At 37.4% G+C, this 72089-nt stretch overlaps 1 protein-coding gene and 1 pseudogene across 4 annotated transcripts; both read right to left on the bottom strand.

Moving 5' to 3' along the window:
• Positions 1 to 8377: 8377 nt before the first annotated feature.
• LOC129460304 (glycoprotein-N-acetylgalactosamine 3-beta-galactosyltransferase 1-like) lies at positions 8378 to 15306 on the bottom strand (annotated as a pseudogene).
• Positions 15307 to 35369: 20063 nt separating this feature from the next.
• Positions 35370 to 58326, bottom strand: CPSF6 (cleavage and polyadenylation specific factor 6). Of its 4 annotated transcripts, none has more exons than XM_055235929.2 (10): positions 58152 to 58303; positions 46562 to 46771; positions 44744 to 44847; positions 41090 to 41235; positions 40028 to 40201; positions 39788 to 39898; positions 38839 to 39343; positions 38389 to 38504; positions 37735 to 37888; positions 35370 to 35562 (listed from the first exon to the last, which is right to left on the bottom strand). In XM_055235929.2, exons 1-10 carry the CDS (start codon positions 58209 to 58211, stop codon positions 35373 to 35375), a joined length of 1770 nt encoding a protein of 589 aa, XP_055091904.1. In that variant the 5' UTR covers positions 58212 to 58303; the 3' UTR covers positions 35370 to 35372. The 4 variants fall into 4 exon arrangements, with proteins under 4 accessions (XP_055091904.1, XP_055091905.1, XP_055091906.1 ...); XM_055235930.2 differs by having other exon boundaries at positions 35370 to 35559; XM_055235931.2 differs by lacking the exon at positions 39788 to 39898 and having other exon boundaries at positions 58152 to 58326.
• Positions 58327 to 72089: the final 13763 nt, after the last annotated feature.

The raw sequence follows: 72089 nt of genomic DNA, 5'->3' as shown, positions 1-72089 counted from the left end.
ATATATTTTATAAATTATTATATTTATTCCATGAATTTTATTTTTTGTCTTCATTTTAGCACAATCACAATATCAACAAACATCATACTGTTTTCACATAATTTCTGTTCCATTGAAGGTAATAATCTAAAGGATTACAAAATAAACATTTTGTTCAAAGTGTCCCAAATTTCCACAAAGGGGTACAAAATGTGTATACTTTGAACACTAAGAGAAGCAATAAAATCAGTGGGGCACTTAGTGGAAAACAATACTTTATTATGCAAAAATTTTTTGCTTTTGCGTTGAGAGGAAAAATATGACAGGTTAATTAATTTGTCATTTCTGTTTCCTGAAACTTCTGACACTCCAATCCTCGCTGATCTGTGCAGCAGTGTCAGTAGCCATCAACCCATAAATCTGAACAATAGTTGGGCACAGTTACCTATTGTTTTACAGATACTGGGCAAAGGATTTGGAGAAGCATTTCTCTGGGGACTGAATGGCATTGTTCACAAAAAGTTTAGAACTATTAGTCGTGCTATGCTGACTCCGAGCATCAAATCCAAAAGTGACAGAGCTGCCTATGTGTTCTTTAATAAATATCTGTGCTTGTGATATATGGGTCCCTCTGAAGTGTGGAACCCAGAGCAGAGGCCTATTTTTTCTGAGTCGACAAGTGATACTAGTATTTTGGTACTTTTCATCTTCTCTATACCATGTTTTTCTGATTAATTTTGTCTCATGCCATGTTTGACTGCTCTTTCTCACATCTTTTTTCTCTAGTATCCTTATGTATCAGTGCAATGGCAAATACTTCAGATCATATATCCTCGTTGGCTCTTTCCAGGAGCTGCTACGATCCGTCCCCAGCCCACTATGCCAACAGTCCATTCACACCACCAGTTAACACTACTTAACTATTTTTACATTTGAGGCTCTTCATCTGGTATCCAGTTTTGCTTGGTATTATGGGTTGAATCGTGTTCCCACGTAAGTAAAAAATATGTTGAAGTCCTAACTCCTAGTACCTCAGAATGTGACCTCATCTGGAATTAGGGTCATTGCAGATGTAATTGGTTAATATGAGGTCATACTGGAGTAGAGTAGGCTCCTGATCCAATCTTAATGGTATCCTTATAAGAAGACAGGCAGGGGAGGTCAGAGACACACATGGAGAATGCCATGTTATGACTAAGGCAGAGACTGGAGTTATGCAACTGCAAACCAAGGCACACCAAAAATTGCCAGTAAACCACCAAAAGCTGGGAAGAGGCAAGGAAGGACATCTCTGCAGTTTCAAGAGGAAGCACAGCCCTGCTTACACCTTGATTTTGAACTTGTAGTTCCCAGAACTGAAGAGACAATGAGTATCTATTGTTTTGTGGTACTTTGTTATGACAGCACTAGGAAATTAATACACAGTGTGTTTTACCCATTTCTTGTTGCTCTGGTTCATTTCTAAAAGAAGATGAAACTTTGGATCTAAGATGTCATCAAGTTCATGGTGTCAACAATTCTCCACATTTGCAGTAGAGTTATGAGATTAGAATTGTCTACATGATTGCCCTAAAAGGAATGGGTTTCTATTCCATATATTAATGCACAAAAATCCTGAATAAATATATATGAGAAGAATTTTCATATATGGAGGCAACTAAACTTCTCCACAGTGTGTGACTGCAATTTGGAAGGTGTTTGAATTATTGTGAGATCATTTGTGTCCTTGCAAAGTTTTTGCCTTCTTAGAAACAGAGGCTCCCTGTAAGTAAATATAACCGAGTTGTGCTAAAAGTCCATGATGCCCTCCCAGTCCCATATGGGGACATAGACTTATGATGTTAGAGAAATGTGGAATTCTGTTTTCCATTGAAGACTGTGGAGGCCTCAATGTATTCACTGTTCCATACCTTTCTTACACTCCCACTACTCCCCACAAGGAGTAGCTCATTGGAGGCTGAATATTTTATAAAAATGTGTACTTCTTGAGGCTTCAACTTTACATAAAGAAAGCAAGAAGTGGAAGGTGGCCTTTCAAATGTGGCTTGACTGTTCTGAATCATCATGACACTTGGCTTGTGCAAATTCCAAACATCCATTGCTTAATAATAACATTCCCTTCTAGTTACTTTCCCATTCCTCTTCTCAATTTTTAAAAATTAGAGGGGGACATCTGTGCTGCTTCCACCTCTTGGCTATTGTGAATAATGCCACAATAAACATGAGTGTGCAAGTATCATTTAGAGACTTTGCTTTCAATTATTTTGCATGTATACCCAGAGGTGGAATTGCTAGATCGTATGGTTTTTCTAATTTTTTGAGGAACCTCCATACTGTTTCCCACAGTGGCTGTACATTACCACCATTGATGCACAAGGGTTACAACTTCTCCACATCCTCTCCATCATGTATTATTCCTGTTCTTTTGATAGTGGCCATAATGATATGTATGAGGTAATACCTCGTTGTGGTTTTGATTTCCATTTCTTTAATGATTTGTGATATTGAGCATCATTCTGTGCATTTATTGGCTATTTGCATATCACCTCTGGAGAAATGTCTGTTCAGGTCCTTTATCCAGTTTTAGCTTTATTTTTTTTTTTTTTGTCGCTGAATTGTAAGTTCTTTATATATTCTGGATACTAACCCCTTATTGTGTACATGATCTGCAATTATTTTCTTCCATTCCATAGGTTGCCTGTCACTGTTTCCTTTAATGTGCTAAAGCATTTAAGTTTGATGTAGTTCCATTTATCAATTACTGCTTTTGTTGCCTGTTTTTGGTGTTGTATTCAATAAATACTTGCCAAATCCAATATCCTGAAGGCTTCCTCGCATAATTTTCTAGTTTTTTAGTTTCTAGGAGTTTTATAGTTGTAAGTCTTAGAGTTCAGTCTTCGATCCATCCTTTTTAATTTTTGTATGTGGTATAGGGTAAGGATCCAACATCATGCTTTTGCATCCAGTTTCCCCAATGCCATTTAGTGGAGATACTCCTTTCCCTATTGTGGAAAAGTGTGGTCTAGATACACTGTCAAAGTTCATGTGGCCATATGTACAAAAGCTTATCTCTGGGCTCTCTAATTTGTTCCATTGGTTTATATATCTATCTTTATGCCATCATCACATCATCTTGATTGCAGTTTTTATGGTATGTTTTGAAATCATTTAAGTGTAGGCCTTCCACTCAGTCCTTTTTCAAGATTGTTTTGCCTATTTGAGGTCCCTTGAGGATCCACATACAATTTAGAACTTTTTCTATTTTCTGTAAAAAAATGCATTGGGATGTTGATAGACATTGCATTGAATCTGTAGATTGCTTTAGGTAGTATGGATATTTTTTTTTTTTTTTTTTTTTTTTTTTTTTTTTTTTTTTTTTTTTTTTTTTTGAGACGGAGTCTGGCTCTGTCACCCAGGCTGGAGTTCAGTGGCGCGATCTCGACTCACTGCAAGCTCCGCCTCCCGGGTTCACGCTATTCTCCTGCCTCAGCCTCTCCGAGTAGCTGGGACTACAGGTGCCCGCCACCACGCCCGGCTAATTTTTTGTATTTTTAGTAGAGACGGGGTTTCACCGTGGTCTCGATCTCCTGACTTCGTGATCCGCCCGCCTCGGCCTCCCAAAGTGCTGGGATTACAAGCGTGAGCCACCGCGCCCGGCTAGTATGGATATTTTAACACTATTAAGTCTTCCAAGCCATGAGCATGGGCTCTTAATCCATTTATCTGTATTATCTTTGATTTCTTTACAATGTTTTGTAGTTTTCGGTATACAAGTCTTTCATGTCCTAAGTATTTTATCCTTTTTCATGTATAGTATATGGTATGTATTTTTAATTTCCTTTTCTGATTGGTCACTGTTAGTGCATAAAAACTCAAATGACTTTTATGTGTTGATTTTGTGTCTTGCAATTTTGCTGAAATTATTAGTTGTAATTTTGTGGTGTCTTTAGAATTTTCTAAATATGAGAGCATACTGTCAGTAAATAGAGGTAATTTTACCTCTTTTCCAATTTGGATGTCTTATATTTCTTTTTCTTGCCTAATAGCTCTTGCCAGACTTCCCACATTAAATATTAGTGGTATTAGTGGTGAGAGTGGACAATCTTGCTTTATTCCTAATCTTAGAGAAAAAGCTTTCAATCTTTCTCCACTGAGTGTCATATATGACCTAAATATACATATATATAAAGAGACAGGGTCTTGCTATGTTGCCCAGGCTGGAGTACAGTGGCTATTCACAGGTATGATTCCACTACTGATCAGCACAGGAGTTTTGACCTGCTCCTTTTCTGACCTGGGCCAGTTCACCCCTCCTTAGGCAACCTGGTCTTCCCCCCCTTCCAAGGTCACCATACTGATGCCCAACTTAGTACAGACACCTGATCAGCACAGCGCATCACAGCCCAGAACTTCTGGCCTCAAATGATCCTCCTGCCTCAGCCTCCCGAGTAGCCAGGAACACAGGCATGTGCCACCATGCCCAGGGGACCTTTATTATACAGGTAAATTCATTATCTACCTATTTTGTTGCTGCTGTATTAATCCAAAATGTTGGTCCATAGTTTCCTTGTTGTGTTTTTGTCTGTTTTTGGTATCAGGGTACTGCTATAAACTTCTCTCTCACTTCTACTTTCACTGCATTCCATAAGTGTGATATGTTGCCTTTTTGTTTTCATTTGTTTCCAGATAGTTTCTAAATTCACTGGTGCTTTCTTCTCTGACCCATTCATTAAGAGGGCACTGCTTAGTTTCCACAAACTCGTGGACTTTCCTTCTGCTATTGATTTCTTGTTTTATTTCATTGTGATCGGAGAAGATACTTTGTATGATTTCAATCTCCTTAAATTTGTCAAGATTTGTTTTATGGCCTAACATGTGGTCTATCTTGGAGAATCCTCCATGAGTCCTTAAGAATGTGTATTCTGCTGTTGATGAGTAGACATCAGTTACAGCCAACTGATCTATACTGTTGTTCATGTCTTCTGTTTCCTTGTCGATCTTCTGTATGGTTGTTCTGGCCATAAATGAAAGAGAAGTATTATGTCTCCTGCTATTACTGTGTTGCTGTTAATTTCTTCTTTCAGTCCTGTCAATACTCCACCTATTTGGGAGTTCTAACATTAGATGTGCATATATTTATAGTTGTTATATGTTCCTGATGAATGGACCCTTATCATTACATAACATCCTTTTTTGTCCTCCTGAGTTTCTACTTAAAGACTATCTTGTCTAGTATTACATATGGCCACCCCTGCTCTCTTTTAGCCTCCCATTTACATGGAACTGTTTTCCATCCCTTCACGTTTAGACTTTGTGTGTCCCTAAGTCTAAGGTAAGTCTCTTGTAAAAAGCATATAGTTGGATCTTGTTTTTTTTTTTTTTTAAATCCACTCAGCCAATTTATGTCTTTTAATTAGTGTTCATCACATCTACCTTTAAAGTAATTGCTGATAGGAAAGAACTCACTATTGCCATTTTGTTGTTTTCTGTATGTTATGTAGCTTTTTGGTCCCTACATTCTTCCATTGCTGTCTTTTTTGTTTTGTTGTGTGTTTTTTGTTTGTTTCTTTTTTTTTGTAGTGACATGCTTTGATTCCCTTCTCATTTCCCTTTGTGTATATTTTGTAGGTATTTTCTCTGTGGTTACCATTGCAATTACATAAAACACCTAAACATTGTAACATCCTATTTGAAACAGCTAACAACTTCATTCATGTATAAAAACTCTACTCCTTTGCATCTCTGCCCCCCTTCACTTTGTAATTAATAACACAATTTTCTTTTTATAATGAGTATCCATTACTCAGATATATAATTACTTTTTACACTTTTGTTTTTTGTATTCAAAACTGGTATCTGGGCATGGTGGTGCACACCTGTAGCTCCAACTACTCAGAGGGTAAGGCAGGAGGACTGCTTGAGCCCAAAAGTTCAAGACCAGCTTGGGCAACAAAGCTAGACCCCAACTTTAAAAATAATAAATAAATTCTATGCTAGAATTAAATGTAATTTACACACCTACATTACAATATTATAGGACTGTATATATTTCTGTGCATTTACCTTATCAGGAACTTTTATACTTTGAATATATCATCCCATTCCCTTCTAGTCTGCAAGGTTTCTGCTGAGAAACCTGCTAATAATCGATTAGGAGCCCTCTTGTACATGATGAGTGCTTTTCTCTTGCTGCTTTCGTGATTCTGTTTTTGATAGTTTATTATGATGTGTCTTGGAGTGGTCTCTTGAGATTTATCTTTGCTGGCATTTTCTTAGTTTCTTTTATATGTCAATTTCTCTCATATCTAGGAAATTTTTTGCTGTTATTTCTTCTAATAGGTCTGTGCCTTTTTCTCGATTTTTCTTCTGAAACTCCCATAATGTTGTTCTATTTGATGGTGTCCCATAAGCCCCTTAGGCTCTCTTCATATTTTTTCATTCTCCTGTGCCTCAGCAATTTTGAAAGTCCTGTCTTTTGAGTTCACTATTTCTTCGGCCTTTCCAAGTCTGTTCAATCCCTCTAGAGATTTTTTTTTTTTTTTTTCAATTCGGCTATTGTATTCTTCAGTTGCAGAATTTGTTTGGTACTTCTTTATAGCTTGTCTCTTTGATGATATTCTCAATCCGTTTATGCATGATTTTCTTCGTTTTGTTTAGCTATCTATGCTCTATTTTAATTAAGCATTCTTATAATGGTATTTCTTAATTCTCTGGCACCTCATTTACCTCCATTTATTTCAAGTTGGTTTCTGGAAATTTAATTGGTTTCTTAAATGTGCCATGTTTCCATTTCTTTATGTCTCATTAATTTTTGTTGGGATTTTAGTATTGAAGAATCAGCCATCTCACCCAGATTTTCTGACCTCGTTTTCTATATCAAATGCTTTCTCCATTCAGCCTGGCTAGAAATTCTGGAGGCTTCTTAAGCCTTTTCTGGGAATGCATCCTCTTTAGGCTTGTGTGTGAATTCTACTTGAAGAGGTTTGCGGGGTTTCTACTCAGAAGTTCCCCTGCAATACTGTGGCGTCTTGGGTGCTATAGCAAGTCATGGTACTGGAGCTTCGCCTAGTGTCTGTCTGTGGTACTGCAGACTCCGGAGCAGTGTGCTCCCAGAGCTTACAGCTGGTGCCCCCTTGCTGTGCTCAGATTCAGGCAAAACTACAGAAAGCTGTCCCTCAGCCAGGTCCCTAAAACTTAGAATGTTGTATATATGTTCTAGTCCTTTTCCTCTGCAGATAAAACTTTGAAGGTTTCCTCCCAATTGCTCCACGCTGTGCAGGGTTGGGGGCTGGGAGGCTCTGGCAAGCGACAGGTAGTTGAATTTTCCTACCTGGCTTTGATGCCGTTGATTTTAGTCTCACTTGCGGTAAAGCAACCTGTAACCGGTTTCTGGATTTCTCACAGAGGGATTTGGTCTATCATTGTTAAATTCATTTATCCATGACAGAAGAAGGGTCTTGGGCTTCCTGTTCCATTGCCTTGCTGACATACTACAGTACTCTTCTAAAGACCATTTCTGGGATGGGCATAGTGGCTCACGCCTGTAATCCTCACACTTTGGGAGGCCAAGGCAGGAGGATAACTTGAGTCCAGGAGTTCAAGACCAGCCTGGGCAACATAGCAAAGACCTCATCTTTACAAAAATTTTTAAAAAATTGCCAGGCTTGGTGGTGAATGCTTTTAGTCCCAGCCACTTGGGAGGCTGAGGTGGGAGGATTGCTTGAGCCCAGGAGGTTGAGGCTGCAATGAGCCATAATCACATCACTACACTCCAGCCTGGGTGACAGGGCAAGACCCAATCTCCACAAACAAACAAAAAAACTGTTTTCACTATCTCCCCTCTTATTCCCTCCTCAGTTCACTCAAATCACCCTTTTGTCCTCACCACTCCATTCAAACCATACTGCTCAGCCACTAGTGAACTTAATTGTCAAATCAAATGGTCAATTCAGTCTTCATCTTAGTCAATCCTTCAGTAGTATGCCAGACACTTAATGTTTCTCCCTCTTTTATGAAACTTTGCTTCAAGGCCCCCCGCGCCACTTTAATTTTTTTCTCTTTCTCTCTCAGCTCTCTTACCTCACAGGTTGTCCCCTCAGTCTTCTTTATTGAGTCAGTCTAATTTTCTCTATCTTAAATATAGGAGAACCCCGGGGTTCAGCCTGCTGACATTTTAACTATTATTCTCTCAGTGAGCTCATCTGGTCCCACTGCTTTAAATACTATTTATACACCCATACTTCCCACACTTTTTTTTTTTTTTTTTTTTTTTTTTTTTGAGATGGAGTCTCACTCTGTCGCCCAGGCTGGAGTGCAGTGGCACGATCTCGGCTTACTGCAACCTCCACCTCCTGGGTTCAAGCAATTCTCCTGCTTCAGCCTCCCGAGTAGCTGGGATTACAGGCGCCTACCACCACGCCTGGCTAATTTTTTGTATTTTTAGTAGAGACAGGGTTTCACCTTGTTAGCCAGGATGGTCTCAATCTCCTGACCTCATGATCCGCTTGCCTCGGCCTCCCAAAGTGCTGGATTACAGGCTTGGGCCACCACGCCCAGCCCTATACTTCTCACAATTCTATCTCTAGCCCTGACACTGACCTTGAATTCCCAATATGTATATTCAAATGACTTCTTGGTGTGTCCACTTGGTGGTCTGTTTTCTCAAACTCAACATATCCAGCATGAAATTTTTGATACCTACCCCCTCAAAAGTTTCCACCCCATTCCCCAGTCTTCTTTCATTATTAGATGACTTAGTTTTTCCTTCTTCATTTTCTTAGGTCAAAAACTTTGGAGATATTCTTTATTTCTTTTTCTCATATTCACCTATACAGCAACAGACGAAGTTAGCTTTACCTTAAAAATAAACTCGGAATCTTTGTTTCCACTGCTATTACCCTAATCTAAGAAACTATACTTTTTTCTCTTACCCATATTAAAGCCTTTGCTTTAATTCCAATAGGTCCACCTGCTTCTAGAATTGTTCCCTAGCAGCTTATTTTTCAAATAGTAACCAGTGATAAAATAAACGTAGGATTATACCTTATCTGCTCATATGCTTCCAAATTTTGTCATACCATGAAAAAACCTGAAATCTTTACCATTCCCTATAAAGCTCTACAAAATCATGTCCCTAAATATCTTCTTGAACCCATTTCTGACCATTCTTCTCTTCCCTCATTCTACCAGCCTTTTGCTGCCTCAATTACACTTTAGGGCACTTGCACTATTACTTCTGCAAGAATGTTTTCTCTGGCTGGGCATCATGGCTCACACCTGTAATCCCAGCACTTTGGAAGGCCGAGGTTGGTGGATCACCTGAGGTCAAGAGTTCGAGACGACCCTGGCCAACATGATGAAACTCCATCTCTACTGAAAATACAAAAAAATCAGCCGGCATGGTGGTGGGCACCTGTAATCTCAGCTACTCAGGAGGCTGAGGCAGGAGAATTGCTTGAACCCGGGAGGTGGAGGGTGCAGTAAGCCGAGGTCGCGCCATTGCACTCCAGCCTGGGCAACAAGAGTGAAACTCCATCTTAAAAAAAAAAAAAAAAAAAAATGGTTTTCTCCCGGATAGCCACATGACTATCACTCCCTATCTTTTCAGCTCTGTTCAAACCACACTTTATAAGCATCTTCCTTGACAAACATATATAGTAATACCTTGCTTTACACTGGTTAATAATTTTTAACATAAACTGATATATTTGATCATTGTCTGCCTTTCCTCACTACAAATAATCTTCAAGAGATGAGGGATGTTATGTTACATTCATGGCTATATTCATTTTGGCACCTGGATATGTGACCAGAGTATTTGTTAAATGAATCCTACCTGAAGAGAGATACTAACTATATCTTATCTGATTCAGATCCCATAATGACCTCACATAAACTCTTCTTCCAAGACATAAGACATCCTGAATACTGCAGCACCACCTCTTTTTGGCTAACCCTGAAAAGTGCATATATGTGAAAGCCCAAAAAATGAAATTCCTGAGCTACATCTTTTCTAAGTTATAAGATTCAACAAGATCTCAGACATAGCAGATTGGGAGCCCTACAGATCGAGCAAAATTGCTGGGTACAGTGGCACGCACCTGTGGTCCCAGCTACTCAGGAGTCTGAGGCAGGAGGATCACTTTATCCTACAAGTTCAAGTCTAGCCTGGGCAACATAGTAAGACCCTGTCTCTAAAAAGATTAAAATATCCACTGCTTCATGCAAATATTAGCTAATCTTGAGGTGCAGTTTTTAGTTTGACCCTAGCACAGTGCCTGACATCTAATGGGCAACTCAGTAATTCTGAATGAATACACAGAACCCAATAGTACTTAAGGTTTCTCAAATGTTGGAAGACACTATTCATCATCACCAAAATCCTGGCTTCCCCAACCCATCTTGGCAAGCTGTCATGTAATGGTAGTTGCTTTCAACAATGCCAAGGTTTAATCTGTCCTGGAAAGACCCTGGTTCTGGTAACGTCTACCTTGGCCAATTTCTCCAAGAAGCAGGCTCCAATTGAGGTCATCATTCTGAGATCTGAGAGCTGTTAGGACTCTGAAAAGTATTTGAAAAAATGAGATACCACACCACCATAAGGGCAGAAATGGTTTGGCACAGGTAGATTACCACCAGGTGCAAACGTGTCAGGAAGATATACAGGCTCACCAGAGTGGCCCCAAGTCGCGTGAAATTCTACAGCAGTCTGCTTCATAAGGGAGGATGACTGTTAAGTCCCCATTCAGATAGATTACTTGTACTGATCACTGTGTCCCAACCAAGACAACAAATAGAGAAATTTTTGTGTGGCATCAACTGCAACTCAGTGTTTCAAACTGTTTACCTTGTTGTGGACCCAGAGATACCGTAAGTGGTAACTGAAGTCCTCCCAACCCCCCGTCCAGTACTTGGTACACTGGTGACCAGGTCCTTGGCTTCCCCCACCTAGTGCTGTATGAAGACTAACTTTACGGCTATCTGGAGAGAAAGTGGTGTTAAGCCTTACCATCTCCTTTGATATTATTTGAAATAAAATATATCAAAGCAATAATAGTTTCAAAATATGCTTTTTCAAACTACAAGTTCCTCTCTTTCATATTGAGATTCTCTGATAGAGCAGAAGACTCTTTATAACATTAACTATTTGTTACTTCCATGCCCTCATTGGACTATTATCTCCTACTTCAAGTAAAATGTACTAAAACAAAATTTCAGATACTATAAATAGAAAATTAAAGTAGTATTTGACATGTTTTTGGAAAAGCACCTAAGTATTACTTTAAATATTTATTACTATCACCTTCTAGGTATGACGGCCACTTAAACGATCTAGAATTCAGCTAGACTTTATACAATAGTAAGCATATTTATATTGATTATAAAATACATCATACTTGTGTATTAAAATATATACCGTCCAAAAAGTAAAAACGCTTGGATGCCAGCCATTCTGGTTGGTTATGGCACATTAGATGCCCTGTGAGACTTCCTCCTTGATTACATCCCTCTACCTTCCTGCCCCTAGAAAACTATGCTGAATTTTATTAATGGTTTCTTACGTTGCTTTTCTAATATGTCTCTAAATGTTAGAATCTCTGATATAAATGGAATATGGTGTGAATTCATCTGTGACTTGCTTATTCCAGCAAAGATGTTAAGATTTTTATTTTTTATTTTTTTTTAGATGGAGTTTCGCTCTGTTGCCCAGGCTGGGGTGCAGTGGCGTGAGCTGGGCTCACTGCAGCCTCCGTCTCCTGGGTCCAAGCAATTCTCTGCCTCAGCCTCCCGAGTAGCTGGGATTATGGGCGCCTGCCACCATGCCCTGCTAATTTTTGTATATTTAGTAGAGATGGGGTTTCATCATCTTGGCCAGGCTGGTCTTGAACTCCTGACCTTGTGATCCATCACACCCGGCCAATGTTAAGGTCTTTTTATGTTCACGTGTGTAACTAGTTCTTACATTTTCGGGCTCCATACTATTTTATTGTATGAATGTCCTACTATTTATCTATTCTATTGGTGGATATTTGAGATGTTTCCAGTTTTCCATTACAAATGATGTTGCTATAAACATTCTTGTAAATGTCTCCTAGTGTAAAGATAGGAGTTTCTCCTGTGGATATATGCACATTTACTTTACCAAGTAATGTTAAACTAGATTCCAAAACCGTAGTATGAATTTATACCCCTTCCAGCAGTATTTTCACTTGCACCGTATACTAGCCAATACTCAGATTACATTTTGAACATTTTTTTTTTGCCAATATTGTAGGTAAAAAATGGCACCTGTGATTTTAATATGCACTTTCCAGAATAAAATTAAATTTTATTTCATATATTTATAAACTTTCTTCTGTGAAATGTCAGTTCATGTTTGTTGTCCATTTTTTAAACATTTTCTTTGGGGCAGATCTGTTTATTACTAACATGGTGCACTGTAGTTTTAGCAAATTTAATTGTTTTAGTTTCTCAGGGACAATAATACAGATGGTCAAACATAGGCAACAAAATCTCTTTTCTAGTTCCTCTACCTGGCCACCATTTTAAAAACACAAGTTCTTCATATATATATAGATATAGTTATATATTACTGTATGAAAACGCATTTTAACAGACTTCACAGCTCACTTAAAGCTTCAGTTTATAATCATTCATGTGAAAGATTTCTACATGGAATGTTCACTTAGAATTCCTCATTGGGATTCCAGTGTTCTATGTTAGAAATGCAGAAGTCCTTCTTCAGCACAATGCTAGACATTTTACCTTTGTTCATCATTTACTTTCATTCAAGGGTTTCCTAACCTCACTTTTGTACCTTCATTTTTGTTTGCTTGACTAATTTCCTTTAGTATATTTTCAGGTAAGACAGGTTGATATCTGTATAATCATACAGACAAAGATGTTAAATGAGGTATCCTAACTCATGAATAGCTGTAGAATCAACATAGTGAAAAGAAACTGCAAGATCAGAACAGCAACCAGGACCCTCTACAGGAGAACAGTTGCAATTCCAGTGCCAAAAGGTTCTGGGTAGATAACCTTTAATTAAATGTTCTGGCAAAAAGGGATGAAAAGTTTCTTTTCCAGTGGTATCTCTGGAAGCTCCTGCTTCTACATTTATAATTTCCATGCATCTCCCCCAGTGCTGCCTTCAACGGAGGAACTAAATGTACACTTGTCTGTTTTAAATGCATCAACAAATCTCTTCAAGTCTTCTTTGCTTAGCACATATTCTGCTCCTCCACTCAGTGTAGCCCTGCTTTACATAGGGTTTTAATTTTCTCCCAAAGTAAATGGGTTCTTCAGGGTAATATTTTGAAAGAAGCCATCTCAAATTGTCTAGTACGACATACGTGTCATCATCTGCTTTCAAAAACCAATCAGCATCTTCTAAACAATGTTCATGAACATACTGAAAAGCTTTATTTCCCAGTACAGCTGATCTCTGCCTTCTTTGGTTTTCAATCCCACAGTAGGGAAGTCTTTATTTTCTTCTGAACTCATAACACTTTGTGACAATGCTGGGCCCATGTACCTTTGACAAGTTTGGCCTTTTTCTCTAGGTTTTAAGGGCTTGTCATAACCCAGAAAAGAATTTTAACTTTCTGATAGAGGTTTTCAGCGATGTCGGTGTTCTCATCTTTATGTTGGCTAGAATCTTCATTGAAGTTCATTTGTCCTTCTAGATGATTGTGCCATTATCATCTGAATGCCTCGCATGAGGATCATTATGAAGAGTATTAGGCTAGGTGTCACCCTATTCTCCCAAAATACTAAATAGCTGAGAACATTTAAAAAAAAAAAAAATCCTATTGCCGATCCACGGAGGAAGGCTAAAAAATTCAGCCAAGATTTAGAGGCCATTTCCCGGAAGTCTATTTCTCACATCAACCGCGGCTCCCTCTCGCTCCTCCTGGGGGCGAAGAGGAAGACGACAGGGGATCGACAACCTCTGGTTCTCTGGACAGCCGCAGAAGTGGCTCGTGGCCACGAGCCGAAACCGCCCGCTGCAGCTCACATCATTCAGCGGCAGCGGCGGTGGCCCGAGTTGACCATTTTTCTATTGGGTTTCTATTGTTCTCATATATGTATGGTTTATTACCTATTCTTGATAAAAGTCCTTTGTCAATTATCTGTGTTCCAATATCTTCTCCCAGTCTGGGACTTTTCGTTTCACTCTTTTAATAATCAGGATTTCTTAATTTTATTCAAATTTATCAATCTTTCCCTTTATAATTTGTCCTTTTATGTCTTAAGAACTCCTTCTCCAATCCAAGGTCATACAATTATTTCCTATAATTTCTTCTTAAGAGTCTGGCTTTGCCTCTTACATTAAGTCCACATTTAATCCACCTAGAATTGATATTTATGTATGAGATTCCCATTCTATCATAAATCTAGTTTTCATAATATGTGGTTTCTAGTCTCTGTATATTGTTCCATGGTCTGTTCCTGCATCAAGTGTTATCTTACTTACAATATGGCTTAGTATCTGGTAAGGCAAGTCTCACTCCACCTCCCTCTTGGTTATCATTTGCTTTTGAGCTTCCATATACAATTTAGAATCAGTCAGTCATATTCAGTAACAAAAACAAACTTCTTGGGATATTATTCTGATTCGCATTGATGCTATATATTTGGGAGGAGCTGTCATATTTAATGATACTGAGTCCTCCTACCCAAAAACAGGAATATTGATGTCAACGATGCCAGTCTGTAGAACACATTTTCAGGAGCAAACAGATGTCCATTGATTTGGGTCTATCTTAATGTCTTTCAGTAAAGGTTTAAAACTTTCTACAAAGAGAACTTTGCACACCTTTTATTAAATTTAACACTAGCTACATTATATCTGGCTTCTAAATTGACTTTGTATTCACTGATCTTGCTAAATTTTTAAGTCTATTAACGTTATCTGTAGATTCTTTCACAATATACATATCATCTCGTATCTTCAAATAATGACCTCTAAGAATCAGTTCTACCGTCACATTCTCTGGGTTGGCTTTTCTGACTCCTAACATAGATCACTGCTCTGCTACTGAATCTTACAAAATACCTTACCTCACCTGTAAACAAGGAATCCCAATAGGACTGTTTTTAACACTTACATGAAATAACATATGGGAAAGCACATATTAGTCTCTTTAGTTCCTTTCTTCTAGACAGCCAGTTGTTTTTTCTTTGTATGCTCAAGGTATTCTGCACATTGCAAACACTTTGAGTTACTCACCGAATGGAAATTATTTTATTTCCTGGCTCCTAAAAAAACAGAAGTAATATTCACTGGCTTTATATCTCCTTCCTGAATACCACACACATAGACATTCAAATGCTATGTATATATATAATATGTAATATATATATTTTATATATATAATATATATATATAAAATAGCCTATAATAGGCTTTCACCTAGGGCTAAAAACAAAAACAAAAAGCAGCATTACATAGCTAAGTAAAATTAAGACCACTTTCTTACACCTACCACGAGAATTCTATTCAGAATGTTAGGATATTATAAATTTCCTAAAAAAAAAACAAACAAACTTAAATGTATTCTCAGGCCAGGTGCAGTGGCTCACGCCTGCAATCCCAGCACTTTTGGGAGGCCGAGGAGGGTGAATCACTTGAGCCCAGCATCCGAGACCAGCCTGGGCAACATGGCAAAATCTGCCTCTACAAAAAACACAAAAATCAGCTGGGTGTGGTGGTGCACATCTGTAGTCCCCGCTATGCGGGAGGCTTGAGCCCAGGAGGTTGAGGCTATGATGAACCATGATCATGCCACTGCACTCCAGCCTGGGTGACAGTGAGACCCCACATAAAAATAAAAGTATTATCTAAGGATTCTCTAAGGTAACGATCTAAATACTAAATAAATTCCTTTTAAATGACTCTCATTGTGTACACTAAGTAAACTTAGAAACATTTTCAGTATAAGAATGGAAATAAAAAGGGTTTGATTTGATTAGCTGACTCCACCATAATAGTCAGAATATATTAGGTTAATTCTGGTTTGATAGATTAGAAAAGGATCTTTCAGATCTTTCTTGGTTCCTAAATCAGATCTTCAGTTCCTGGGTCTGCCCTTCACTGGTTGTATTGCTGAACTATTTCCTCAATTATTAAAATGGAAATACCACATCATGATTTACCGATTCATTTCTTATGTATGCCTATCTCTAGATGGAAGCACACAACTAACATTTAAATATATTTAAGCCACTCTAACAATCACGAAAGTTAAAAATAAGACACCCATTTCCATCACTGAAAGTTTTTTTAAAGCACTAATTATTGAAAAGAATGTGGAGAAATACACATTTTCACATACAGCTGGGGTAAAAGTAAATCGGGGCAATTTAATGTGTCAAAAACTCAAATATTCATACTCTGAATCAAGCACTCCAAGAAATTCATTACTGGAAAACAGATACTTGCACTTGCACTAAGATTTACCTATGAGGAAATTCACTGCAGCATCCTTTATGATACTCAAAAACCTAGTGAAATAACCTGAACACTCAGTGGCAAGAACTGGTTAAAATTATGTTACAAGTTGAAACACCAGGTAGCCATTAAAAGTAGTTTAAAGGCACAATTTGTCAATCTTTAATGTGCATACAAATCACTGGGGATCTTGCTCAAATGTAGATTTTGATTTCGCATGGTACACTCTGCACTTGCGACCAGTTCCCAGACCAGGTGATGCCAATGTTGATACCCTGTAGACCATACTTTCAGGAGCAAACTCGGAGCATTTAAGAAAATGTCAATATTCTAAAAGCCCTCAGATGGCCCCACATAACCTAACTATACATTCTCTCTATAAAACTGACTTAGTCACACAAAATACATCATATCCAAGAACTCATGCTACTAGTAATGTTTAGTCAGCTGTGTTTATTTCTAAACTATGTCAATGGTAATTTTGCCTGTGATTTCATCACAATATTATGTAAACCAATGAAACATTGAGTGCAAAAGAGAATTGGTTCAATGAAAACTAAGTTTACTTTGGTTTTTCTTTTTGAGACAGGGTCTGTCGCCCAACCTGCGGTGCAGTGGGACAATCTTCACTTGCTGCAGCCTCGACCTACCAGGCTCAGGCGATCCTCCCACATCAGTCTCCTGAGTAGCTGGGACCACAAACCTGTGCCACCACACCCAGCTAATTTTTGTAGAGATGGGGTTTCACCATATTACCCAGGCTAGAACTCCTGAGCTCAAGCGATCCACCCGCCTTGGCCTCCCAAAGTGCTGGGATTACAAACATGAGCCACTGTGCCCAGCAAGTTAAGTACTTTGTAAAGTCTCAATAAAAATGAGCTGCTTTAAAAATTGCCATTGACAATGAAATAACCACTTGTCCCCATTAGGATGACTACTATCAGATAAAAAGAAACGCACAAGTATGGTTGAGGATGTACAGAAACTACAATCCTCATGCACTGCTGGTAAGAACGTAAAATGGTATAGTAGCTGTGGGAAAGTTTCATGATCCCCCAAAAAGTTAAACACTGAATTACCATTACCCAGCAATTTCACTCCTATATACCCAGAACTGAAGACAGAAGATAGCTGTACACCTATGTTCATAGTAGCATTATTCACAATATTCAAAAGGTAGAAACAAGCTGTCCACTGACAGATGGATAAACATGTGGCATATATGTACATAAAATGGGATGATATTCAGCCACATATTGACACATGCTACAACATGGATGAATCTTAAAAACATACTAAGTGAAATAGCCGGGCGCGGTGGCTCACGCCTGTAATCCCAGCACTTTGGGAAGCCGAGGCGGGCGGATCATGAGGTCAGGAGATCGAGATCATCCTGGCTAACACGGTGAAACCCCGTCTCTACTAAAAATATAAAAAATTAGCCGAGTGTGGTGGCGGGCACCTGTAGTCCCAGCTACTCGGGAGGCTGAGGCAAGAGAATGGCATGAACCTGGGAGACAGAGCTTGCAGTGAGCCGAGATTGCACCACTGCACTCCCGCCTGGGCAGCAGAACGAGACTCTGTCTCAAAAAACAAAAAACATACTAAGTGAAATAAACCAGACCCAAAGCACAAATATTGTATGATTCTATTTATATGATGTACCCAGAATAGGCAAATTCAGAGACAGAAGTACAATAGAGATGATCGGGGACTGAGGCTAGGGTGGGAATGGGGAGTTACTGTTTAATGGGTACAGTTTGGGATGATGGAAAAGTTCTGGAAATGGATAGTGGTGATGGTTGCAAAACACTGTGAATGTATTTAATGCCACTGAATTGTATGCTTAAAAATTGTTAGAATGCCAACTTCTATATGCTTTACAATTTTAAACATGCTGACGTAGCTCTTACAATAGTTGCTAACAAGACAGTGAGGCAGAACTACAATTCAAGATCGTTCATTCAAATATTAACATTCGCTTGCCACACGCTGATGTAGACACTTGGGATTTAACAGAAGCTACAATAAGATCCTTGCTTCATGGGACTTTATATTTGAATGAACAAGCAAAATATATAGTGTTAGGTCATAAATGCTTGGGAAGAGTAAACAATAAAGCAGTTAAGGGAGGTAGCAGTTTCCATTCAACAGAATGGTAAAAACAAACCTCACTGAGATTCTTCTCAGGGAGCTATCTCCAGCATTCCAGGCAGGGGAAATGGCCCACACAAAGACTCAGACACAAGATGATACCTAGCCTGTTTGAAAAACAAGGCCAGAGTGGCTAGAATGGAGTGAGCATGGGGAAAGGTATTGGCAGATCTGGTCAGAGGTAAGAGAAGCCAAATTGGTCGGGTGCGGCAGTTCATGCCAGTAATCCCAGCAGTTTGGGGGGCTGAGGCAGGAGGAGCTTGAGTCCAGGAATTTGAGTCCAGCCTTGGCAAGAGGGCAAAAAGCCCATCTCTACAGAACAGACAAAAATTAGCCAGGCGTGGTGGTGCGCACCTCCAGCTACTCAGGAGGCTGGTGTGAGAGAATTGCTTGAGATCAGGAGGTGGATGTTGCAGTGAGCTGAGCTCATGCTACTACACTCTAAACTGAGAGTGAGACTCTATCTCAAAAAAAAAAAAAAAAGTAGGGGGAGTGGGGGAGCAAATCATGGAGAGACTTGTCAGGACTGCAGCTTTACTCTGATAGAAATGAAGAGCGGGCTGGGTGAGGTGGTTCAAACCTGTAATCCCAGTGCTCTGGGAGGTTGAGGTGTGACGATCGTTTGAACCCAGGAGTTCAAGGCTGCAGTGAGCTACGGTCACACCATTGCACTCAAACCTGGGTGACAGAGATCCTGTCTCTTAAAGAAATGGGGAGCCACTGCAGGATTTTAAAGAAACAATATAGATTGACAGCTATACTGACAACAGACTGTGCAGTGGCAAAGGCAGAGAGCAACCCCAGCATTAGTAAGAGGTCCCAGGTATTTTCTGGTGGTAGAGACAAAGCACTTCCCTGTAGATGTAGGGTGTGAGGAGTCAAGAGTGATTTGTTTCGGGCCTACACAATTGAAATTATAGTATTTATATTCGCTCTTGGGTAAGGCTGTGGGTTGAGCAGGTAGGTAGTAGGGGAGAGGAAGGGCTGAAATATTAGCTCATCTGAATTGGAAATATAAATTTGGAAACTGACAGCATGCAAATCCTACAGCCATGAGACTGGATAAGAGCACAAAGTATAGAGCCTAGTCCCCTGGAAGTGCCCTCAAAATTAGAAGGTTAGGGGAGAGAAATAGCAAAGGAAACTAAAAAGAATAAATATAAATTTGACTCCCTGTTTTTACCTTTCCTATTAACCGATCAAATAACTAGTATCGGCCAAATCTAATTAGAGGGCACATTCTGTCCGCGTGTGTAAGCAGAAGAAACAACTGTCAGAAGATAAATTACTCTAGATAACTTACTGCCCAGGTACACACAATAGAGATAAGAGGTGGGCCATTCCGTCTTTTAGTGTTCACAGTTAGATGATTCAGTAAGTCAAGGAAAACATAAAATGGACTGCTATAGAAGTAGGCAGTCTCTCACTGTGCACAAGCATACATAGCATGTGTTTACAATGTGAAATATAAAACGCTCAAGTTTACACACTTGGGAGTAGAATGGGCTGCCAGTATCCTTGGATCAATTTCTGAGCTGTATAAAAATGACTTCATCAGAAGTGTTTATAATAGACAACCTAAGATATACTATTGTGAAAAGGCACCCATCACTAAAATCCTTTAATAACTTTTTTTTTTTTTGAGACGGAGTCTCGCTCTGTCGCCCAGGCTGGAGTGCAGTGGCGGGATCTCTGCTCACTGCAAGCTCCGCCTCCCGGGTTCACGCAACTCTCCTGCCTCAGCCTCCCAAGTAGCTGGGACTAAAAGCGCCTGCCACCACGCCTGGCGAATTTTTTGTATTTTTAGTAGAGACGGGGTTTCACCGTGTTAGCCAGGATGGTCTCGATCTCCTGATCTCACGATCCGCCCGCCTTGGCCTCCCAGAGTGCTGGGATTACAGGCTTGAGCCACCGCGCCCGACCTACCTTTAATAACTATTAGCTCCAGTTTTCACATTCTACAAGTAACTTTTGACGGTATTCTTACGTTAGATGCCTAGGTAAGATTCTTGCATTTTGTGTTAAGGTAATTTTTTCCCCTCACTTGATGAAAGCTGAAGAGGTTATGATAAACTATTTCAGGGGGAATAAAGAGCTAAAGTGGTACACAGGACTGGTTTCTATACTGTAATGGGGAAGCAGTCCAATTTCTAGACTCAGTGCCTACATTTTCTACATGTTATATCCACCTACCTCATATCTGACAGCTATAGTAATTGTGTAGGTAGAACCTGTATTTACCTGAGACTACAAGATACCACACTAAAATGCTATGGCCTATCTTACACAAAAGTATCTAACACAGTATCTTGTAGAGTAGGTACTGGACATTTGTGCAAATGAAAATTTTAAAGTAATATGTTTCTAAATGGTTAGTTTGGGTATCAGTAAAGCTTAAAATCTTACGGTGGTGGTGGCTCAGTATCATGACATTCAGTAAATAACTGAAAATTTAGAATCATAAAATCATTCTAACCTCTACTCACTATATTCTGCTAGTCATAACCTTTCAGAGCCCATTGCCTCCCTGGCCAGGTGTGGTGGCTCACGCCTATAATCCCAACACTTTGGGAGGCCACGGCAGGAAGACTGAGCCCAAGAGTTTGAGACCAGCCTGGACAATATGGCAAAACCCCATGCCTACCAAAAATATAAAAAAGTTAGCCAGGCATGGTGGCATGCACCTGTGATCCCAGCTACTCAGGAGGCCGAGGTAGGAAGACTGCTGGAGCCCGGGGTAGGCTGCAGTGAGCCATGATCACACCACTGCGCTGCAGCCTCAGTGACAGCAAGATCTTGTCTCAAAAAAAGAATACTAACTGTCTTATAGGATAATTAAGAAACTAATGAATAGGTACAAATACAATTTTTTTAAAATGTTGATGGCTGACTAGGCACAGTGGCTCACGCCTGTAATCCCAGCACTTTGGGAGGCAAAGGCAGACTGATCACTTGAGCCTAGGAGTTCAAGACCAGCTTGGCCAACATGGTGAAAAGCTGTCTCTACTAAAACTACAAAAAAAAAAAAAAAAAAAAAAAAAAAAAAAAAAAAAAAAAATTGGCCAGGTGTGATGGCTCACACCTATAGTCTCAGCTACTCGGGATGCTGAGGCTCAAGAATCACTTGAACCTGGAAGGCAGAGGTTGCAGTGAGCCAAGAACGTGCCACTGCACTCCAGCTTGGGTGAGAGAGCAAGACTGTTTCAAAAAATAAAATGTTAATAGCAATCCCCTAAAAAACAACAGGACAGCATCAGTGATTGTGTTCTTCAGCTGGGTTGACAGCCGTTAAAGTGAAAACTGATTAAGACAATTACTGCCTTCTCCGTCCCAAAGCTTGATCCATCTACCCTCTCCCAGGGGATGAATGTGTTACTAGATGGACTGCCACCATAAAAATGGGAGCCTTATCTTAGATAGCAAATCCTGACAATCTCACAGATAAACACTGTTACTTCTAAACTAAGCCATGCCCACAACCACAATGCCCTCAATTTCTATTTCAAAGAAAACGTAAGTCACTAAATATGACATCTTAAAATTTCTACCACGCACCTACAGCCCACAAACTTCTATTTTTATCTACCCTTATCTTCTCTCCTGACAGGAAGGGGTGTTTCTCTTTTATCTATTATCAATTTAATCTGCAGCCAAGAAGCTTTTTGAAACGCTGATTATGACACTTCACACAATTCAATGACCCCACATGACTCTTAGGACAATCTTTAATGTGACCTACAAGCTCTGGAGAGCCTAGCCTTGCCAACTGCTTGAGCTCCACACATAGGCTATGTTCCTCACTCCCTGCTTCAGCCAAACTGGCATTCTTTCAGTTCCTACTAGCATGCTCGTCTTGCCAAAAGCCCTTTTTGCAAGTCTCTGCCTAAAAGGTACTTCCCTTTCCCATTCACCAAGTCATTTTTTTCCTACAGATCTCACTATAACATTAAAGTAGCAAATTTTATTTTTTGAAGTTTTTCTATAAAATGAAAGGTAAAGTATATATCATTTATCTGGAACTGACAATAGTTTATCAGAACTGATGTACCACACGAAAATCCAAGAACTGTTAATGAACTATAAATGGGATAAAAAGACCAATAACAGCATTGGAAATCATTTCTAATAATTATTGTTTCATGGTAATGGCTCTGAAACAAAACTAGGAAGACTGAGAAAAACCTGTCCACAAATCTTTTGTAAAAAAGCTTCTCTCTTTCACTAAATCAGGTCTTGAACTGAGTCATATGTAGTGTGGCATCTGGCCAAAAATATTCCTAATGATCTTCTCTTAAAGTTAAATGCCCTCACAGGGTAGGGACAAAAGTCTCAACTAATTCAACACAAATGGGGATTGATCAATGGAAACATATAACAAACAGTAATAGGAAATATAACAAAAACATGAATCACAATTTTAGTGGAGGCACGGAAAAGGATCCCAGTGATGGTAGTATTATTTCTCATGTTCACATTCACTTGTGTAGAACTGTTACCTTTAATATACTATGAAGCTTGCAGGTAAGAAATCTGAGGCCTGATATTAATACCTGGCACAGAAATATCTACTGAAATCACTGAAACTGAAGGCTGTTACTGTTTCAAAAGTACCCCATAATGTTAAGCTAACTAGTAAAATATTTTTGCTACAAACATTTTTACTTGATTAAAGTCTAGTGAGGTTAATGATCCTCTAAAACTAGACAAATGCTTTCTGAATCTTTCATTTAAAAACAATGTAACAGCCTAGAAATCTGTCAGGTCTCTTAATCCTAATTTTAGCCCAATTATCAGTCGCTTTAAAGAGCACCAAAATGTCAATACACAAGAAAACAACCACTATCTAGGGGGCTGGCTTAAACACAAAATACAGACAACAGTCCAATTTCTGCTATACTGCATATTGCCAATAAATATTAACTACTTAAAACCATACACAATGGTTACCAAATTACAAATTAAACAAAGACAAACTGCAAAGTCTTATCAAAAGTTTGTTTTATTTTCAATACAAGATAAATACCATGCTTGTTACTAGTGCAGTTTAAGGCCGACAATGGCCATATATCAAACTGCCGAACAGTCACCTAAATGCTAAAGAAAGGAAAGACAAAGTAAACATTAAACACAAAATTGCAATTACAAACATTTTAATAAAATGGAATGAGTTTTTTAATAGAAGCTAATATGAAGTCTAATTCTCATGGACAGCAAAAAAAAAAAAAAGTCTATTAGATCAATTATCACCTTACCTTTTTGCACAGAAATCTTATTGTGAAGTCACCATAGAGTCAATAGCTAAAATTTTAAGACTTTCTTTGGCCTTCTGATATTAAACAGATTATTTACAAACTGTGATCAGTAATTCATGGATATTGGTAATATGATACAATTTTTTTGTTGTTGTTAAGGGCTTTCCATTAAAAATTGTAAAACAACTTTGTAAGGCTGTACAGGGCTGTAAACTACTTTGCTAATATACCATGGGATGTAGAGGAAGGAATAATAGACCTTTTTTTAAGGCTAAAGTTATCAATATTATAGATGCATTCCTTAAAATACATTATGATTTATACCCAAAGGATCCTTTCCCATTAAATACCACCTGAGTACTACAATTTTCAAAGTAAAAAAATAAACATGAATTCACCAGTTATTTTAAAATAATTTAAGTTACAGAATGTTGAGAAGTGTTACGCAGTAACAGTGCGACAAAAAGAACACACTTTCAAAACAAAATGTTTTTGCTAAATGCAGGGTCTGTCCAATTATGAAATTAATGTAAAACATTTACACCCATGGCAGAGTTTTAGGATACTCCCACATGAAAAAAACTCTTGGTAGTATTTACTATGCAGTTACCACTTCAAGATGTGTGTGACTTCAATTAAGTTCAACCTAGTATTTAAAAGACTCCATTACAATATGTTAATACAGCAGGAAGTCTTTAAAGACATTAAAATCTGTCTGTATATAATCAAGTATTTATACGTCCCATACAAAAACCATAGTAGCTGCATACTCAGTGAATGCCACAACCTGAAATTCTAGAAAAAGAACATTGGTTAAGACAAACCTAAATCAATCTGAACAGTGTTGCCTGAATATTTAGAATACTCACAAAAATTCATATTGCTTCTTTCTAATGCCAAGAAAGAAGAGTATAAGAACTTCCTCCCAGAAGCCTAGACATTTTAATACATGTTCTATTTCAACTTACAATGAAACTTTAATCCTGAATCTTGATTTATCTAAATCAAAAATCTCACATTACAAACACAAGGAATGCCATATGTAAGGCCACATCTTAATAAATTTATAATTTTTGGTTGAATATTTATTGAAAAAAATCAGTCTAAGGCTTCTAAGAGTCAAGTTGCTTAAAACAATAAAACAAATACACCAGTGTTTAAACTGAAGTTAAGGTTAAAAAAAACGCATACACACACACACTGTAGGAACAGAAAAATAAAATGCTTTGCTACAAAAATCCCACTTAATATATTTTAGCACAAAAATGTCTAATATACACTGGATAAGCGTGCATTTACGTACATACAACTAGGGGAAACATTTACAGAGGGCTACGGGATGCAAATGAACTTAATGAGTAATAAAAACCAGTTGTTATCTGTAAAACAGAGAGAATCTCAATACTGTATTCTCAGTCAAGAATTAGAACATAAACTTCCTCTTAAGCTGAAGCTTAAAACACAAAATTGGAGCCATTTTAGAAAATACAGAAAATGCAATGATCATTCAGGTATGAAAACCAAAATGTCAAGAGCACTCCAACAGAAAAGTCTTGTAATGCATCTCATTGTATAAAACAGTATGTATTTAGATTGGCACAGTTAAATACATAAGGGAAAGAGAAAGTCTTTACCCTTTCCACAATTTTCCTTCACTATAAAATATTATACAACATTCATTAAAACCTCCATGTTTATTTTAATAACTGACCTGAAACTAGTAAAAAATAAAGCAATATTCTCCATAGGAGAATTAAATGAAAATAGTATCTTAAGCTACAAGTTATCTGTGTACTCCAAATTGTCGTTAACTGCTTAAGAACATTCTAGGTAAAAGGACCATTAAATGGCCTAAACTATGATCAAAAGCCACTGCAACTTACTCCAAACCTTATGAAAATTGACAAAAAAAAATACGTATCTGCAAATTTACACTGGAATATGCTTTCCACAACATAGTTCCTTTAACCAAAGGCAGCACTTTCAATCCAAAGTGTTGCCTGGGAAGCAGTACCATTCAGGTACTGTATCACTCATCGGTTTAACTTTACTACTGGCTGAAAGGAATGTGACTGTATAGCACTAACAAATGCTATGTTTTAAAAAACTCATTTGTTTTCACATCCACTACAGTTATTAACTAAGGAAAAAATGAAAAGGTCTCTGAGACACTGTTTTTGGTGTCTATGCAATGATTTATCTCTTTGGATTGTTTTTACACATTAAAAAAAGGGAAGAGTTTTCAAATAACATCGACCCATAAACAACTGAAGGGGGTATGAAGAACAAAACAAGGCTTGCAATTTTCACCTTTACTGCTATACATTCACGTGTTATCAGGTAGAGAAGGACTTTGCAAAATTACTTGGTCAAACCAAGAAGTTATTTCCTTCTGACAACACTTAAAATAACAGATTAGCAGCAAACAAATCCAGTACACTCACACTATCTGCAACAAAAGTCATGTAATGAGATCAGCCAAGCAAGAAGAAGAGTGATATAGAAGGAGCAATTAAAAGGTTCCACTGATAAAATATGAAAAGGTAAATAAAGGATTTAATTAGTATAAAATTTCCAGTTTCATTTCAAGTGCAGTTAGATTTTTGTGATTCCATTTTTGAACTGTTCAAAGAAAATTTTATTTTCATGGACATTTTACTTACCTTTTAACCCTTTACTATTAACTAATTTCTCTTGTAATATTTATATGTCCATACTTCTTCGCATTAGGGCATTATAGTCAAAATATTAAAAAGCCAAGAAATGACAAAACAATATACAGAAAACAGGAAAATTTTGATACAACTCTAAAATGTTAAAAAAGCAACCGCATTTTCAACAAAACGCTTTAAAAAATCATTTCTGAAAGTGAACAGTTCTGATAAACATCAACGATCCCATGCACAGGTACTTCAAACACAAAATATTTTAAAATAAAACTGGCAGTGATATGGGTAATTCAAAACAGCTAATTTTGTCAGATGTGGTTTGATAGCAGACAAGATGAAAGTGAAGAACAGCAGTGGAAATTTCTGGAGGGTTTCTACAGTTGCACATAACATAGTATCTAGGGTATTTTAACACTTTAAGCATTGTCCTAGAATTTGGGTACTCTTTAACAACCAATGTGTATTAACAGAAGATCTCTCAAAGATAATCAGATCTTAAAAATGTATTAACGTGCTCAAGAATTTTAACTCAAATTTCCGAAGTAGTGATTTCAAATTACATTCCCATAAAAACACCTAATCAAGTTGACACCCTGCCTCTGCCAATTTTGCAATCAAGAACACATGCTAGTCAGGTGCTTTTTAAGTGGGCCTGTATGTAAGGCAGGTTTGAAAAAAATCTTTGATTAAGTAACTATAGCATGAATCAATACGCTGCATGAATATACATAGTATTCCTTAAACTGTGCAGACACGGTTTATCTGTAATTTCCCATTACAAATACTGGGGAATACAACCGAATGTTAACGAACATCACATCCTTCAAAAATTTATACCAATTGGAAAATATAAGGCTCTCTTTACTCACATTTACCTGCTGCAGGGCTGTATTTACACTGCCTATGGCTTAAGAAATAAACCATAAGATCAATAAAAACAGCAAGTAATTGCAGCATCAAATCAGAATTGTCAAAATTTCTTCAATGTTAGCGGTTCACAATTAAGTGTTTCGGTACATCTGTGTTGTAATTAACCTGCATTACACATCAAATATGTACGGGTTTTTACTTATGTGTTAAAACCTCTGTTTTTTTGACCCCTTACACATTGACTGGATTGCTATATCTGTCAAATTTCAATTTTTACAAGTTTACATACCATTCAGCAAAGTCACAAGCTAACTAGGTAAAAACAGCTAGAAAAGCAGAATATAGAAATATTAAATATCCATGTAATCACCTATTCTAATATCAAAATCAAGGGCAAAAGACACTTAATTACTATGTTTAATTCACTGAACGCAAGATTAGATTGAGGCATATCCAAAAACGCTATTGCAATGCCTTAAAGGACAGTAAAAATGTTGTCATAGTAACATTATCTTTAGATATTGCTGAACACAAGACTTTCCCTGAGGTGTAAACATCAAATAACTTGAACAGCTTTACACATCAGCCCCATTAAACAGTTTATTACAACACTACATCTATTGTAATCAAAGTGATGCTGTTTACAGACATTATCATATAAACATTTTTAACAAGAACAAACTACTACAAAAACAAGCATTTACTTGACTTTTTTTCCAATTGCTTGCCACATTATAATGGCCAAATGTATATAACCAGTAATAAAGTTGCAAAAGCTATAACTTTTTAAATCACACAGGTTTCCTTCAAATAAAACAGTTAAGCAACATAAAAAATAAAAGTAGAGCTACTGGTTACCATTTATGCAGATTTGCTTTATTCAGATCTATTCCTGTTCATTTTATCCATGAATCCTTACAGGTTCAGTTCAATCACAAGAAGCAAACTGCTGGACAAGCGTCATTTTTCCCCCATGAAGACTGTTTTGTCTTGGAAGGTGATCCTCTTCCTTCAGCTGTAATGTGTCAAAATTTGTGATGTAGATTTTGCTATTCCCCAAAATACACAGAAAAACGCTGGCTTAACTATACATACACAAGTCGTGCATCTACTTCACTGTTATGTACTCTAACACAAAATAAGAATTAACTGAAACAGTAGCTGCCTTTGTGGTGGTGAAATGTTCCAATTTACCTGATGATTAAACTGAGGCATTCTGATTTCATTCTTCTTAAATATTATTGCCTTATAAATTTAATGACTGAAGCAGTAATGAAAATATAGCAGCTACTGTTTCTGTGATGATGGAAACATTCGTAAGTCATTTTCTAAAATATGCAAACTACAAAAATAAATGGAAAATTCTTGGATGATTTTAATGTAAATATTTTTCATTCACCCACATATCAAGTCTATAAACTCATGTAACAATTAAATGCTGAACTAAATATAAAATGCAAAATTATTTTACAAATTAATTTATTTAACAGCATACAGGAACTTCTGCAAGTATTATAAATCAAATGGTGTTCCATGTTACAAAATTTATAAATAAGATTTATAAATAGAGTATGGACATTTAAATTCATGACATCCACGTACAAATCTTTAGACGTAATACAAATTTAAAACATTTACTTTACTTTTACTCTATTCCACCTATATAGAAATACCTAACGTAGTATTATAAACTAACCAAAACAAGCTAAGTGGGAATCTACAATGATAAAGTTCATTTAAAACTCACATAGAAGAAAAAAAATAGAATAAAGTTGATAAACTAAAATTTCAAGAATACATATATATGCAAACTTCAGGGAGAGGTTCACAAGAAACATTCAATTAACCTGGATATAAGTAACCACTGAAACACTAGGTAATGAAAGTATAAATGACAAGAAACCACTTTAATAATAAAGTGATTTAAGAGTCAAGAGGGCAGAAGGTTTTTAAAAAAATTTTTTTTCAGTTTGAACATGTTCATAGGGCACAGTTTAGTGATATTTTGAAATAAAAACAACTGAAAAATACTTTTTGCTCTACAATTAAGAGTTACTTCTGCCACTGCTATAAATTTTTCTATTATGTCCTTTCCTAGGTTGTATCTTAAGAGCATCAGTACAGATATGCATTCACACTGCCTAGCAGTAATAACTTAAAATTTTAAAACTGCAAGAGAAAAAAAAAATATAATCCAGACTTCTCTTTTTCTATATGCCTGTATTTTTCAGATAACTATTGTTATCTTTTATTGCATCTTCATCTTAGGTTGATGAAGCTATTTAGTGAAACTATTTAATGGGAAAAAATCTAAAATGGCAGCTTTCAAATGTTTTATTTTTATTATCTGCACTACAATATTAAAAAACTGGTTTATGTATTAGAGAGAGACAAGGCATATGTTCTAATCTGAAATAATAATTACTGGGAAATTAATAAATCTAACTGCAAAAGAATGCTAGCTCCCTAAATTTTCTGTTGCGCTGGAAGGGATAAAAAGTCATTAAGAGGGAAAAACTATTTAAAGTCATAGCAAAACAGAAATATTCAACTCTTCCATAAAACATATCACATACACTGCATCTTTGTATCATTATCACTCCAGTGGAGAATTATACTATTTTTATATAGAGAATCCTGTTCGTAAAATTGCAACACACATCTTTTCCCAGGACTAATGCACTCTTTTGTTTGATTATACTTTATAGATAGATCTTTTGTATTAATAAATCTAATTTTCACCATACAGACATAAAATATGGGGGATAGTCTAGCAGTTTTTATTTCTATTTCTAAACACTTTACATTTTATGCACTTGGAAATACAAATTTTACAGTCTTAAACGAAAGTGAATTTGAAGGCAATACAACCCATTTCCAATAATCCAATTCCATATTATACTCTCAAATGTCTAAGTAGGCAACTACATCAACAAAGATATCAAAAAGAAGCTTAAAAGTGACAAATACATTCAACGCCCATGTTTTCAATGTATCATTTGGTAAAATCTGTAATGTCAAAGCCACACAATTACTTGCTTTAGCTATTAATCATAAAAGAAAGGCCTATGTAAACAGATGCAGATGTTAAAACAACTAAGATGATAAATGGAATCTACACCTTTTTAATAAAGTCTGTAAACTAAAGTGAGCACTAAGTAAAATTTCAACACACAGAGAAGTACTTATATTTTAAGATACTATATCAAGCCATTATTAACAACTCAAATTATAATCTGTTAGAAATTTATCTATGCACATTTGTTAGAATTAGTATTTTAAATTCATGGTAAATTCATCTTTTAAGATTTAAATAAATACTTGATAGGGTACTTTTATAGATTTTCACATTAATATACTGAATTAAAAGGATTCTCATAATTTTAGAGATGCAATACTAACTCAATGAAATAAAATTCACTTTTCTCTATCTGAAAATTTCTCCTTAATAGAGGAATGGAAATGAAGTGGGCAAGAGAAATAATTATCTACTTATGAGTTAACTCTAAAATCAAAATTCTTTCTTGTGTTGACTAGAACATATTACATAAAAACAATTCTAGTTATTGTAGATATTTACAAGAAGTTCTTGCTACCAAAACATTTCATATTTTCATCTCTCTACCTCTGTACATAGTACTTACCTCATTTTAACTAAAGCATTTTATTACTCTATAAATAAACACATCCATAATTGCTCTTACAACCCAGTAAAGTAGAAATAAACTTAATCACATTCAAAGAAAAATGAGGTTTGTTCCCAAAAGATTTACAAAATGAACATCTCAAAATAACCTGTTATTTATAATTCATGGAGAGTTAAAACATGCTACCACAAAAGAAAAATTCATAAAATTTGGATAGCGTAAATGGCACCCTTACCCCTTTTTGGTTATTAGGTTTCTTTAAACAACGTTAACTAAATATTCATTCAAGACAGAATTTATTCAAAACAATCGATTTTACAAACTAAAACAATGGTAGTAAATTTAACACTGAGATGACGGTGAGAGAGCAAGATGACTCACACTGGCATTGAATTTTTTTTCAACAGGGAACATTAATCATTTGTAAACAAAACTATATTCTTAAACCACAGTGAGCAAAACACACTATACATCCATTCAAGAGATCACTTCCTACTCCCTCTTGTAACTTCAATTAAGTCAGCTGTGTAGTGAGACAGGTTTTGTGAATACTCAAAGTAAGAAAAATCAGAGCTAAAGCAATGAAAGCTAGCATACATATCCAGATGAAGCAGAGCAGTTAGGATACATAGGAAAACATAAGGAAACAGGGCTGGGAGCTATAAAGCAGACCTCACATAACTAAGAGCTGCAGAAACAATTTTAAAATCTTATTACAACCAGTATCATTCACCAGATAATTAAGAGAATTTAATTTTCACATAAGCCTCAAAGCAACACTAAGAAGAAAATGAAACATCTTTAACATGTGAGAATTTTATTCTTTTGGCTTTTTTTTTTTTTTTTTTCAAATTAACACAAAGCTAGTAAGCTGAATACACAATGCAAAGCATCCTAAATCTTGGGCAATAACAATCTAAGATCCTAATGATGATATTTAAGGTAGGAAAAAACTAATCAGACAAGACTGGGCGCGGCGGCTCACGCCTGTAATCAATCCCAGCACTTTGGGAGGCAGAGGTGGGCAGATCACCTGAGGTCGGGAGTTCGAGACCAGCCTGACCAACACGGAGAAACCCCATCTCTACTAAAACTACAAAATTAGCCGGGCGTAGTGGCACATGTCTGTAATCCTAGCTACTCCAGAGGCTAAGGCAGGAGAATTGCTTGAACCCAAGAGGGGAAGGTTGTGGTGAGCTGAGATTGTGCCACTGCACTCTAGCCTGGGCAACGAGAGCGAGACTCCGTCTCAAGAAAAGAAAAGAAAAAAAGTAATCAGATAGCAAAGGCAAGTTATTTAATTCAGACCTCATACCCAGTGCTTAAAAATTGTCATGGATAATGACTTGAGAATTGTAAAATCTCATAAAATAGGGAGAGGAAAAGCCTGAATAAAGAGTATTTTAAAAAAACATAATTTGGTTTCAGTAAACAAAGAAAAGCTGAACTGTTAACACAAATTTGCTGAGTAGGGATGTTCCAAAGAAGTAAGAAGAGGAATGCAACCTTTTAAGTAACTCAACTACAAAACTAAAATTATTTCAGTAAAAAATGTACAATCTTAAAGCACTGAACTACTTTTATTTTGCTCAGAGTGGTCTGAGAATAGAGGTAGAACTTACAGAATATGAAGCACAATGTATTTACATACTGAAATTTACAATATTGGTATTTTCTCATTAAAATATTATGTATTTGAACTTAGATATTGAATACTTTTAGAAAAACCAATACATTTTAAAATGAGAGAATGCAATTAACATTACCAACAGTTCAAACACAAAAAAAAATTAAGATGGGACAGACATTAACAGCTTGCCAAGACCATTACGTTTCCAGTTAAAAAATTAAGAACTTGCCCTTTTAGCCATTCATCATCACTTTAATAGATTACATTAGTATTTTATTTGTATACAGCCTTACTAGTGACATTCACTTTAGCTTTCAAATCACTCATTCCATTTAGTCCATTTAAGATTTACATGAAAGCTCAAAAGGACTCATATTTTAAAACTTCTAAAAAGGTCAACAGACCTTATTACGATGGTGATCAAATTTGCAGATAGCTTTTGTTTTAAAAAGTTTTACTTGAATATATTTAATCCCAGTCCCCACCCCTTTATTCAAGTCTACATCCACAATAAATACTGTTTGACAGAGCAAACGTACAATAATCCAGGATAACAGAATTTTTTGCACTAGAAATGCTTATGTAAAATTTTGCTTGGATGAAGGCACATACAGTATTACAACTCAATTCTGATTAATGTACAAACAAAACATGGAAATTCTGGTATGGTACATCAGTGATTAAGAAAAATGTCAACAATAGTTTGCACATTAGGAATTTGTAGTTAATGTCTGAATGTAATGAAACTCGAGTCATGATATATTTAGGTGTACCCATTACTAGAATGTAATGTTAGCTAACTCAAATACTTGAAGATTAACAATGGACTTTGTTTACTTGGTTGACTATGCTAGTTTTAGACTAAAACCAGTAAGGAAATTGTAATTAGTTAACTTTGGGCTTAAATTGGTTTAGAGGACCCTTGATGGGCACATCCAATTTTGGAGGTGAATTCAAGTTTCATTATCATGCCTTTACTAACAAGAAGCTTGTTGATAACTTATAAAGTCTAAAAAAATAGGTAACTTACAGAACCTGTACCTTTCTATAATGGAAATGACTGACACAGATAAGCATTTCAACTAATAACCCAGTCACAATCCACTTTAAGCAACTGATGGATATTGAGAATTTTTTCATTAAGATGGGATCAGATGTATTTAACTCAGGGGAAAAAAGTGCTACATCTTTAAAATTTAGTGTTTAGATTTACATAATACAACATTCAATTTTTACATTCAAAAACAATATCAATTTCAATAAGCTTAGTTTTTAAAGTATGATTTTTTTGCCTCACATTAAAAGACTGTTTTGAGATTTATATTAAATTTTGTAATACACGGAAAACTACAAATTAAAGTTTTGATATTCAATCTGCATATTCAAAATGCAAAGTATCAAAACCAGCCTTTTAACTTAAAAAGCCCTTAAAATTGTAAATAGTGTAGGAGCTTATATCTGTGTTCCATAAAAATAGCATGCTTATTTTCTAGGCATTTAAGGACCTCATTTGCGTATCTGTTATGGTTAAGGAAATTGCTATTCTGTCACAGAATTACATACACTTGATAAAACCTTTAATTTTGCCCATAACAATTTAAATACTAACAATTACCATGACTGAATTTTCAGTAAGTTTCCCATGATTACTGAAAATAATCACATAGAGTATTTACCTATGAGGGGTTTGTTTAGCCTTAATTTAATTTGAATATGCCAACCAACATATAAAGAAAAAATATTTTAATTTACAGAATAACCTTTGTGTCACATGCATAAGCCTTATAGTGCCCTCCCCCAGCTCTTCACATGAATAAATGCTATTAACAAATATAAAAAATAAAATTACATGTGAAAATGAAGCATAAACAGACAACTCTTCCCACTTTATGAAAAATGTACACAAGAAATAGTTTTAAAATACAGAAAAAAAGACAATGATTATGATTTATGAATGAAACATCAAAGAAAATTATTTCAAGTTATTCTAAAGTTGGGTATATGGCTTGACACAATTTAAAATTTTTAGATATAAATCAGTGCACCCTGAACCCATTTTAATTGATTAACTTTTACATCTTCTTTGCAAATTAAAGGATACTGTTTCTTTTAAAAACAAAAACCAGATGTCAGGATAGTGTCTCTTCTAAAAAAAAAAAAAAATTTTTTTTTTTTTTTTTTTTTTTTTTTTTTTAAGGAAAAGTGTCTTTGTTGAGAAAACACCCTCCTGTATTATAAACTATTATTGTGTTAGATTTTCTCATAAATTTTTAGGGACAAATAAAACTAGTTCAAGAATAGTAACTTTCCATTTATTTTTAAAAATCCAAACACATAATATATATCTGAAATAACTCCCTGTGTTTTGTATTTTAAATTGCATGCAACCTACGTATGTGATACAAGGATCCCAATTTTTAGATTTTAGAAGTACACAATGAGTCCTCTTGATTATTTCCTTGCTTTGTTAAGACCATCAACTATTTGAAACCTAAAAGTGATAACTCAGCAATAAAATATTCATAAGATAAAGGGTCAAAATTTTTACCTGTCATTACTTACCTATAATTTGTTTCAGATGTTTCCAGAAGATTAAATTCACAAGTAGTTGGACCATTTAAAATGTACGTATATACTGTATAAACAGTAGCCTTGGAGTTATAGTTACTGTTAAGAATACACACACATTTAACAGGAACAAGGAATACCCACCTTCTAACGATGACGATATTCGCGCTCTCGGTCACGCTCTCGGTCACGGTCTCGGTCACGATCCCGGTGCCTCTCTCGTTCTCTGCTTCTCTCTCTATAATAATCGTCATGACGGTCTCTACTACGGGATTTATGACGTCGACTCTTTTCTCGTGATCTACTATGGTCCCTCTCTCTTGATCGTTCACGTCTTCTAAAAGAAATTACTGGATTAATGCTCTCCATAATTAGATAGCTTAAAAATATTCAATTTTTTGATGTCTAAAAAAACTAAGGCAGCAAAAATTCTTTGTAAATCTAGTTTAAACTTACTATCCTGAGCTACCAATAACGACTTACCAACTCACCAGTAAGCATGAACCAGAAATTTTATTATTAAAAACATTACCAAAAAAATCAGCAGATGCATCACAGAAATGCATCACATCATCTATTTAAACTAGTAGCCTAAGACAGATGTGTAGTATTTACTGAATGCACAAATAGGTAAAGGGAAAATTTCAAAGCACTCGTGTTTCAACCTGAAGAACATCTACAATATGGTTTTTTTAGATATAAAAGTCATGAAATCACAACACACAATGGGGCTTAAATACATGAATATGACAACCTATTAACATATGGTTCATGAGGAGCAGCATCCAACACAAAGAAACTTTCTAATACGCATGTTATATTCAGGGGAGGAGAAGAGGCATGGGAGAGGGCTAACAATTATGATCAGTAGCAAGAATTGATATAGTATTCACGTTGTATTTAATAAGTAGAAACGTTTCATGAACTGCCATTTTTTAAAAACAAATAATTTAACCAAAGCTTATTGCCCAAAGACTTGTATAAATTATGCTAAATTCACAGTAAGGAAATAATAACTGTCTACTAAATAATATTTATGTCTTGTATTTCTGCACCAGACAGCTAAGCTTAGCAAACATTAGGTGCTAAAATCCTTGATCAAGGCCTAAGTTACTACTTTTTTTTTTTTTTCAAGATAGGGTCTCTCTCTCTCTCTCTGTCACCCAGACTGGAGTGCAGGGACACGATCACAGTTCATTTCATCCTTGACCTCTGAGGCTCAAGCAACACTCCCACCACAGCCTCCCAAGTAGCTGGGACTATAGGCACGCAACACCAGGCCCAGATATTTTTTAAATTTTTTTGTAGAAAAACTCCCTATGTTGCCAAGGCTGGTCTCAAACTCCTGGGGCTCACGTGATCCTCCTGCCTTAGTCTCCCAAAGTGTTGGGGTTAAAAAATTATTACTTTGGACTTCAAAACTTAAAAAGATGATACAAGGTAACTATATCTATGACAAATTTGTTCAGACACAAAGATTCTTACACTGGGTCAAAAAGGTAACTACAAAACTGGGGACAATGTCAAAGGCAAGCTCTTTTCTCTTAAAGACTACTACCAGACAGAGTACACTAAAGACATATCTAAGAATACCAAGTGAAGATTAAAGGTGTGCCTTTCAAAAATATATAAAATTTCAAAGTTAGCAGCAATGCTAAAAAGAAAAAAAAAGGAACTACCTAAAAGATAGATCATTCATTCATTCAGTCACTCCCTCATTCGAGAAATTTTTATTTAGCACTCATTCTGTACCAGACACTCTGTAGGCATTAGAAATATTATAACGAGCATGGGTGAGCACAGTGGCTTATGCTTATCATCCCAGCACTTTGGGAGGCCAAGCTGAGAGGATCACTTGAGCCCAGGAGTTCAGGACCAGCCTGGGTAACTTAACAAGACCCATCTCTGAAAAGAAATACAGTGAGCAGGATAGATAAATCCCCTGCCATCATTCAACCTGTGTTCTAATGAGGAAAAATATGCCTTGATAACAAGTAAGAATTGGTTATGTAAGTACTATGGAAGAAATAAAAAGAACAGTATGACAGACTAACTTGGGAGAAGCCCCCTCCTAGGAAGTCAGAATGAGACGTGAAGAATAAGGAGCCAGCTATGTGAAGAGACAGGGAAAACTGCTCCCAGCAGGAGGAATATAAAGTGAGGTGGTCAAACATTTGATGTATCTAAAGAAAAGGAGAAATATGGAGAAATACTCACTGGAGAACAGTGAGTAAGGGGAGAGGTACAAAATGAGGCTAAAAAGATAGGCAGGGGCTTTTATCACACAGTCCCTCAATCTTTACAGTCTTGCTTTAAGACTGAGTAGGAGCCTTTACAGGGTTTTAAGCAAGCAACTAACATTTAGAGTTAAAAAAAAAAAAAAAAAAAACACTCCAGGTGCTAAATAATCAGTAAGTAAAAGCAAAGTCCTCTTTTTAAAGTCTCACAGTATTTTTTCCATTTGTAAACTAACAGTTTTTTTAATGGAAATGAGACAGGAAAGTTTTACCTTGATCCAGAACCATAAGACTTGGACTCAATTCCATGAAGGCAATCTTGCAAAGAACTAATAAGAACTTTGCAACGATCATCAGCGGATACTTTGGATTGTTTAATTAAAGAAATTGCAGTTACCAGTGTCTCAATAGCACTCCCATAATCACCTGTGAGGGAAAGGAAACGGTTTGAAGTCAAACAAATTTTGTTTTCAAAACACCATCAAACCACTTGGGATAAGAGTGATAAGGCATTTTACAAAAGTACTGTGCTATAAAATAACTATGCAAGACAATGTCTTCTTTTAGTGTTTCACCATTTGCAAAAGCCTTTCATGCTCATGGTATTAACTCAACTTATTACAGGTGTGTGAAGCACATTATCATTTTGCAAATATAAGAATAAATAAGGTGTCATAAGGCTCCTGAACCATTAAATGTCAAGGGTAAGACTTAAATCTATACCAAATAACTTAAAATTTGGATTTTCCCCACTAAACTGTGACACACAGCTTTTTTCAATGCTTTTTAAATAAATCATAGGTAATGATTTCGGAATATAAAAAGTACTACTACATGTAAATGACCTATCTTCTAGATTGTACTTACATTTTTAGGTCATTCCTAATAACATAAATAAGAAATATTAACACAAGAAATATACAAACCAGCACTGGCATCAGACACAGCTCTCGAAATAGCACTGCTTGAGATTGCTCTATTTCTATTCATGATTTCTTCAAATTCAGCTTCACTCAATGGTGTTCTTGCAGTATCCATTTCCCTGTAAAATAAAAACATAAACCTTAACTCATACTCAACAGATTTCCTAAGTTAGTCACAACAGTGTATAGAAATTCATACTAGCTGCTTCTGATTATGTGCTTTAGAGATAGTAGTTACTTTTCCATATTGAAGCATGCTACTTTTCCTACAAAGAGAACAAGTCTAAAAATTCTCCTATACCAGTACCTTTCAGCTAAAACAGAGTAGCAGCTTAAGCACCTCATCTTCTTGGAAGGCAGAAATAACATATTTATATACCTACAATCTAATATTTATAGTCATTGTTTCTATATTTTATCATCAAGTACTTTCACAGATACACACTAACTTACCTTCCAGGGGGGCCATAGTCACCCCTATCATATGGTGGAGGTCGCCCATATGGATCTGTTGGTGGTGGACCTCGGCTATCTGATGTAGGCATGCCGCTGTTAGTTGGTGGAGGAAAGAAAGCTGGGTTCACATGCGGAGCTGGCGGTGGGGCACCTGGAGGTGGTCCAGGAAGATGCGGAGGAGGAGCTAGTGTAAGGGGTGGCCCAAGTGGACCGGGTGGACGAGGTGGAAAGGGGCCTGGAGGTGGAGGTGGTCCCTGTTGTGGAGGTGGTGGGCCAGGAGGGGGGCCGTAGCCTGGAACTGGAGGTGGAGGGCCAGGAGGAAGTGGACCCAATGGAGGCTGCCCAAAAGGTTGTCCAGGAAAAAGAACTGGTGGTGGAGGGCGATCTCCTCGATTAGGAGGCCCAGCTAGAGGAGGAGGCAGAACCTGACCAGGAGGTGGAGGACCTGGTGGACCAGGTGGGCCTGGAGGACCTAAGGGTGGACGTGGTGGAGTCTGTCCAGCTAAAAAACAAAGGAGAAAGAGAGAAAAAAAAAACACTTCACTAATAAGGTATTTTAACTTTTATATGCCAAGATTATATTTTAAACGCATAAAGCATACACCAAGTCTTTGTCTTTAAATAAAACCCATATGGTAAATGTTACACTACCAACTACAATGAAGTATATCCTTACAAATTTAACTAGCTCAATTTATGCTTAAGAAAAATTATTGAAACAAAAACTTTAATAAAAAATATTACAATGCCTAGAGATATTTTCCATCTTTCCGTGTACACACACTTCTTACAGTGAAATCACCCACCTTATATTCTACTCTGATGCCGAGCTAGAAAGTGAAACAAGGAAAAATGATCTTGAAAGGATTTTTTTAAGAGGTAAGAAAGTAAGACGGTTGTAAATATTCTATATATAAGTCAAGCAAGTTTGGAGAAAAATAAAGACCTTTTAGGCCAAAAATGGGTATTTCCTCTATGCTGTGCCCCATATGCCATGGAATCCTAGTTTCCAGGAACAAAGGCCGAGTTCCTTTAACAAGATGCTTGATCAAATTTCCTGGATTCCAAAAATAGCATAACAAGGAGAGTAAGTCACATTAATAATGCATTACTTGAAAAAGAGAGAAAAGGAAAAGAGGTATTAGGTAGACATGTTTTATCCGTGGTAATTTAAGGAAAGTTTTACCTGGAAAAGGTGGGGGTGGCCCTCCTGGTCCTGCTGGCCCAGGAAATCTGTCCCCACCAGGAACAGCCCCTGGAAAACGGCCCCGTCCTCTACCACCTTGTGGAAATGCTGCACGGGAACTGCCTCCTGGAGGACCAGCTTTACCTTCCCCAGACATTTGTCCTGATTGTGTAGCTGCAAATATCCAAATACTCATAAATAGCACTTATTAAAAATAGTTTTCTGAAATGTAACCACTATTATTAAAAACAACTCTATTTCTAATATATTAACTTGCAAATGCCTTGTGCCTATGCAAACTACATGAGAAAGTATGGTTTAGGAAAACATTCATATCTATTTGGGTACTTTTAAAGGCTCAAAATATCCAGGTTTAAATATATTTTCCATAGGTAATCGTGAGTTACTTTCAAAATACCAGCACTCTGCAGCAGCCAAGACCGAAATTCTTCAATAGATATCTTAATTTCAGTATTACATCATTTAAATTTTGTAACATACTTCTTCAGTTAAGTCTTAAGTGCTAAAACATTAAAAGAAAAGGAACCACTTGAATTTGTTAATTACATAATCATCCATCTCATCTCTTTAAATGATAATGTACTTAAATGTATAACGACAAATCTTTTCTATATTCGGTTTACCAAGTGGTGAAAGGTCTTGTTGCCAAGCAGAATAATCAATGAACATTTTCTGGTTATCAGTGATCTCTCCCCCACCATAATACACATCCACATAGCTTTCCTTTAATCTAAGAATTAGAATGTAGTTTCTTTCTGTATCTAAGATGGAAATAATAGGACAAGAATGGCAGGGCTATAGAACTTGCACATTGTTGTATAGTATTGGGTCTGTTACATCTGGAGAAAAATGGAACAGGAGTAGGTTTCTAGTACACAGGCCCACAGTCATAACCAGTGATTAAATCTAATTCAAAGCATGGACTTTGTGAAATGGAGTTTCTAGTGAGCTAGTATTAAGATGACTTCTCTAGTATAACACCTAACAAATGTACTGGTTAAAATGTACATATTTTAATAAAAGCCTCTGAGGATTGCTTACTTTTCCTGGACTGCATTTCAAATTGACTCAGGAACTGTTTATTGCATGGAGTTACAACAGGATTCTGACCATGAAGTTCTCTTTTAGGCAACAGATCCATTAACTTTTTTGAAGATGCTTCAGATCCAACACCAACAAGGGCAAACCTAAAAGGTGTTTAAGGGGTAAGGATACAAAGTAAAAAGAGATCAATATTATTACTGTTATTCTTCTGTAAAAAGGTCTTAATCTGCTTTTATCTGAAACAACAGCTGGGCACAGTGGCTCATGCCTGTAATCCCAGCTGCTTAGAAGGCTGAGGCAGGAGGATTGCTTGAGCCCAGGAGTTTGAGGCTACAGAAAGCTATAATCACACTACTGCACTCCAGCCTGGGCAACAGAGCGAGATCCTGTCTCTAAAAATAAATAAATAATTTTAAAAACTAAAAATATTTCTTTATACAAGTACACATTTTTGTTCATCTTCTGTAACATACCGTAGAATTCAGTTATTCAAAATATATAGTTCAGTGGTTTTTAGTACTTCACAGTGTTATAACCATCACCATAATCAATTTTAAAACATTTTCATCACCCCAAAAAGAAACTCCATATCCATCAGCCATCGCTCCCACTTCTTCCCATCCCTGTACCTTATGGAACCACTAAACCTAATTTCTGTCTCTGGACATTTCATCTAAATGGAATCATACAATAGGAGGTCCTTTATGACCAGCTTTCTTTAACTAGCATGTTTTCAAGGTTCATCCACTGTTAGAGCATGCATCACCACTTATTTTTATGGGTGAATAATTTTCCATTATAAATATACAACATTAAAAGAAATGTATCCTTCAGTTCATGGACATTTGGGTTGCTTCCACTTTTTGCTACAATAAAAAGATGTACAGTATCATTAACTATTGGGGAAGTGCAAATTAAAACCACAAGATACCACCCCATGCCCACTAGGGTGGCTATAATCAAAAAGACAAGTATTAAAGATGTGGAGAGGCCGGGTGCGGTGGCTCACGCCTATAATCCCAGCACTTTGGGAGGCCGAGGCAGGTGGATCATGAGGTCAGGAGTTCAAGACCAGCCTGACCAACATAGTGAAACCCCGTCTCTACCAAAAATTCAAAAATTAGCTGGGCGTGGTGGCGTGCGCCTGTAGTCCCACACTGGGAGGCTGAGACAGGAGAATCGCTTGAACCTGGGAGGCAGAGGCTGCAGAGCCAAGATCCCGCCACTGCACTCCAGCCTGGGTGACAGAGTGAGAATCTGTCTCAATAAATAAATAAATAAATAAATAAATAAAGATGTGGAGAAACTGGAACCATTGCACATTGCTGATGAGCACATATTAATAAAATGGCACAATGGCTCTGGCAAATAATCTGGTAATTCCTCAAAAGTTTAAACATAGAGTTACTATATAACCCAGTAATTCCATTCCTAGGTACACATCCAACAGAACTGAAAATACACGTTCACACAAAATGGGTACACAAATACTCACAGGGGCATTTTCCTTAATAGCCAAAAGTGGAAATAACCTAGACATCCACCGACTGATAGAAAGAAAAAAGTGCTATATTCATGTAGTGGAATATTACTCAGCCATAAAAAGAAATGCTGATGCATGCTTCAACATGGATGAACCTTAAAATCATTATGCTAAGGAAAAAAGCCAGTCACATAGGACTACGTATTTTATGATTCCATTTAGATGAAATGTCCAGAACAGGCATATCCAGAGCACGTTAGCAGTTGCCAGCAGATAGGAAGAGAGGAAATGGGAGTGACTGCTAACCGGGTACAAGGTTTCTTCTTGGAGTGATGAAATGTCCTGGAATGAGACAGTGGTAATGGTTGCTAAACTTCACAAATATAATAAATATCACTGAATTGTAAATTTAAAAGCATGCATTTTATGGCATATCAATTATACCTCAAAAAGAAAAACAAATTTAAAATAATCAGAATGATTACCAATTCATATAGTTACAGGATATTCTAAATTATTTAAGGGAGGTAGGGTCTTAGTAGCTTAAGAAGCTTAAGCTCTTTTCCCCCTAACGTTCAATATGATCTTTTAAACTATACTTCTTATTCTAGTCAACAAGTTCTGCTGTTTGCACCACGATTATCTTGGGTCACAACATTTAGAAAAAACTAAATTAATTTAACAAATATTTATTAAGCACCACTTCTTATACGCAAGGTACCATTCTACAGCTGGAGATGTAATAGAGAACAAAACAAAATCTCTGTTCTCATTAAGCTTAAAGGCTTGCGAAGAGGAGACAACAAACAAGTAAAATATATCAGAGCGGAAATAAAGGAAACAGGATAGCAAAGGTGGTCATGGAAGAAAACTCTTTTAAACAGTTTGAGTCCTGAATGAAGTGAAAGAGTAAGCCATGTGGATATTTGAGGGGGAAAAGTAAACCAAGAAGAGAAAACAGCTAAAGGTCCCAGGTAGGAATTGGTCTGGCAAACAGCAAAGAGACTAATGTGGTTGAAAAAGAGTGGTAGGATAGGGTTAGAAAGGTGGTGGGAAAACAGATCACAAAGTACCTTGTAGACAATGCTAAAGACTGAGACAGACAGGAAGCCATGAGAAGATTGAGCAGAATGTGTTTTTTTTAGAACTTCTATTATGTGGAGTACAGACTGTAGGGGGCAGTCTATACTTCCAGTTAGGAAGCTACTGCCAAAGTTTAAGTGAGAGATGATAGTGGCTTTGACCAAGTGGTATAAGTGAAGTTAGTGATAAGTGTTCAGACTCTGCATACATCTTGAAAATATTCTCAGTTTAGTATAAATTGGTATAACCTTCTAAGATAAGTAAGCAATATATGAAATAAGCATATTCTTTATCATTGTGCATCTAACAATTTATCCTTAAAAGAAAATCCAAAATCTGTACCAAAAGACTTATACAAAATGATGTCTGCCGCAACATTATTTACAATAGGCAGAAGTGGAAACCACCACGATAACCAAAAATAAGAAAGGTAAATTACAGTAGCATACCAGGTATGATGCAAAATAATTAGACATTAGAGAGGATGTGTATTTATTTTTATTCCTTATATCAAACATATAAACACATGAATTATAATTCCATTATTTATTTATTTATTTATTTTTAGGAAAAAGCCCAAAAGAATCTTCACTAAAATGTTAAAAGTAAATATCAATGAATGGTAGGATAGTGGCATTTTATCTTCTTACTTTTAGATATCTGTATTTATAATGTTCTCATGTTGATGCTATCTCACTTGTATAGCTTGGTAGTGAAATAAAGCAAAACATCCATGTAACACACATTATTCAGTTGCCCATCTTCTCCCATCTCTTAATCACAGGGAGAGTAATGGTTCTTAAATTGTCATTTCAACAACCATTTCAACCACAGATAGAGAAAACTTGGGAAAAATAGAAAATAAATCTGTCCACATTTCCATTCTACTGGTTATAGTGTGTTAGGTAATAGGGTACGTAAAAGTATCAATCTTTGCCCAAGAACCTCCTTCCAATGTAAACAATCATGTGTTGTTTGTATACATGTGTATACATGTGTAATTAACAATAACTTAAAGGAAAGTTAACTTGTAAAAACTGTATCACTAGCTACTAAATCAAAAAGAAAAGAAAAAAAAAACTTACCCCTTTGACTGGCCATTTGCCCGATTTTCAAAAAATTTTATCTCCAAAATATCATTTACTCCCAAAGAATGAACTGCTTCAGTTAAGTCTTCATCTGTTGTCCACTGCAAGACATTTTCCCCCTCATTAGCCATCAAAATATAACCAACATTTTTATTATCCCAGTTTAGTTTTTAAGGGGAAATCTGAGACATAAAAGAGAAAATAAATGCTGAGTGCAAATCTAAGTCTAGTTACGGCCAGTCAGGCTGCAATTTTTAAACAGCAAAAAAAAAACCATCTGGGAACCTAACTTCATTCCCTGGTAAGTATTTCAGAAACTAGAAGGTATATATCCTTGGGGTTACAATAGGATTTGACTCTCAAGAGTTTCTGGTCCCTTACAGCTTTAAACTGCTATGATTTTAAATTGTGAATAAAACCAATTTCACTTCCTCCCATTAAAGGAAAGTATTTTGAATTTCATCTTGTTTTTGAATTAAAATGCAGAGAAGAAAAAACTAACATGTATTTAATATCTACCATATACTTTATGTATCAACTATTTAATTCTTACAACAACCATATAAGCCCTATTATTATCCCCATTTTACACATGATACATTAGAAGTTAAAGAGCTTGCCCGAGGTCACAAAACTAGTAATAGATGGTGGAGCTAAGATCCAAATACTTACTTAGCAACCATACTTTCATAACTACACTGCCACTGTCTCCATTATAGAACACTCAGACTGGGTGGTGGGAGATCTGTTACAATTAGTTTTAAAAGAAATGTAAATAGGCTGGGCACCATAATCCCAGCACTTTGAGAGCTTGGTTAGGAGGATCACTTGAGGCCAGGAATCTGAGGCCAGCCTGAAGCAATATAGCAAGAAGTCAGCTCTACAAAAGTGATTTTTTTTGTTTTGTTTTTAATTAGCCAGGCGGAGTGACACATGCCTGTGGTCCTAGCTACTTGGAGGCTGACACAGGAGAATCACTTGAGCCCAGGAGTTTGAGGCTTCAGTGAGCTATGATTACACCACTGCACTCCAGCCTGGGTGACAGAGTTTTGCAAATTCTGCCCCCCCCCACTCCCGAAAAAAAGAAATGTAAATACAACATTTAAAAATACAGTGTTACTAAGGAAATGCAAGGGTGCCAAGTTTTACTGATTTTTGATACAAGTTTTTAACTTTCAAGTATACATATAACTAAGTAGAAATATAAACATTGTATAAGACTATTTTAATACTTAAGATGTAATATTAATAAAAAATAAATATACGTATGTGCATTTAATGAAGCTCTAAATCAATAATCTTAGTCTCACGACAACCCAAATTAAAATATAATACATAGAGCAGTGCTTCTATAAATCAGACTTCAAATTTAAGGGCAGAAATAAAACTCAAATTTGTAACACAAATTAAATAATGGACACTATTTTTAAACCAGGAGCGATACTATGTCTCTTTCCTTTTACACTTGAATCCTGGTTTGAGACCCCATGTGAGCATTATTTTTAGTGAAACTGGGCTATCTGAAGCAAGGTAAAGTGGTAGCATAAAAAAGGTAACTGAAGACAAAACTAATTTAACTATATTTAAGTAGTATCTCCACCAAGAAAACTTGAATGACCACAAAACTCAAAACTAGAAGGATTCGAATTAATGATGTTGCAAAGATATTTGTATTTCCCTCCTCATTGGACAAGCAAACACATATAGAAAAACACAGTAACTTCAAACTTACAAAAATCTGGAGAAAAACATTAATTACTAGAGCAGTTCAAAATCAATTACCAATAATTTAATTCTTGTATTAACTTCACTTACCCATGTTAGATTTCCAATATATAATGCAATTCTCTTTCCAGTATACGTATAGACAACATTTGGTGCTGCTCCTTTACCCACATCATCACCAACAGTTGGTGGGAGAGTATCCATGTAATCCCGGTCTTCTGGGGCATCTCCATTATTTGCAGATGGAGATATGACATCGTCATACAAATCTATCTGATCATGCCCACCATATTCAGCTTCCTGAGATACAGAAATAATGCTCTAGATTATACAAAAGTCAAAATACTACTAAAATAGATTTGAACACAAATTCAACTTTTTGTTTTAAAAATCTGATAGAAAAAGGCCAAGGATTTCAGTACAAATCTTTTTCCACTTTATGCAATAGATGTATTCTTGAACAGGCCTAAAAAGTGAATTTCTTGCTGGGCGTGGTGGCTCACACCTGTAATCCCAGCACTTGGGAGGCTGAGGCAGGTGGATCACTTCAGGTCAGGAGTTCGAGACCAGCCTAGCCAACACGGTGAAGCCCTGTATCTACTAAAAATACAAAAATTAGCCAGGCATGGTGGCGCACGCCTGTAATCCCAGTTACTCAGGAGGCTGAGGACAATCGCTTGAACCTAGGAGGTGGAGGTTGTAGTGAGCCAAGATTGTGCCATTGCACGATCTGGGCGACAGAGCGACACTTCATCTCAAAAAAAAAAAAAAGTGAGTTTCCTTTCTTTTTTTTTTCTTTTTTGTAGAGGTCTTGCTACAGTGCCCACGCTAGCCTCAAACTCCTGAGTTCAAGCAATCCTCCTGCCTCGGCCTCCCAAAGTGTTGGGATTATAGGCTTTAGCCACTGCACCCAGCCTAAAGTTAATTTCTATATAATGAATCCTACTTTTCCACTGATACTTATTATAATATAAAAAATAAGTTCTTTTGGAAAAAGACATGGAAACAAAATAAATAACATGAAACTTTCCTTGGAAATACTCTTAACTAGAAGTAATAACACACAAACAAAAGCAAACAGACAAGTTTTTTTTAAATTGACATTAGAAAAATCACCCCAAAATCCAAAGCCATTATATCTTTAATATATGACCACAGAAAAAGTTATTATTTTCTATAGTATTCAGATCTTGTTTTCCAACCTTGAGGAAGCTACCAGTATTAAAAAAAAAAGCATAGTGAGCTGAGCCATAAAAGAAAGAATATGGGTATGTAAATAATTCAAAATGTCATAATAAATGAACAAGGTAAAGAGAAATAAACGAAATACATGTAGAACGATCCAAATTAATTATCTTGCAAGTTGTATCATTCTCAGTGAACAAAGAGCTAATGCTTACCTGAATTCTTAGTTATCTAGTCAAGTAAATTAGCAAGAGAAAAGCAACAGACAACAAAACAAAGAGTATAGTAAAGCTTTGGCACTGTCACCAGCAGAATTAAAGCAATGCTACTGGGTGTCACTTACATGCCCAAATGATAATCAGGGAAAAGGAAAACCGAAATGAAACAGACACAGGAGCAGGAAAAAAAACAGAAGAGGGTTCAATTTGTAACTAAGTACACGAAAAATGAAATGTAGGTAAAAGCAAAACACTCAACACTATTTAATTGCCTTTGATAACCATTACTAGACCATAAGCTTGACTAAGCCTGTAGCACAGGAAAATCTCCATTTTTATCTTCTACTCTCCCTTTCCACAACTAAGTACTCGTATTGGTGTGAACCATTTTATTCTTATGACATAGAACATTTGACATAAGGAAAAAAACAATTGTAAAACAACTTGAAAGTTCAACATAACTTACAGATTCTCCCATTAATAAAATTTACTGAAGAATTATACAAATGCCACATGTGGAGGAGCTAATGGTTTTAGGGACTATTAGCCAAAATAGTCCCTAAATGCATAGAGAATGACCCAGAGAAAAGCATTTGTTATATGATGGTGAACAGAGCAACAAGATATTATGGGTCCAGGCTACTGTTCTGCTATTTAAAAGAGAGCCAGAATAAGATCTTTTTTTTTTTTTTAATTTTAATTTTTATTTATTTTTTTTTTTGAGATAGAGTCTTGCTCTGTCGCCCAGGCTGGAGTGCAGTGGCGCCATCTCAGCTCACTGCAAGCTCCGCCTCCTGGGTTCACGCCATTCTCCTGCCTCAGCCTCCCGAGTAGCTGGGACTACAGGTGCCCGCTACCACCTGTAGCCCGGCTAATTTTTTGTATTTTTAGTAGAGACGGGGTTTCACCGTGTTAGCCAGGATGGTCTCGATCTCCTGACCTCGTGACCTGCCCGCCTCAGCCTCCCAAAGTGCTGGGATTACAGGCATGAGCCACCATGCCCGGCCCAGAATAAGATCTTTTTAAAAGAAAAAGAAAAAAGCCTAGAAGGGGAAATATCATTTATATACATAAATAAAGGGACCTCAAGTAATCATCAGGTAATCGTCTATGTAATTAATGACTTACCCAATTTACTAGTTCGAATCTTTACATACCAATTTTACTTGTTATGAGGTAGAATGTCTATAAGACTTATTTAATAAGGGGTCTGGGATCTCAAGGTTAAATCAGAGAACAAAGCTAAATTTAATAAAGGGCAGAAACTAAGACCACAAGTCACCGAATAATGCCATAATTTTATTCTGTTTGTACAGCAATACTAAAATAATCTTTAAGAAATGAGTTTTTGTTAAACAAAGTAACATGCTCAAATTGCAATGACCACAGAAATTAGGAAAAAAGAGGGTAAGTTTTGTTATGAAGTTTCAGTGTAGCTGAAGCTTCAGGCGGTGTGGCTGCAGCAGTAGCTCCATGCACTTAAGATACTAAAAAGTTTCCCACAAGGGGTGTTGGGCACTTTAAACTCTCTTGCAATCCGGTTCTGAACATCAAGTAGAATTATTAATATTATTCAAAGGGAGTTGAGTTTCCATCCTCCTCAGCAGAAACTATAATCACAATATATGGTCTGAGGGAAAGTAAAAAAGAATGGAAGGGTTATTAACAGCAGGACTAAATGTATTTTTAAATTTACACTTTCACTTACATAAATAGGTGAACAGATTCTTTGTTTTCTTCTATTAGCTACAAACCTGTGAAAATGTTTACATAAGTAGACAAAAAATTTACAAGCATAATTGCAGCTACACTAACCTGGTACATCACAATCACTTACTATTTTTGTCCATCCATGAATTCCTATGTTGACACAAACCAATTTTCCATATTGATATGATTCTACCAATATTTAGGATCAGCCATTTTGTCTGGTAGTTGTACTGCTTCCAAGTGGTTGTAGTACGATCCTAATTAAGACAATGGTCCTGGGGTTTGATCTCCACGTGGACTAGTTAGCTTCTCTCTGTTCCAAGGCCACAGCCTGTACACTTAGCCCCAATGGTATACAATTAAACTTTGTGAAAAAACATAATGAATCTGAATACATTTGCTGCCATTACTAAAAATGAAACTCAAAGCACACTCTTTTGTAGTATCAGTAACCTTCCTTTTAATCAGCTTCATATCACATCAATCCTCCAGAGTAAAAAAAATACAGAACACACTGAACTTTGTTCTTACTTCATAAAGTGAGAAAATATGCATGATGTTTGCATGAGAAATTATGCAAAATGTATATCACAAGTCATATATAAATAAAGCTCTGTGAGCCTACTGAACAAACTAAAAAAAAGGTTTCCAGTTTGTCAAAGAAATATTTAACAGTATCATTTTTTATTACATGAGGTCTTTTCAATTATTACTTTTAATTTTAATGGCATTCAAAAACAAGAAAATATCAACATCATCCCTCTAATTATCTCTGATACCAAATGCTGCCCAATCTTATCTGCTGTTCATAGTAGCTAGCTAGCTACGTTACATAAAGCTTGGAATAAACAACAGCTCTCAGGGTTTGTTAAAAAAAAAAAACAAAAAACTCACTACTTTTTTTCATTCCCTACCATTCTAAATCACTACAATCATTCTTCAGACAAGGTATTCAGTCAACATTTTACACAAGATTATGTTCTACATGATATACAAATATCTGTTGCCAAGCCAGAGAAAATGGATGGTAAAATGACCAAAATCCTATTAGTTCCCTTAAAGTAAGGCTTCTCAACCTTTTCATTATCCCTGTCTCCTCCCTCCCTTCAAGAAGTTACTTTTAGACATTTTTTTCCCTAATTACCCCTCTTACAATTTTAATATCACAGATATATGATACATACTGTATACCACTATTGGGATGAACTTGTTAGCTGTCAAAATATTCATCATTCTCCCTGACAGGCCTGACTTTTTTTGATGGTTCTGAAATTACAGTAATATCATTCGAGGCTAGGCATGGTGGTTCATGCCTGTTAATCCCACCACTTTGGGAGGCCAAGGCAAGAGGATCCCTTGAGCCCAGGAGTCTAAGACCAGCCTGGACAACTTAGGAAGATCCCATCTCTACCATAAAAATATATAAATATATATAAAATTCATGCATTATATGATACTATCAGCAAATGCACAGCAAAGGCCACTTGTTTCAAAGCCTATTTTAAATTATTTCCATTTAGAAAAATATATGAAGGGGGGAAAGTTACATTTTGCATTTACAAAATATATCCTATACCTAGGAAAAGAAATACTAGTATGCAAAATCCAATAGCAGATAACTTAATGCATATATTTTTAAAGAAAATATATCATTTTCTGGTTTTATCTAATTATGTTCTCAGTAGGTATTAAAACTGGCTAGTAATCCCTGTAAAAATCCCTTCCTTAAATAATGTTAAGGAATTTGGTACTAAAAATACACCACATAAACCATAGTGGACAATTCACAGGCAACTAAATTAACTGCACCCATAAATAACAAAACAGGATTCTAGCTTCCCTGAACATTTCTATCCATTTTTCTCAATCAATTCTACCTAGCTCATTCTCAACCTGACAGCTTTATTTCAGATGGTTTTCTAGTAAACATAAATAAATCATAAACAACATTTCTCTGATATTTGTCCAAGAAACTTATTTTCATTAATTGGCTCAACAATCGGCTAGAATACATACATAATGACTAAATGTAAAGCAAAATGATTCATGACATAAAAACTGACTTATCAGATGTCCGGGTCCGTAATTCCTAAGTGAATTCTTTGTTCCAACTACTGCCTCTATACACCTCCATTCTTTTAAAAGTAATTAATCTATTTTTGTGTGTGACAAAGCCTCGCTCTGTCACTCAGGCTGGAGTACAGTGACCTGATCTCAGCTCACTGCAGCCTCTGCCTCCCAGGTTCAAGCAATTCTCCTGTCTCAGCCTCTGAAATAGCTGGAATTACAGGTGTGCACTATCATACCTGGCTAAATTTTGTATTTTTAGTAGCGACAGGGGTTTCGCCATGTTGGCCAGGCAGGTCTCAAACTCCTGACCTCAAGCGATCGGCCTACTTCAGCCTCCCAAACTGCTGGAATTATAGGCATGAGCCACCACACCTGGCCTACACTTCCATTTTAAAGCTGGGTGGTCAGATTACTAAATTTGTGCTATCAGTGACTGCCTGACAGAGCAGAAACCAAATTCCACATTAAGAGTTTCTGACTCCCAAACAAGCAACAAAATACACTACTTCAATGCACGCAGTGTAAGTTTCCCTAAAGTTCACAGAATTTTTTTGACTTTCCTCTCCAGATCAACAAAACTCTACACATAAAACATAAAAGAATGGTAACTACAATATAGGACCTGTCAGTGTGCTATAATTATAGTAGTCCCCTCTTACCTGAGAGGGATATGTTCCAAGACCCCCAGTGGATGCCTTAAGCCACAGAAAGCAAGGAACCCTACATACACTATGTTTTTCCTTATACATACCTATGATAAAGTTTAATTTATAAAGTAGGCACTGTAAAAAATTAATAAAAGAGAACAATTTAGTCATGCATGACAATGTTTTGGTCCTGGTGGTCAGATTATAATGGAGCTGAAAAATTAACTATTGTTCAGTGATCTTAGCCCAATGCATTCCTCACATGTTCGGGCTGGTAATGCTGGTGTAAACAAACCTACTGTGCTCTCAGTCATATAAAAGAATAGCACATACAATTACGTACAATACACAATACTTGACAATAAGTGACTGTGTTACTGGTTTATGTATTTATTATACTATACTTTTTTGTTTTTACTTTTTTTTTTTTTTTTTAAATAGGGACTGAGTTTCGACATGTTGGCCAAGCTGGTCTCGAACTCCTGGCCTCAAGCAATCTGCCGCCTCAGGCTCCCAAAGCACTGGGATTACAGGCGTCAACCACCACACCAAGGCCAACTATACCATACTTGTAATCATTATGTTAGAGTGTACTCTTCCTACTTTAAAAAGTTAACTGTAAAACAGCCTCAGGCAAGTCAGTCCTTCACCAGGTATTACAGAAGAAGACAGTTATCCTAGGAGATAACAGCCCATGCATCTTACTGCCCCTGAAGACCTTTCCAGTGGGACAAGATGCAGAGATGGAAGACAGTAATACTGATAATGCTGACCCTGTGTAGGCCTAGGCTAATGTGTGTGTGTCTTAGTTTTTAACGAAAGCTTAAAAAAAAAAAAAAAAAAAAAAGGCCAGGTGTGGTTGTTCATGCCTGTAATTCCAGCCTCCTTGGGGAGGCTGAGGCAAGAGGATCACTTGAGGCCAGGAGTTTGAGACCTGTGCAACACAGTAAGACCTTGTCTCTTCTAAAATAAAATTAATTTTAAAAGTTAAAAAAAAATTTAATAGAAAAAAGTTTAGGCCCAGTGTGGTGGCTCACGCCTGTAATCCCACCGCTTTGGGAAGCCAAGGCAAGAGGATCACTTGATGTCAGGAGTTCAAGACCGGCCTGGCCAACATGGTGAAACCTCGTCTCTACTAAAAATACAGTAATTAGGCAGGCATGGTGGCGAGTGCCTGTAATCCTAGCTGAGGCAGGAGAACTGCTTGAACCCAGGAGGCAGAGGTTGTGGTGAGCCAAGATCGCGCCACTGCACTTCAGCCTGGGCGACAGAGCGAGACTCCATCTCAATACAAAACAAAACAAAACAAAACAAAAAGAAGTTTATAGAATAAGGATATAAAGAAAATGTTTTATATAGTTATACAATGTGTTTGTATTTTAAACTGTTGTTATAGAAGAGTCCAAGTTTATAAAGTAAAAACGGGCCAGTCACAGTGGCTCACGCCTGTAATCCCAACACTTTGGTATGTCAAAGCAAGAAGACAGCTTGAGCCCAGGAGTTGGAGACTAGCTGGGACCTCATCCCTACAAAAAAATTAGAAATTAGCCAAGCATGGTGGCACATGCCTGTAGTCTCAGCTGCTCTGGAGGCTAAGACAGGAGGACTGCTTGAGTCTGGGAGATAAAGGCTGCAGTGAGCCACAACTGCACCACTGCACTCCAGACTGGATGACACTGAGAAAATGTCTCAATTGATCAAGTGAAAACATTACAGTAAGCTAAGGTTAATGTATTATTGAAGAAAAAAGTTTAATTTAGTGTAGCCTGAGTATACTGTACAGTGTTTACGAAGTCTACAGCAGCATAATGTCCCACATCTTCACATTCACCCACCACTCACTTGCTGACTCTCACAGAGCAACTTCCAGTCATGCAGGTTCCTTTCATGAGTGCCCTACACAAGTGTGCCACTTTTTATCTTTTATACCAAGATTTTCACTTACCTTTTCTATGTTTAGATATATTAGATACACAAATACCACTGTGTTACAACTGCCTACAGTATTCAGTACAGTAATATGTTGTACAAGTTTGTAATCTAGGAGCAACAGGCTACACCATATAGCCTACATGTGTAGTAGGCTGTACCTTCTAGGCTTGAAATGCAAAAGCACTCTATGATCACAAATGACAAAAGCACCTAAGACGGACTTCTCAGAGCATATCGCCATCGTGAAGCGACACGATTGGAGAACAGTTTACTGTCATAAAAGTTAGCTAAATACAGTATCGCTCAAAGTACCTTACTGTATCTAATATTTTCAGACTTCAAAACCACGGGTAACTGAAACCACAGAAAGTGGAACTGTGGATATGTGTGCACTACTGTACGTAGGTATCTCTCAGCTCCCCTACGGTGTACTCTTAAGGGTAGAGACTACCTAAACTTTGTATTCCTCGTTGTTGGCACGTAACAGACACTCAAGAAATGTATTTCGAACAATTCAATTTTTTTTTTTTTTTTTTTTGAGACAGGGTCTTGCTCGAGTGCAGTGGCCCGATCTTGGCTTACTGCAACCTCTGCCTCCCAGGTTCAAGCGATTCTCCTGCTTAGCTTACCGATTAGCTGGGATTACAGGCAGGCACCACCATACTCGGCCAATTTTTGTATTTTGATAGAGATGGGGTTTCACCATGTTGGCCAGGTTGGTCTGCAACTCCTGACCTCAAGTGATCTGCCCACCTCGGCCTCCCAAAGTGCTGGGATTACAGGCGTGAGCCACTACACTCGCCCTAAACAATTCAACTTTTAAATTATTTAGTTTTGGCCAGAATTTTAAAATCTACAATTACTAAATATTGGGCTAGTAATTACTACACCTGAGTATAAATCCAGTTTAAACTGAATTGATACGCTATTGAGTGTGAGACAGAATCACTTTCTTCCCAACTTCAAATAATAGGGAGGTTTGGAAGATGTTCAAATTCCCCTTCCAACTGTTCTCAACTTGGTGACATCCAAAGACCTCTAAGAACTAAAGAGAAACCATAAGGAGTAGCCAGTCCCTTGTGCCTCCTCCCCCTTCATCCTCCATTCTTAAGTTCACCTGGTGAAGAAAGGAACCCTATTAGAGCTTCACTAACTTATTATTCTCAATCTATCCCCAAATTATTTTCTGCTAAGACTGTTGAATGCCTCACTTTTTTCTACTTCAATAGATGCAAATCACTTTTTGAAATAATACTGTGCCTTACCAAAATACAAAAAAGCTTCATAAAAGTATGACATTTAAAATAGAAGACTCAACAGGATACAGACAAAAAATAGTGGAAAATGGAAATAAAGACTATCCCGAATTTCAAAGTATACAAAACCAATTAGAACTGCAGTTTACACTGGAAAACAAAGATTATTTTTTAATGTTTACAACAGCTTTGAAGCCAAAGTCAGTCAAAACTGGCTAATACTTAGTAAAGTATTTTACTCAACGACAATAAAACAAGAGTTCTAGTCTACTATAGCAACTAGTAGAAATAAGGTCACCAGCTAGTAAAGATTAAATCAGTTGTAAATTATTTTGTGGTTGCCTCTAATTCTGGTTAAGATTTTGGAAAAATATTTCAATGATAGTAACATATTTTTCAAAACAGGATAAGCTCTGAAAATAACCAACTATCCTTTTGTGACCTTTTTTTTTGGTACAGAAACTACCACAGCAAGAAGTGGTAATGCAAAAGGATATACAAATCAATCACTGATTGGCCAACGATATGCAAAGTAGCAAAAACAATGCCTCTATCCTCGCCATTAATCTATTCAAACATATAAAGATTTTACTGGTAAAATTATACAACTGTGTTAGACATAATGCGGTAGGTACCTTACACAAATCATTGAAAAGTTACATTTAAAAGGAGTCCCTCATTGGGTCCACAAAACTAATCTCTTTTTACCTCCTACCCAGTCAGCACTTGCTACTGCACAGGGATAAGTATCCACCCAGCTATCCGGATAAGGGAGATGTCCCTCTCAAATTAAGTATGCAAAAGCCTAAAAATATTTCATTAAGAGGTACTGAAAAAAACTTAACTTCTAAAATTGCGACCCAATTCTTCTTTTATTGTGCATAGAAAGGTGAACCAATGTATTATCTTGTAAGTAAAGCTAATAAAGGCAGTCTTGAACACTTAATCGTTGTTCCTTGCAGTTACAGCCCTCTTTTAAACGCAGTTATATTCATTTGATAAATAAAAGGAAAAAAATTTCCTAGACGTCTTATAAGCGTTAGAATCTGTGTTGCATTCGAGGAATGTATCTGATTTGTAATGGACACAAGTATTATTATTTAAAGCATAAACACAATTTTAAAAACACAAAGATTTAAAAACTTAACCTTTGATTACAATATATTACATTTAAACAAATCCAGTCTTTGAGCAGCAAACATTTAAAGCCAACTGGTATTTTTCTGTTTTCTAATATTTAAACCAGAGGCACAAAGTCATTCCTGAAAAATAAAACAGTAAAGATCTCCTGAGTTTCCTTGTTTTTTAAAAAGCCTGAACAACTAGTCACGAATATGATGGTTAATGGAGGGGGGAAAAAACCACATTAGCTAGTATTATTTTATTAAGCTTCTCATAAGGACCTGGGAAATACAAAAAAAATAAAGCTTTTCGGAACACTGCAGTTAAGCACAATTTAATTGTTTTAAATGTGTTACTACATAAAATGCAGTAGATACGAGCAGCAGGTTCAAACCTTAAACGTCACTACTCTAGCAACAAACGACATCTTTTGCAAGGATGCCCATTAACAGACATCACAGCTCCGCGTCACCTCTAAGCAACGTCGTTCAGGAAAACCTTGCATTCTCACTTTCGCTCAATCTTTCAAACGGTAACGCAGGGCCGGGGGGTGGGGGCGGGGGGATTTAACACTTTCTTCTCGAAAATAGGGTCTTATCTGTAACTCTTTATTTTTAAACCACATCATAAGGATTTGGGGTGAACGTTCTTTCATTTTAATCACTATGAGATCTGTGGGTGAGCTAACATCTTTTTGTTCCATCCAACCATCGTGCTTCCAATTCTTCCTTTTGGTCCCGGGCCACTCATCTTCACAGGTATTTTCATCACAAAGGCCAACAACGACTGGGCTTCAAAGCACTGCAAGCCCTGGATTAATGAGGCAGGACCAGCGCACCGACTTTTATCTGTGGCTCCAAAAGTCAAAGGACTTGTTGCAAATGAGCCCGCACCTCAGTCGCCTTCAGAAAGTGTGAGGGGAGGAGGAAGGCGCCACGCCGAAACCTGTCGCAAACCCGAGAAGGAGAGCCCCGGGGACTGGGCGCGCGGGATACAAAAGGCCGTGAACGCGGCCTTCCATGAGGCGACAGTGCGCGGGCAGGGAGACAAAATGGAGCGATGGGAGGAATCGGAGCCCGAGCGGCAGCGGCGGGGAAGGGGCGGCGGCGGCGGGCACGCGCCCCGCCAGGGCTTCCTCCTCCGGCCAGCGGCGGGGGAGGGGGCGCGGCGGCGGCCAGTTCTCTCCGCCGCTTACACGCGGCCCCACCGCCCGGGCCTAGCGCGGCGGGAAGCGCCAGCCGGGTGCCGCCAACAATAGGGAGCGAGGCAGCGCCGGCGAGGGAGGAGCCGGCGGCAGCTGCACAGCGGCCCGCGTCCGCGCTCCGGACCCCGCGGCGGGTGGCCGCGCCCGCGGCCCGTGAAACGACGCGGTAGAACGAGGGGCGGGGGGGCGCCACGCCAGGGGTCGGCGGCGCGGCCCAGAGGCGGCAAGGGCGCACAGTCTGCAGTCGCTTCGGCTCGCGGCCGCAGCGGGCCCCGGGTCAGCGTCCCGGCCGCAGCGCCGCTCGCGTCGGGAGCGGGGACCTGGGCTCTCACGTACCTGGTTGAACTCTTCGCCGACATCCGCGTAAATGTCTATGTGGTCCACGCCGTCCGCCATCTTCCTTCAGCCTCGGCCGCCGCCGCCGCCGCCTCCTGCAGGTCCGCCCGCCGCGGCAGCAGCAGCAGCGGATCTAGCGGCGGTGGGGGGGGTGCTTGCGTCACTTCCGAGGCCCGAGGGATGGAGGCGCGGGCGACAGGGGCCGGCCGGGGGCGGGGACTCTGCAGCCCAGCCGCTCTGCTGGCTAAGGAAAGGCTGCGCCTCTGAGGGCAGAGGACGTTTCTTTTGTGTCTGGGTGAGGCCCTGGAGTGGGGGGCCAATTTCTTTGTCCTGCTCGCGCATCCAGCTTACCAGTGGGCCCCACCTGTTTCTATACACCGTCTTTTCACGTGGCCTCTGGCATACTCAAACGTTTTGTTAATACCTTCATTTATCCGTTTTTCTTATCTTTCTCACATCCAGGACTTTTAAAGGTGGAAGTTATATGTCCTGCTTAAATGCAAAGTGTAACCCCCGGGCATTCTGTGAGCGGCTTAAGAACAAAAACAATGTCTTGTTTCTGCATCCTCAGAGACCAGCAGAGTTTTATTTGCATCGTAAATGCTAGATACCCGTCAGTGGTTATCTTTGCATGCTGTTTATGTTGCCATTTCCATCTCTAATCTTCGTGGGCTCCTTTCCCCCCACCTTCCTCTCGCATTCATTGCCATTCATTTTTTCTTCCTTAGATCTACAGTAGGTTGTCTCTGGCATAGTTCAGATGCTTATAACATGAATGCAGTCATCTTAGAGCACACCCAAGAGAGTGGAGGTATCTTGAGGCCAGGGGGGCTTCTCTCTCAGGATCCTAGAATGTCCCAACGGGAAGGGAACTGGAAAGGTGTCCTTAGGTCCAAACATCTCATTTTACAGAAGAGAAGACTGAGGCCTAATAGAACCTAAGTGATTTAACCAGGTCACATGGTCAATAAAGGTAGGAACATTCAGCCACGATACTTTACTCAAAGATGTCTCTCCAGTTTGAAACCTTCCCCTCCATTCTTCATTTCTTTTTCACTCATTAAAAAATATACTATAGTAGAGCGTGTTTCCTGAGAAACTGGCTAGAAATCATAGAATAACCCAAACAACATTTTAAGGTTGGGCATCTCTAATCCAAAAATTTGAAATGCTCCAAAATCTGAAACTTTTTGCGCACTGACATGATGCCACAAGTGGAAAATTCCACACCTGATCTTATTTGCCAGGTCGCAGTAATAAATGCAATCAAAACTTTGTTTCATGCACAAAATAACTAAAAGTATTGTATGAAATAGTCTTCAGGCTGTGTGTATAAGGTATATGTGAAACATAAGTGAATTTCGTTTAGACGGAGGTCCCATCTCCTAGATATCTTATGTATATGCAAATATTCCAAAATCCCCTCAAATTCAAGCATTTTTGCATAAAAAAGACTCAATCTGCACTTGATATGGTGGAAAAAGCATGGTTGCAGTCCTGGAAACCAGTCTGGTGATCTAGGTACCCATTTCTAATCAGACATTTTATCAGCTAGATGACCTCAGTCAAGTTTTCAACTCTCATATTCAATCTCAGAATCTTTAAAATCCAAGCAATAATATCTACCTCACCAAGGTTGAAGGTTGGTGATACTTTAAAGGAGTTAATATGAGTTAATATGCAAAGTGCCCTGTCCTGTTCCAAGAATCAGTATTTAAATACTGATTCACTTTCTTTCATGGGGCATTATAGAAGAAAAGAGACACTGAAGTTTAAAGGTGAGAGTATTTTCTAGATTGGTGGTGTGGTAGAATAATGGCCCACCATAGATGTTCATATTCTGATCCCTGAAATCTGTGAATATGTTACCTTTGCAGATATGATTAAGTTAAGGATCTTGAGGTAGGGATAGGGATACCTTGATTGTCCGGTAGGCTCAAAGTAATTGCAAGGGTCTTTAGAAGTGAAAGAGGGAAGCAATAGAATCAGAGAAGATGCAAGGATTTCTATTGCAGTTTATTTTCTTTCAATACAATTAAAAACCATTCCAGCCAGCATGGTGGCTCGTAACCTGTAATCTCAGAACTTTGGGATGCCAAGGAGGGAAAATTTCTTGACCCCAGGAGTTTGAGACCAGCCTGGGCAACATAGGGACACCTTGTCTCTACAGAAAAATTAAAAAATTAGCCAGGCATAATGGCGTGCACATGTAGTCCCAGCTACTCAGGAGGCTGAGGTGGGAGATCACTTGAGACTGGGAGGTTGAGGCTGCAGTGAGCCATAATTGCACCACTGCACTCCAGCCTGGGTGACAGACTGAGACCCTGTCCCTCCAAAAAAAAAAAAAAAAAAAATTATTTCAAGGCTCTGACTTCTATCATTGTCTGTAAAAAGTCAGCTGTCAATTGACTATTGCCTCTTTGAAGTTAATTGGTCCTTTTTTTTCTGGTTGCTAAGATTTTTCTTAGATTTTAGTTTTCTGTTCTCTTACCATGTGTGCTTGGAAGTGTATTTCTTGTTATTTGTGATGCTTGGGATTCACTGAACCTCTTGAATATATAGATTGATGTGTTTCATGAGTTCTGGAAAATTCTCAACCATTACTTTTCAAATATTGTTTCTGCCTCCACTCTCTTCTCTCCTTCCCTGACTCCAGTTAAATATATGTGGCTGGGCACAGTGGCTCATTCCTGTAATCGTAGCACTTTGGGAGGCTGAGGCAGGTGGATTGCCTGAGGTCAGGAGTTCAAGACCAGCCTGACCAACATGGTGAAACCCCATCTCTACTAAAAATACAAAATTAGCCGGGCATGGTGGCACATGCTTGTAATCCCAGCTACTCAGGAGGCTGAGGCAGGAGAATCGCTTGAACCTGAGAGGCAGAGGTTGCAATGAGCTGAGATCACACCATTGCACTCCAGCCTGGGCAATAAGAGCAAAACTCCGTCTTAAAAAAAAATACATATATATATGCTATATATATTTTAATATAATATGTTATATATTTTTTAATGTATGCTATATATATTTTAGTATAAAATGTACCTATACATATATATGTGTGTGTATTTTAGATCTCTTTATTCTATCCACTATTTCTCTTACCCTCATTTAAAAAGTTTTCCATCCTTTCCTCTCTCCATGCTTCATTATAGGTAGCTTTTTTTCTGATATATTTTCTAGTTTACTAATTCTCCCTCCTATGGTGTTAATCTCATCCACTGAGACATTAATTTTGTGTTTTTTTGTAATTTTAGATTCTAGAATTTCTACTTGATTCTTTTAAAAATCTCTTAGGTTCGTTTTTATGGCATCTAATTATTTCCCAAAATTGTCAGTTTTGGCTTTTATCTCTTTGAATATAGCAGGCATTATTGGTTTACAATCTGGGGTCTTTGATAATTCCCATATCTGGAATTCCATTGGGATTGTTATGTGTTCCATTGGGATTGTTATGTATTCTAGCTGTGGCCCACTCCCAGCAATCAAAATAATGTAAACTCAAATATTTAAGATGAGCAGGAAAGAGGTTGGAAAGCAGTAATGTTCTAAGGTTCTCTGTCTGCTTTTTCTCTGTACAGAAGAACTTTCTCTCCTTTTCCGTGTGCATGGCAATGCAACAATGCAACCTCAATGCAAGTTCCAGGGTTCAAACAACCACCATTTAAGCAAATATTCAGCAGTCTTAGTTTCAATTACAAAATCTAAGGGATGCCAAAGTAAGGTTTTCTGTGCTGGAAAAAAAAAATCTAAGGAAAAAGGAACTGATTAACCCAATTTTTATGAGATTCTACTCCCATGCCAATCAAGGTTTTTAAAGGGAATGGAGTCCAGAGTAAAAACATGGCTGACAAATCCTACCCTGTAAGTCAGGAAATGGTGGAGAATTCTCAGTGAAAGATGGTAGCTTCGAGCTAGACAGACGTCTCGAAGAATGTCTGACATATTCTACTTATTAGACGACAATATATAAAGTCATCATGGTTAGGGAAGACAAATGCAAATCCATAAATATTTTACACTTGCTATCATTCCAATTTATGCCAAATAAGTCAATGCCATAATATCCATAGGAACATGTTTTGCAGTCCAATATACTATGGGCCATAGTTTAGCCCAGTGGTCCCCAAACTTTAAAAAATACTCACTTCTAGTCAGGCACAGTAGTTTGCACCTGTCGTCTCAGCTGCTCGGGAGGCTGAGACAGGAGGATCTCTTGAACCCAGGAGTTTGAGGCTGTAGTGAGCTATGATTACACAATTGCACTCCAGCCTGGGTGACAAAGTGAGACCTTTTCTCTAAAAATGGAAAAGAAAATTTAAAAAAAAATTTAATTGGCCAGGTGTGGTGGCTCATGCCTGTAATCCCAGCACTTTGGGAGGCTGAGGCAGGCGGATCACGAGGCCAGGAGTTCAAGACAAGCCTGACCAACATGGTAAAACCCCATCTCTACTGAAAGTACAAAAATTAGCCAGGTGTGGTGGCACGCATCTGTAATCCCAGCTACTCCGGGGGCTGAGGCAGGAGAATCACTTGAACCTGGGAGGCAGAGGTTGCAGTGGGCCGAGATCGTGCCACTGCACTCCAGCCTGGGTGACAGAGCAAGACTCCATCTCAAAAAAAAAAAAAGAAAAAATTTAATTAAAATACCTGTATCAGTATATCATTTGAAAACATGCAGCCATAATATATGTAAATTTAAACATTATTTTATTAAAACTTACGTTGACACTATGAACACAATACAAACATGCAATTTTAAACCATGAAATGAGATTTTTTAATATCTTGCCATGTATAAAGGCTTATATTATTATTAGTGGATTTAATCCATATTTCAAAGTCTTCATTTTGATTTTTTAACATTTTAACATTTTTAATTTGTGTGTGTACATAGTAGGTGTATATATTTATGGGGTACATGAGATGTTTTGATATAGGCATGCAATATGTGAAATAATCACATCATGGAGAGAATGGGTATCCATTCCTTCAAGCGTTCATCCTGTGTGTTAAAAAAATCTGATTACATTCTTTTAGCTATTTATAAATATACAATTATTATTGACTATATAGTCACCCTAGTCAAATAGTAGGCCTTATTCATTCTTTCTATGTTTTTGTACCCATTAACTATATCCACCTTTGACCCCCAAACTCTCATTACCCTTCCCAGCCTCTGGTTACGATCCTTCTATTCTATATGTCCATGAGTTCAATTGTTTTGATTTTTAGATCCCATAAATAAATGAGAACATGCAATGTTTGTCTTTCTTTCTGTACCTGGCTTATTTCACTTAACATAATGATCTCCAGTTCCATCCATATTGTTGCAAATGACAGGATCTCATTTTTTTTTTGTAGCTGTATAGTACTTCATTGTATATATGTATCACATTTTTTTATCCATTCATCTATTGATGGACACTTAGGTTGCTTCTAAATTTTAGCTATTGTAAATAGTGCTGTAACAAACATAGGAGTGCAGATATCTCTTTGATAAACTAATTTCCTTTCTTTTGGGTATCTACCCAGCAATGGGATTGTTGGATCATATGATAGCTCAATTTTTAGTTTTCTGAGGAACCTCCAAACTGTTGACCATAGTGGTTTTACTAATTTATATTCCTACCAACAGTGTACAAGTGTCCCCTTTCTCTACATCCTTGCCAACATTTGTTATCTCCTGTCTTTGAGATAAAAGCCATTTTAACAGGGGTGAGATGATGTCTCGTTGTAGTTTTGATTTGCATTTTTCTGATGATCAGTGATGTTGAGCAATTTTTCATATACCTGTTTGTCATTTGTATGTCTTGAGAAATGTCTAGTCAGACTTTTTGCCCATTTTTTAATCAGATTATTAGATTTTTTCTATGGTTATTTGAGCTCCTTATATATTCTGTTTATTAATCCTTGGATAATAAAGATGGATAGTTTGCAAATATTTTCTCCCATTCTGTGGGTTGTTACGTAAGTCCATTCTCACACTGCTATAAAGAACTACCTGAGACTGGGTAATTTGTGAAAAAAAGAGGTTTAATTGACTCACAGTTCCACAGGCTGTACAGGAGGCATTGCTGGGGAGGCCTCAGGAAACTTACAGTCATGGCAGAAAGGTGAAGGGAAAGCAAGCAGGTCTTCACATGGTAGCAGGAGAGAGCAAGTGAGGGGGGAAGTGCCACATTTTTAAACAACCAGATCTTATGAGAACTCACTCAATATCATGAGAACATCAAGGGGGAAATCTGCCCCCCCAATGATTCAGTTACCTCCCATTAGGTCCCTCCCCCAACATTGGGGATTACAATTCAGCATGAGATTTGGGTAAGGACACAGTCACAAACCATATTATTCCACCCCTGGCCCCTCCCAAATCTCATGTCTTTCTCATATTTCACAACCAATCATGCCTTCCCAATAGTCCCCCAGAGTCTTAACTCATTCAAGCATTAACTCAAAATTCAAGTCCAAAGTCTTGTCTGACACAAGACAACTCCCTTCCACCTGTGAGCCTGTAAAATAAAAATAAGTTAATTACTTCCAAGATACAAAGGTGGTACAGGCATTGGGTAAATGCTCCAATTCCAAAAGGGAGAGATTGTCCAAAACAAAGGGGCCCCATGCAAGTCCAAAACCCAGCAGGGCAGTCATTAAATCTTAAAGCTCAAAAATAATCTTGTTTGATTTCATGTTTCACATCCACGTCACACTGATGCAAGGGGTGGGCTCCCAAGGCCTTGGGCAGCTCTGCCCCTGTGGCTTCTTTCATGGGCTGTGTTGAGTGCCTACAGCTTTTCCAGGTGTATGGTGCAAGCTGTTGGTGGATCTACCTTTCTGGAGACTGGAAGACAGTAGCCCTCTTCTCACAGCTCCACTAGACAGTGCCCAGTGGGGACTCTGTTTAGGGGCTCCAACCCCACATTTCTCCTCGGCACTGCCCTTATAGAGGTTCTCCATGAGGGCTCTGCCCCTCCAGCAGACTTCTGTCTGGACATCCAGGCATTTCCATACATCCTCTGAAATCTAGGCAGAGGCTCCCAAACCTCAACTCTTGGCATCTGCATACCCACAAGCCCAACACCACATGGAAGCTGCCAAGGCTTGGGGCTTGCACCCTCTGAAGCAATGGCCTGAGCTGTATCTTGACCCCTTTTAGCCATGGCTGGAGATAGAGCAGCTGGGACACAGGGTGCCATGTCCTGAGGCTGCACAGAGCAGTGGGGCCCTGGGCCTGGCCTGCGAAACCATTTTTCCTTCCTAGGCCTTCAGACCTGTGAAGGGAGGGACTGCTGCGAAGGTCTCTGAAATGCCCTGGAAACATGTTCCCCATTGTCTTGACTATTAAAATTTGGCTTCTCTTTACTTATACAGATTTCTGCAGCCTTGAATTCCTCTCCAGAAAATGTTTTTTTTTTTTCCTACCACATGGTCAGGCTGCAAGTTTTTCAAACTTTTATGCTCTACTTCCCTTTTAAATATAAGCTCTAATTTCAGACCATCTCTTTGTGAACACATATGAGCATATGCTGTTAGAAGCAGCCAGGTGGAACCTTGAATGCTTTGTTGCTTAGAAATTTCTTCCACCAGATACCCTAAATTATCTCTCTCAAGCTCAAAGTTCAACAGATCCCTAGGGCAGGGGCACAATGCCATCTGTCTCTTTGCTAAAGCACAGCAAAAGCAACTTTTACTCCAGTTCCTAATAAGTTATTCATCTCCATCTGAGACATCCTCAGACTGAACTTCACTGTCCATATCACTATCAATATTTTGGTCGCAGCCATTCAGCAAGTCTCTAGGAAGTTCAAAACTTTCCCTCATCTTCCTATCTTCTTCTGAGCCCTACAAACTATTCCAACCTCTGCCCATTACCCAGTTACAAAGTTGCTCCTACATTTTCAGGTATCTTTATAGCAATGCCCCACTTATCTGATACCAATTTTCCATATTAGTCTGTTCTCACACTGTTAGAAAGAACTACCTGGTACTGAGTAATTTATGAAGAAAAGAGGTTTAATTGACTCACAGTTCTTCAGGCTGTACAGGAGGCATGGCCGGGAAAGCCTCAGGAAACTTACTATCATGGCAGAAAGGCAAAGGGGAAGCAAGCGTGTCTTCACATGCTGGCAAGAGACAAAGAGAGTAAAGTGGGAAGTGCTACACACTTTTAAACAACCAGATCTTATGAGAACTCACAACTACAAGAACAGCAAGGGGAAATCTGCCCCCATGATCCAATCACCTCTGATATGGTTTGGCTCTGTGTCCCCACCCGAATCTCATTCAAATTGTAATCCCCACATGTCAGGGGAGGGGCCTGATGGAAGGTGATTGAATCATGAGTGGCATAATTCCCGGAACTGGAGGCATGTCTGGGAAGGCCTCAGGAAACTTATCATTCATGGTGGAAAGATGAAGGGGAAGCAAGAGACATATTACATGGCAGCAGGAGAGAGAAAGAGTGTAAAGGGGGAAGTGCCACACACTTTCAACCAGATCTCATGAGAATTCACTCGCTTGGTAGTATGGACATTTTAACAATATTGATTCTGCCGACCCATGAACATCAAATATTTTCCATATTTTTGGTGTCTTCTTTAATTTTTTTATCAGTGTTTTATAGTTTTTATAGTTTTATTTAATTAAATACCCAGGAATTAACTTAACCAAAGAAGTGAAAGATCTATAGAGATCTTTCTATATTTTATGTGTGGCTATTATAAATGGAATTACTTTTTTATTTCTTTTTCAGATTGTTCACTGTTGGCATAAAAAAATGCTACTGATTTTTGCATGTTGATTTTGTATCCTGCAAATTACTGAATTTGTTTATCAATTCTAATACTTTTTTGGTGGAGTCTTTAGATTTTTCCAAATATAAGATCACACCATCTGCAAACAAGGATAGTTTGACTTCTTCCTTGCCAATTTGGATGCCTTTTATTTCTTTTGACAGATTGCTCTAGCCAGGACTTCCAGTACTATGTTGAATAACAGTGGCAAAAGTGGGCATCCTTGTTGTGTCCCAGATCTTAGAAAAAAGGCTTTCAGATTTTCTCCATTCTATATAATAGTAGCTGTGAGCCTGTTATATATGGCCTTTATTATGTTGAGTTATGTTTCTTCTACACACAGTTTTTTTAGGGTTTTTATCGTAAAGGGATGTTTAATTTTAACAAATGCTTTTCCTGCAATTATTGAAATTATTATGTTTTTTGTCCTTCATTCTGTTGATATATCACATTGATTGATTTGTGTATGTTGAACTGTCTTTGCATCATAGGGATAAATCCCACTTGGTCATGATGAATGATCTTTTTAATGTATTATTAAATTTGGTTTGCTAGTATTCTACTGAGGATTTTTGAATCAATATTCATCAGAGGCTGGGCAAAGTGGCTCACGCCAGTAATCCCAGGACTTTGGGAGGCTGAGGTGGGCAGATCACTTGAGGTCAGGAGTTTGAGACCAGCCTGGCCAACATGATGAAACCCCTTATCTACTAAAAATACAAAAATTAGCTGGGCATTGTGGTGGGTGCCTGTAATCCCAGCTACTTGGGAGGCTGAGGAAGGAGAATCGCTTGAACTCAGGAGGTGGAGTTTGCAGTAAGCTGAGATTGCACCACTGCATTCCAGCCTGGGCAACAGAGTGAGACTCTGTCTCAAAACAAAACAAAACAAAAAATATATATATGTGTGTATATATGTGTATATATATATTTTATATATTATATGTATTTATATGTACACATATATTTTATATATGTATATATATTTTATATGTATATATTATATATGTTTATATTTAAAAATATGTGTGTATATATTATATTAAATATATAATATATAAATACATATTGTATATATTTTTAATATAATATATAAATACATATTGTATATATTTTTAATATAATATATATACTTATCAGAGACATTGGCTTATAGTTTTTTTTTTTTTTGATGTTTACCTGGTTTGGGTATCAAGGTAATATTGGCCTCATAGAATGAGTTTGGAAGCATTTCCTCTTCCTCTATTTTTTGGAATAATTTGAATAAGATTGTTATTAGTTCTTCTTCAAATGTTTGGTGAAATTCAGCAATGAAGCCATCAGGTCTTGGGCTTTTCATTACTGGGAGCTTTTTATTGTAGCTTCAATCTTGTTATTTGTTATTGGTATGTTCTGGTTTTACATTTCTTCCTGGTTCAATCTTGCTATGTTATATGTATCTAGGAATTTGTCTATTTCTTCTAGATTTTCAAATTTATTGGCATAGAGTTGCTCCTATTAGCCACTGGTAATCCTTTGAACTTCTGCAGTATCAGCTCTAATACCTCCTTTTTCATTTCGGATTTTATTTATTTGTATCTTCTTTCTTTCTTAGTCTAGCTAAAGTTTTGTCAATTTTGTTTAACGTTTCGAAATGCCAACTTTTTGTTTCATTGATCTTTTGTATTGTTTTCATTTCAATTTTATTTATTTATGTTCTGATCTTTCTTTTTTTCCTACTAATTTTGGGTTTAGCTTGCTCTTGCTTTTCTAATTCTTCAAGATGCATTGTTAGTTTGTTTATTTGAAGGTTTTCCTCTTTCTTGATGTAGGCGCTTATAGCTGTAAACTTCCTTCTTAGTTTGACCTTTTGTATTATTTTCATTTCAATTTTATTTATTTCTGTTCTGATCTTTATTTTTTTTTCTACTAATTTTGGGTTTAGCTTGCTCTTGCTTTTCTATTTCTTCAACATGCATTGTTAGATTGTTTATCTGAAGGTTTTCCTCTTTCTTGATGTAGGCGCTTATAGCTGTAAACTTCCTTCTTAGTACTGTTTTGCTGTACCCCATATATTTTGGTATGTTGTTTTTGTTGAAATTTTTTTCAAGAAATTTTTCAATTTCCCTTTTAATTTCTTCATTGACCCACTGGTCATTCAGGAGGATATAGTTTAATTTTTATGTATTTGAATAGTTTCTAACATTCCTCTTATTAATTTCTAGTTTTATTCCATTATGGTCAGAGAAGGTACTTGATATTATTTGAATTTTTGTAATGTTTTAATACTTGTTTTGTGACCTAACATATGGTCTATCCTTGAGAATGATCCATATGCTGAGGAAAGGAATATGTATTCTACAGCTATTGGATGAAATGTTCTGGAAGTATCTATTAGATCCATTTGGTCTCTAGTGCAGATTAAGTCCAATGTTTCTTTGGTGATTTTCTGTCTAGAATATCTGTCCAATGCTGAAAGTGGGGTGTTGAAGTCTCCAACTATTATTGTATTGTGGCTTATCTCTCTCTTTAGCTCTAATAATATTTGTTTTACGTATCTTGGTGCTCCAGTGTTGGATGCATATCCATTTAAAATGAGTATATCCTCTTGCTGAACTTACCCCTTTATATACCCCATTATATAGTGATACAGTTTGGATTTGTGTCCCCACCCAAATCTCATGTCAATTTATAATCCCCAGTGTTGGAGGTAGGGCCTGGTGTGAGGTGATTTGATCATGGGGGTGGATTTCCCCCTTGCTGTTACCATAATGAGTGAGTTCTCATGAGATCTGGTTGTTTAAAAGTGTGTGGTACCTCCTCCCTTGCTCTCTTCCTCCTGCTCTGGCCATATAAGACATGCCTGCTTCCCCTTTGCCTTCTGCCATGATTGTAAGTTTCCTGAGTCCTCCCAAGAAGCAGAAGCCTGTACAGCCTGCAGAACCATAAGCCAATTCAACCTCTTTTCTTATAAATTATCCATTTTCAGGCATTTCTTTATAGCAGTGCGAGAACAGACTAATACATATAGTGACCTTGTCCCTTATAGTTTTTGTCTTAAAATCTATTTTGTCTGTTATTAGTATAGCTACTCCTGCTCTTTTTTGGTTTCCATTTGCATGGAATATCTTTTTCCATCTCTTTATTTTCAGTCTATGTGTATCTTTACAGATGAAGTGTGTCTCTTTTAGGCAACAGATCAATGGGTCTTGTTTTTTATACAATCAGCCACTCTATCAAATAGTCAAAATTTTGATGCTTTGGGACCAAATCTTGTTAAATCTGATTACATTATCACTTTGATCTCATTATGCAGATGATAAAAATTCATACTAGAAATAGCACAAGCGTTGGCCATGCCATTTTTTTGTCTTTCACCTGTGCTTTCATTATTGGTATTAGCTTTGAACCATGGTTTTTTAGGAATCTGTGTAAGATACTTGGGCATGGGCACTTTGTGATGGTTAATTTAGGTAATCTAGAAAATATGGTCTGTAAGTCTAAATATGTGGGCTCTCATAAACTGCCATGTATCATACTGTACTGCAAGTGAGGTGTATTATGTGCCTGTGTGGGGGAATCACCTTAGAATCCTTTGCTTTGTGGAACTTCTCTTCCCTTGGAATTGCACAAATACCAGAGGAGGGATTACTGGGCAGCTAAAGTAGTTAATGATTCAAAACTCCTCACTTTCATGGGTACTTTCCACAATTTATTTAAGATCACTGTTTCCTTTCACTCTGCTTTCCTCTCTGTCATAAATCCCCTCACATAGGGTAGAGTTGGAGGGGCAGCAGCATCTTTTTGGATCTAAGTGGAATTTGAATAAGGGATACATTTACTTTGGGTTTAATAGGAAATATCTGTGTAAGTTATTGTTGGCCGTCTTGGTATAGTAATAATTCCCAGAAATATTTTTACTGCCACTGTGCTGATTCACACAGCTTCCGTGATATAAAGATACAAGGCCAGGGATCCTATTGTGATCTGGGTATGCCCAACCATGGTAGACTCTAGAAGTATGTGTGCAGTGGAGGAGAAACAGTTTAAAATGTCTAGAGCCAGATTCCACTACTAGGTGGAAAAGTAGTTTAATCATGAGACATGCGAAATTTTAAGTGGAAGATATGGTTTTCATTAATGCCAGTCAAAATGGAAATCTGTAGTGGAGGGAGTACACTAAATAATGGGGCACATAAAATGATCACTTTTTTCTCTTTGTGATAAAATCACATGAAATTTGTTTTTTCTTGTTAAATAACTATTTATGTTCATACCTTATTTTGTATTCATTTAAAAAATTCTTTTTCTTTAAGAAAGCCCCCAAAGGATAGAAATATTAGGCCCCATAAAACCTAGATTCATATCTGCCTCATTCCTTAGTGATGTGAAACCATTTGACATCAGTGAGTGAGGATATCAATGTCAATTCATATATTAAACTGAATTTTTTAATTTTTAAAATAAAAATATAAAAGTATATAACCGAGTAACTTTCAATATCCTGATGAATAGATTTGTATATCTCACTTCAGAGACAATTGATTAAACCAATTATTTTACTATGGCTAAATTTAAAAAACATTCTAAGCTCAGAGAAGTGTATCACATGTTCTACTGACCCTCCTTGATTCAGTCAATCCCACATTTCAAGCACTACAATTCCTGTTACCAAATTCTGTTAGATTGAACCATATGAGACAGCAGTTTGTTGTTTGTTTGTCTGTTTCGAGACAGTCTCACTCTGTCACCCAGGCTGGAGTGCAGTGGCGCTATCTCGGCTGACTGCAAGCTCCGCCTCCTGGGTTCACACCATTCTCCTGCCTCAGCCTCCTGAGTAGCTGGGACTACAGGCACCCACCACCACACCTGGCTAATTTTGTTTTTGTATTTTTAGTAGAGATCGGGTTTCACCGTGTTAGCCAGAATGGTCTCAATCTCCTGACCTTGTGATCCGTCTGCCTTGGCTTCCCAAAGTGCTGGGATTACAGGCGTAAGGCACTGCGCTCAGCCGAGACAGCTGTTTTTATAGCTAAAAATGGTCTAACATTGGCAAATCCAGAAGTTTACACTGATATATTATTTAACATACATTCAGCTGCAAGTAAAAGAAACAAGACTCAAATCGATATAAACAGTAAGGCGATTTATTGTGAGACTATCAGTGA

The sequence above is a fragment of the Symphalangus syndactylus genome, chromosome 13 (assembly GCF_028878055.3).
Source record: "Symphalangus syndactylus isolate Jambi chromosome 13, NHGRI_mSymSyn1-v2.1_pri, whole genome shotgun sequence".
In the NCBI taxonomy this organism is placed as follows: Eukaryota; Metazoa; Chordata; class Mammalia; order Primates; family Hylobatidae; genus Symphalangus; species Symphalangus syndactylus.
Note: the sequence above shows the minus strand (reverse complement) of the source record. Positions and strands in the feature narration are given on the sequence as shown.

Coding starts and splice junctions, on each gene's coding strand:
- CPSF6 (XM_055235929.2), bottom strand. CDS start 58,211: ATGGCGGACGGCGTGGACCACATAGACATTTACGCGGATGTCGGCGAA. Junction 41,236..44,743: donor GCAAATGGCCAGTCAAAGGG/GTAAGTTTTTTT, acceptor AACACCTTTTAG/GTTTGCCCTTGTTGGTGTTG. Junction 39,899..40,027: donor GCCACCCCCACCTTTTCCAG/GTAAAACTTTCC, acceptor TTTGGAATCCAG/GAAATTTGATCAAGCATCTT.